The sequence below is a fragment of the Anomaloglossus baeobatrachus genome, chromosome 9 (assembly GCF_048569485.1).
Source record: "Anomaloglossus baeobatrachus isolate aAnoBae1 chromosome 9, aAnoBae1.hap1, whole genome shotgun sequence".
Classification (NCBI taxonomy): Eukaryota; Metazoa; Chordata; class Amphibia; order Anura; family Aromobatidae; genus Anomaloglossus; species Anomaloglossus baeobatrachus.
In genome coordinates, this window is record NC_134361.1 from 216,603,141 (window position 1) to 216,675,229 (window position 72,089).

Here is a 72,089-nt window from a genome sequence, read left to right on the forward strand (position 1 = left end):
CCTGGTCAGGCACCACTGAGTACTGCACCCATGCTGGGGACAGTACAACACAGGTAATCCAGAAGGCTGACCGGGGTGTGGTACACAGGCGCATAGTAATCAGGTCTCACACATGTACCCATGAGAGGACCCCTGGGGATCCCAGGAGGGGGAAAAGCCTTCACCTTCACTGGAATAGTGGAGGGGGCCAAAAGCCTCCATCTCCTCTCAAGGGGTGTGGTAAGAGAGTCTGGTTGCTAGGTGGCGTAGGCAGGCACAAAGGGAAAAGAGAAGGAGGAGTAGACAGTCAGGAGTCTGAAGCAGAGTGTGGAGGAGTGAGGAGCAGGAAAGTGAAGCTCAGACAGGAGCAGCAGTGAAGGTCCCAGATGTGAGCCGGTTCAGAGCAGAGTCCAGGGAGCTCCGAGGAGAGCTGACCCCTTCCCCTGGGCTGCTGTAGTCTGACAGCGTCCGCGCAGTGGCTACCGACGGGGGAGAACGGTCAACTAGGAGTGCTACCCGAAACCCATCTCAGCTAGAGAGAGAGCACGGAGTGGGAAGTAAGGAGACTGCTAGGGAGAACCAGGCCCAAACGGGCGGCAGATCCCGAAGCGGAGATAGATCCAGCTTTCTTTTGCTAAACCTGCCGGTGTGGGGCTCTCAAAGCCCACGCCACAACACCACAAAAGCCGCAGCCACGTAGCCACAGTTAGGGCCCATAGGTCACAGGAGGCAAGCAGCTGGAGTGGCCTGGCCCAGGCGACAAGCAAACGGCAAACGAAGGGGAGAGAGGCTGCAGCATCTTCCCTGGGTGACCCCCATAGGGACTCAAAGTCGGGGTTACCCCAAACCACCAAGGGCTAAGGAAGGCGAGTTAGTAGTCACCCTCACAAGTCAGCCTGAAGGACACCTGGTTCTCACTTGGTTCATCCCAGCTACGCCCGGGTCACTCACCCTGCCATCAACTGTGAGTAAAAACCCTGAAAGACATTCTGCCTGTATTGAGTCATTCTGCGCCTTGTGGTACTACGCACCTACACAGGGCCCTGGGGCTTGCCTCACTCTCAGGAGGCTATTCCAACTAACTGCACACACCATCAGCCCCAGGCGACCCTCAACCTGCAGTGGCGGTCCCTACTGGCCGCAATACTGAGAGTGGCGTCACGACAAGAAGAAGATCTCCTACCTGTGACCAGATCCAGCTGAGTGGAGTCCCTGAAGGTAATGCACCGACACAACACCTGCGGGGCTTAACATCTGGCGTCACGAACAGGATAAGGACTAGACCTGTTCAGACAGGTGACCATGTGCCTGGGCGGTCCGCTTGAAAAGTTGGAAGCGCCGCCATATTGCCACCATGAAAAGCGCGCCGAAAAACAACAGCAGCCCGCGCTGGGAGAAGTTACCGCCCACGAAGAGGTGTGGCTACCCAGAGATCCCCTGCAGAGTTCGGACCTCGCTTGTGAAGAGAGCGGAAGCGTTCAGAGACGTCGGGACAGAAAGGGAGCCAGAAGCCTGCTGCTGGGAGAGGAGCTGCTGAAAGAGGCAGAGCGGAAACTGAACAGCTTGCTACTAGAGGCAACGACGAGTCCACTGCTGGGAAATCGTGCAGAAGAGGGCGCAGAAGAAATGGCGTCTGACCGCAGAAACCCAGAACCGGGCTCCGCTGCCTGGTGGTATCGGGAGCTGGCCCAGTTCTGCGACCGACTGGAGACTCGGGTCGTGGAGCAGATCAGAGAAGAACGCATGGAACTTCTGGAGATGGCTGCAGCGGTTCAGGCCTATGAAGGGGGAACCGCACGACGAGTACCAGACCGAGTGGCGACGACTCAGACCCCGATGCTGCCACCGATGGGTGAGTCCAGTATTACCCCTGCCGGCCCGGATGCCCCGACCCCTGCTGCCACGCCCGCGGTCCCTGAAGAGGCGCCCGGCGCGGCGACGCTGAGCCAGGCCGCAGCCACGCCAGGTGCGGCCCGCCAAGCCCCGGCCGCCGCAGCGATGCCCTGCTCGGCCCGCCAAGCCCCGGCGGCCGCAGCGATGCCCTGCTCGGCCCACCAAGACCCGGTCCCTGCAGCGACGCCCAGCCCAGCCTGCACAGATCCCATCGCAGCTGCGACGCCGATCCAGGCCGCCGCCATACAGGGCGCGGCCCGCCAAGACCAGGCCGCCGCCATACAGGGCGCGGCCCGCCAAGACCAGGCCGCCGCCATGCCGGGCGCGGCCCGCCAAGACCAGGCCGTCGCCATACAGGGCGCGGCCCGCCAAGAGATTGCATCACCATTTACCCCGGCCTGCAAGGCCAGAGCAGACACCGCTCCCCAGTCCAAAGAGGTCCCTGCTGGAAAGCCCACGCTGGGGGAGGACCCCGCATACTGGCAGCTGAAGGCTGACATGGAGGCCAAGTTTCCACAATGGTTGGTGGACCAGTACATGCTCCCTCCGCATACCCCCAAGAGGATTCCAGCAACCCCTGCAGCAACCACGCCAAAGAGTCCCCCGCCTGGGCCTGTTGAAGGAAGTTCATCCCCAGCACCGCCACCAAAGGAGTGCCAAGAAGAACTAAGGGGGAGAGGAGGCCAGGAAGCTGAGGAGCTGACTCAGGAGCCACCAGTAGTGGATCCATGCCCAGAGCCGGAGATGTTGCCCTATTCCCGCTGGGATGAAGAAGATCTGACACCTTCTGCTGAGGAAGATCTGCCCCAAAGCCTCACCTGGGAGCTTGTAAGCTGCACATCGCAGAATCCAGCCCGCAAGACACGGCGCCGCAGCAGAACCCAGTTTTCCCCTGCACCGCCATCCCCAGAGCAGAGAGAAGTCACGGCCAGAGACCTACAAGAAAAACGGTTCCTGAGAAGGTCCAAAGCCCAGGTCAGAGGACCCCTTTGTAGAGGAGTAGTGGAGGACTTCAGCCTAAAGTCAGGATACGGGTTCATTGTTGCACCTGGTATAAAGGAAGGTATCTTCGTCAATAGAAGAGATGTGAGAGCTCATCTGCCCAGAGGACACCCTGGCAGAAACTTAAAAATGGGAGACTCCGTACAGTTTACCATGCATCAAGGCGAAAGAGGCTGGTACGCGCTAGATGTAGTACCATGTCCCAAAGAAGAAAGGAAAGACAGTAATAAAGAAAGAAAAGACCAAAGACCTAATGATGAGACCACTACAGATGAAGAGAAAGGTCAAGAAACCAACAGGTGCCGCAGCCCTACAGGCCCAAGCCCTGGTGAAGAGGAGTCTGCATAAGTTCAAGTAAAGTACAGCAAGTTTTGACCAGTTGGAAAGTTTGTTTGCAACGTTCTCAAGTTCAAGTAATGTGCCCACATAAACTATTGTGAGAAATAAACCTTAAGGCTATGAACTGGCTATAGCCACAAACTCTCGCAGTGTAAATAGTTACACCAGAGGGCACCACCACCACCAGAGTCAGCCTGTTTAGGGGCTTGGCTCGTCTGCAACCAGGAGGAGCCCGTCCGTATATAGGGCCTTGGCTCACCTGCGACCAGAGAGCATGCCTGTTTATGGGGCCTGGCTCTCCACCACAAAGAGGGTACCTGGTCAGCACCAACTGTGGAGGCCGCCTCTACATCCTGCCAGAAGAGGCTGAAGGCGCGGATCCACCAGGCCAGGTATACCCTGAAACCACCAGCCCATGAAAGCCGCCTCTACATCCTGCCAGAAGTGGCTGAAGTCGCGGCCAACGTGAAAGGGTTTTGGGTGGGTTAACGGACTTGTGGGTGGAGGGTGGTGATGTATGGTACCTGGTGCTTTTAAATGTTTTAACATGTTTTAATGTTTTATGCATTTTAAAATGTTGTCTTGCAGCCCGAGGACGTGCTGGTGATAACTAAGGGGGAATGTGGCGCCCCTGACCTGGTCAGGCACCACTGAGTACTGCACCCATGCTGGGGACAGTACAACACAGGTAATCCAGAAGGCTGACCGGGGTGTGGTACACAGGCGCATAGTAATCAGGTCTCACACATGTACCCATGAGAGGACCCCTGGGGATCCCAGGAGGGGGAAAAGCCTTCACCTTCACTGGAATAGTGGAGGGGGCCAAAAGCCTCCATCTCCTCTCAAGGGGTGTGGTAAGAGAGTCTGGTTGCTAGGTGGCGTAGGCAGGCACAAAGGGAAAAGAGAAGGAGGAGTAGACAGTCAGGAGTCTGAAGCAGAGTGTGGAGGAGTGAGGAGCAGGAAAGTGAAGCTCAGACAGGAGCAGCAGTGAAGGTCCCAGATGTGAGCCGGTTCAGAGCAGAGTCCAGGGAGCTCCGAGGAGAGCTGACCCCTTCCCCTGGGCTGCTGTAGTCTGACAGCGTCCGCGCAGTGGCTACCGACGGGGGAGAACGGTCAACTAGGAGTGCTACCCGAAACCCATCTCAGCTAGAGAGAGAGCACGGAGTGGGAAGTAAGGAGACTGCTAGGGAGAACCAGGCCCAAACGGGCGGCAGATCCCGAAGCGGAGATAGATCCAGCTTTCTTTTGCTAAACCTGCCGGTGTGGGGCTCTCAAAGCCCACGCCACAACACCACAAAAGCCGCAGCCACGTAGCCACAGTTAGGGCCCATAGGTCACAGGAGGCAAGCAGCTGGAGTGGCCTGGCCCAGGCGACAAGCAAACGGCAAACGAAGGGGAGAGAGGCTGCAGCATCTTCCCTGGGTGACCCCCCATAGGGACTCAAAGTCGGGGTTACCCCAAACCACCAAGGGCTAAGGAAGGCGAGTTAGTAGTCACCCTCACAAGTCAGCCTGAAGGACACCTGGTTCTCACTTGGTTCATCCCAGCTACGCCCGGGTCACTCACCCTGCCATCAACTGTGAGTAAAAACCCTGAAAGACATTCTGCCTGTATTGAGTCATTCTGCGCCTTGTGGTACTACGCACCTACACAGGGCCCTGGGGCTTGCCTCACTCTCAGGAGGCTATTCCAACTAACTGCACACACCATCAGCCCCAGGCGACCCTCAACCTGCAGTGGCGGTCCCTACTGGCCGCAATACTGAGAGTGGCGTCACGACAAGAAGAAGATCTCCTACCTGTGACCAGATCCAGCTACGTGGAGTCCCTGAAGGTAATGCACCGACACAACACCTGCGGGGCTTCACATTAACAGCTCTCCTATACACAGTATATTGGACTCACAGCTCCCTATACATATTATGATGGATCCACAGCTCCTCTATACACAGTATGATGGACCCACAGCTCCCCTATACACTTTATCGTGGGCCCACGGCTCCACTATACACAGTATGATGGACCCACAGCTCCTCTATACACAGTATGATGGACCCACAGCTCCCCTATACACAGTATGGTGGGCCCACAGCTCCCCTATACATATTATAATGGATCCACAGCTGCTCCCCTATACACAGTATGATGGACCCACAGCTCCTCTATACACAGTATGATGGGTCCACAGCTCCTCTATACACAGTATGATGGACCCACAGCTCCTCTATACACAGTATGATGGACCTACGGCTCCACTATACACAGTATGATGGACCCACGGCTCCACTATACACAGTATGATGGACCCACGGCTCCACTATACACAGTATGATGGACCCACAGCTCCCCTATACACAGTATAATGGGCCCACAGCTGCTCCCCTATACACAGTATGATGGGCCCACAGCTCCTCTATACACAGTATAATGGGCCCACAGCTCCCCTATACACAATATGATGGGCCAGAGCTCACCCAAAACACAGCCTAATGGTGCATACATTGATATATTGTACAATGGCCTCCACACTTTTAAATAGTCCCCACACTAGCCCCCAAAATTTTACAATGACCCTTAAAATAGCCCCCACTTTATGACTGCCCCTATCGTAGTCCCTAAACTGTATTTTGGCCCTCACAATAGCCCTCAAATGGTATAATGGCCCCCATATCCTATGATATTGTCCCTGCATTAGCTTCCACTCTGTATAATGGCCGCCTCATACACTCCCACACTGTATAAGCCTCCCCCGCACAATATATAAGGTCCCCCACAGTACTCCCTGCAATGTATTATGGTCCCTCACAATGTATAAGGTCCCCCCATAGTACTACCTACAATGTAAAAGCCCACCATACAATGTATAAGGTCCCCCTATAGTACTACCTACAATGTATAAGGTCCCCTTATAGTACTACTTACAATGTATAAAGGCAATTTACAATGTACAAGGGTCCCCAAAGTATTCCCTGCAATGTATGAGGGTCCCCTATATTTTATAATGTCCAGCATCCTGATTGGCCGATCTTCACGCTGTCATCGCACCCAGAGTAGCTCCGGATGGGGCCCTCTGAGTGTGGGGCCCGGGGCCACTGCCCCTTCTGCCACCCAACAGCTCCACTACTGACTCTACAGTTATAACCAGATTGTCATATATCCAAAACATGGATAGCCGATACATACTGCAGTAAGGAATCTAAACTGGGGTACAGATTAGGGTGGGGTGGGGATTCGGCCCTGAAACATTGCAGGTAGATTGCTATACTCCTATGTGGCCACTAGAGGACACTGCAGACCAGTTTTCAGCGCTGTAATATCTGGACTCTATAGACAGTATTACCTGATATACACTGGTAGTTATATTCCCCCGCTGTTAGCAGGATACAGGAGCTATTCAATGACGATTATCGCATCCTTAATGTAAAGTGACTCTGAAGCTTTACTTAGCAGGTTATACTGTGATGCTTTTATATTTTTATCTTCGTTTTGTCTTGATAAAAACTTTCCAAATTCCCTGTAAGGAAATGAGAAAATGTTCATTACCTGCCGTCACCACTAGATGGAGCTCAGGAGCTTCCTGCATACTGATGCCCCAAATGTATGAACTGTATGCAGCACGCTCCCCCTAGTGGTGGCTACAGGTGTCACACTCTCTTATACTGTACAGATCGCAGCCTGGACACCGGCCAATGAGTCACTAATCACTAATCATTTGGGATTTTGAACATTCACAGTAGAAGGGAACAAAGTTTAAAGATAAAGCAAATAATAAGATGATTCATTACGAGAAAATCTGCAATGATTTACAGTAGAACTTTCCGTTAAGGGCCAGATTTAGGGAGTAATCGTACAAATGTGATGGGGATCAGGCATAAAGGGCCAGCTCAGGTGTGGACTGTCCCCTATTTCCTGACTGCGGAGGTTGGCACCCTATGTATAACGCAATGGCGCCCCCGCTCAACGAGAGCTGGCCCTTCTGACCCTATGTTGATATCTATAGGTGCTGCTAATCTACATGAGGGCCTTACAAAATTAAAATTGACAACACCACATCCATCCAGACAAGTTGCTATCTCCCATCAGGAATTTCTTATGTCATATCCAAAGGAGAATGTAGTTATTTTCAAGATAGTTTTTTGTAGACCATACTCATATCCAGGAATAACGGATCTAGAATATAGATCGTTGCGATTCAATAGTCGCTTAATAGGGTCAGAACAGCACAGCAATCCTCCTTATATGCATGCAAAAATATTAATATTCATCACAATCGATGATAAAAGAAAGGCTAAATGGCAAGTACTTAGCCACACTCAGCAGCTCATTGCCCGACGCGTTTCCCCCCAACAAAGGAATCGATTGGAGGTTCATCAGGGGCTGTCCATAATAAGACCACATCAATTTGACAAAATTCTAGTAATGTCATCTGTGGAGACACGGGAGTCAGTGGGTGCTCTCGTCCGCTGGCCCGGCCACCTTCAGAAAGACAGCATGGCCCAGGGCTTATCCCAACTCAACGCCGACCTCCTGAACCGTGGGCAGAACACACGGTATGATGATATGATATAATCCTGGCAGCCGGAGTCGAAATCCCTAGACTGTGGTATGGTCTCCAATCGGAATCGGAGTCCCTAGATTGAAGCCATGTAGCCAAGTGATCCTCTAGTCGGAGCCAAAGTCCCTAGACCGAGTCCACAAGGCATCCTGGTTCTGATCCCCTAGCCAGCTCCTAAGAGCTTAGACTGGATCATGCAACATCCATCAACTCTGGTGACTCCAAGAAGTCCCCTTTTATAGCCATGGCCTTCCCTTAGGTTATACTGTGCCCTTATCGGATTGGTTGTACAAGGTTGCTTCTCTAATTGGATGAATTTCAAGCTATACTGAAATATCCGGAGACAAGGGTGAGACAGGTAAGTTACATCACATCTAGCAATTCACTTAGTAATACAATGGGAAGTTCGCATAATTGAGTTATCTGGGTGTCTGGCCTTCAGTGGCCAAAACAACTACATGAGTCAACAAAAACTTCAATACTAAACTCCCAAGAGTCTTGTAGAACAATGAGGGCTTATCCCCCATCTATAAACAAACTGTCTTCATGTCTGGCTGAATGTTAAGAAAGTTAACCCATGTTAGGCACTCAGAGTCCATGTTGTCACATCATCCACAAGAATCGGTCCTTCAATTAGGTAATTTTACTGGTCAGGGACCATGCTGTTCCATAGTGATAAGGACTCACGCCGACAACATATGTAACGTCCTGGTGGTGGATTCACTGGGCCGTGCACCGGACTCCTCCAGTGGAGCAACCTGGAGCTAACCCCTATACAGGGACTGTCCGGTCACCCCGCCAGAGGGCCTTGATGCACGGTAGCTAAAACACTGGGCGTATGAGTCCTTCAGGGGTCTGCAGGGAATGTCTCTGAGTCCAAAGGCACCGTAGGCGGGACGGATGACTGGGACCGTGTTCAGGTACCGGGTAGGAACAGCAGACGGTGTCCGGGTGCAGCGAGACAAGCAGGCGGACGTACCAGGTAGAGTCGGGGATCGGTGATGGGTATAGGCTGACGGAAGATGGCAGGATCCTCAACAGACAGTCACCAGGACACTTCCTGGAGAACCAATAGTCAGGACCAGCGGACGGACTCTGCGGATGAGACAGTGTTAATGGAGAGACGAAGCACAAGGGGACCTGAGCACCTAGCTATGGGAACACGTTGAACAGGCACCACCCACCAGAAAAGGGAAGTCTTATATACCCTGTACCTGTATCTTGTCATATCCTGTTCCCGGGACGCTGGCCCTTTAAGACAAGGTGAGTGAGCGCGCGCCCTAATGCGCATGCGCGAGGCCCGGGTTCCGGAGGCCAGTACAGGACGCAGTGAAGGAGATGCAGGGGAGCCAGACATGGTGTCCTGGATCACAGGGAGACCTAGGGGCCGGCGGACGGGAGGCACGGAGGACGCAGAGGAGGGGGAGTGAGAGAAGCAATCGCGGGCAGGAGGACCGGGGACCGGAGCGGTGAGTGGCTGGCGGCGCCGGGGACCGGGGAGCGTGACAATATAATGGCTGATGACTCCTAGCTCCGATACCGGAAGTAACATTGAACGCTATCTAATGGTGCATGATTTGGGGTCATATGGGGCAGGCCGGACGGTGTGTCGCTGGCCGCTATGAGTACGAGGTTTGGAAAAACCTTAACACTCCGGAAGAGGTCGGTATAAGCTGATCTCCAATACCGGAAGTGAGGTAGGATTTAAACCATGTGATGGTGACCGGATAGGCGTCATCAGCCATTATATTGTCGGCGTGCGTCCTTGTCACTATGGAACAGCATGGTCCCTTACCGGTAAAATTACCTCATGGGAGGACCGATTCTTGTGGATGACATTACTAGAATTCGGGCAACTTGATGCAGTGTTATTATGGACAGCCCCTGATGAACCTCTAATCGATTCCTTTTTTTGGGGGAGAAACACGTCGGGCAATGAGCTGCTGAGTGTGGCTAAGTACTTGCCATTTAGCCTTTCTTTTATCATCGATTGTGATGAATATTGATATTTTCACATGCATATAAGGAGGATTGCTGTGCTGTTCTGACCCTATTAAGCGACTATTGAATCGCAACCATCTATATTCTACATCCGTTATTCCTGGATATGAGTATGGTCTACAAAATGGGGAAGGGGTTAACAAGTACACTGCAGTTTGCCCTCACCATTCACTTTTTGTATACCTCTGTTAACAGGTGAAGACCCCCTGGGGGGGACATATCCCCCCATGATGATAGAAGGGGTTCTTAATTGCAATGTAGCACGCACCTGGTGGGTCTCTGTCTTCTGAAATGAGTAGAAATAGCTCATAGGAATATTCAAAGCAGCACAGAGTATTTCAGCACAGCAGTTTACTTTATTTGTGGGCGATAGCGACCAGTCCACTGAAGTTGTGATGTGCAGAGGACACAACTGATTCATGATGTGAATGAATATGATGAGTAGTGTGTTCCTGCAGCACAGAGGATTTCAGCTGAGGAACGTATTCTCAGTAGTAACTCCGTCTCCATTAATCCATAAAAGACCGATAATGAAATGCAGCTTTATGAGACAAAGTCCACACATCCGACTCAATGTAATCCATAGTCTAAATCTCTGGTATGATATCAAGCCGGCAAATACTGCGACATATCTACCCTGCGACATACTAGTATGTATGAAAGCAGCTCAAGAGCTGACATCAGTGTTCTGCCCCAAACCGTATCTTATCCCGCAGCCCAGGACATTCATCAGAACACTATCTCTATAATACCTCACTAACAAAGATAAACTATCACCAGGGGTTATATATAAGTAATGTAATGTATAGTGACTGCACCAGCAGAATAGTGAGTGCAGCTCTGTAGATAATGCAGGAGGTAACTCAGGATCACTCCAGGATCATTAATGTAATGTATGTACACAGTGACTGCACCAGCAGAATAGTGAGTGCAGCTCTGGAGATAATGCAGGAGGTATCTCGGGATCAGTAATGTATGTACACAGTGACTGCACCAGTAGAATAGTGAGTGCAGCTCTGGAGTATAATACAGGAGGTAACTCAGGATCAGTAATGTAATGTATATACACAGTGACTGCACCAGTAGAATAGTGAGTGCAGCTCTGGAGTATAATACAGGAGGTAACTCAGGATCATTAATGTAATGTATGTAAACAGTGACTGCACCAGTAGAATAGTGAGTGCAGCTCTGGAGTATAATACAGGAGTTAAGTCAGGATCATTAATGTAATGTATGTACACAGTGACTGCACCAGCAGAATAGTGAGTGCAGCTCTGGAGTATAATACAGGAGGTAACTCAGGATCATTAATGTAATGTATGTAAACAGTGACTGCACCAGCAGAATAGTGATGTAATGTATGTACACAGTGACTGCACCAGTAGAATAGTGAGTGCAGCTCTGGGGTATAATACAGGATGTAACTCAGGATCAGTAATGTATGTGCACAGTGACTGCACCAGCAGAATAGTGAGTGCAGCTCTGGAGTATAATACAGGAGGTAACTCAGGATCAGTAATGTAATGTATGTACACAGTGACTCCACCAGCAGAATAGTGAGTGCAGCTCTGGAGTATAATACAGGAGGTAACTCAGGATCAGTAATGTAATGTATGTATACAGTGACTGCACCAGCAGTATAGTGAGTGCAGCTCTGGAGTATATTACAGGATGTAGCTAAGCCTCAGCCATAATCACACTATTCCCTCTGTTAGGTTTTGGTACTTTCCGCCATGATGCAGTATATGATGCCCATACAGATCATCCGGTTCACTTGTAATCAGTGCCCCTGATTTGCCCACACTTGGATTTCCTTTGTTGCATTAATGTCCTTGGAGAATAATTGGTCACAGATAACGCGGTTCCTTATTGGCATCCCATAAACATCCAATAATCAAGATTGGCAACTAGTGGCGTGAATACTTTTGCAGTTATTCAGCAGAATTAATGGCGGATATGATTATCTAATACCTTGTGATCATCAGCTTATTACAAAACCTGCCGGCGCCTTTCCAGCAGCAGATTGGCATCACCAACGCCAGGATCTGAGTAATATCATCACAAGCTTTATCTGCGGGGCATAGATATGGTTGGGTCACACGCTACTTCGCTACCAGTTCAGTAGCTCCAGGTGTCGGGCACAGTGGCGTGGCGTGGCGCGCAGGCGGGCCGGGGTGAGGCGCGTATAATGGTACCTAACCCAATAATAATGCCGCCATATGGCAAATCGTTACCAAATTGGAAAGAGTTAATGGCCCGCCACGTCTAAGTGCTGTGATTGGCGCCAGCAGCTTAACCCCTAGATGCCGCAGTTATTTATGATTGTGGCATTTTAGGGGGTGGAAATGGCATTGTCATGGCAATATTAAAGGGAAAATATGGTATTTTTGGTATCACCAAAAAATATGATAATATCCATGTGACGACATGGACTCTGTCAGTGCCTAGCAGGGGTTAAATTTCTTAAAATTCAGCCAGACATGAAGATAGTTTGTTTATAGACAGGGGATAAGTCCTTCATTGTTTTTACAAGACTCTTGTTGACTCATGTAATTGCCTTGGCTAATGAAGGCCAGACACCCAGATAAATCAATTATGTGAACCTCCCATTGTATTACTAAGTGAATTGCTAGTAAGGGAACCGTCTCACTAAACGACATACCAGCGATTCCGACCACGATATGACCTGGTCAGGATCGCTGGTGCGTCGCTACATGGTCGCTGGTGAGCTGTCAATCAGGCAGATCTCACCAGCGACCAGTGACCAGCCACCAGCCAGCAGCGACTCGTGGAAATGATGCTGCACTTGGTAAGCAAGGTAAATATCAGGTAACTAAGCAAAATGCTTTGCTTGATTACCTGATATTTACACTGGTTACGCACACTGCTTAGCGCTGGCTCCCTGCACTCCTAGCCAGAGTACACATCGGGTTACTAGGCAAAGCGCTTCGCTTAGTTACCCGATGTGTTGGCTACGTGTGCAGGAAGCAGGCAGCCGGCTTCTAGCACCTGCGTACGCTGGTAACCAAGGTAAATATTGGGTAACCAAGTAAAGCCTTTGCTTGGTTACCCGATGTGTACCTTGGTTACCAGCGTACGCAGAAGCCGGCTCCCTGCACATTCAGATCGTTGCTCTCTCGCTGTCAAACACAGCGATGTGTGCTTATCAGCGGGAGAGCAATGAGGAAAAAATCAACCAGAGCAGTGTGTAACGATCAGCGATCTCACAGCAGGGGCTCAGTGTCACACACAGCGAGATCGCTAATGAGGTCACTGGTGCGTCACAAAACCTGTGACTCAGCAGCGATCTCGCTAGCGATCTCGCTATGTGAGAAGTACCCCTTACCTGTCTATCCTGCCTCTGGATATTTGAATATGGCTTGAAATCTAGCCAATAAGAGCCCAGTCTTATCCATCAATCGGGAAGACCCCAATGGTCTGAATGGAGAGCTCAGGGGGTATAATAAGGAGGACTGTCCATTGCCCGGGTAGACTCTTGCTACATGCTACCAATCTAGGATCTGCGGATCCGACTGGCAAGCCTGGATTATATCACTATATGGACTTCAGCATCGAATGCAAGGATTCGGTTTTGATATCAAGGACTACCTAAGGAAGGAATCCAACTTGGGACAATTCAGTCACCTGGTACAGACTTTGCAGACCTCAGACAGCTTCCTAAATCTGGCGTTATTCCATTCTTGGTGGGTGCCCGCCGAAAAGCGGGGTGCTGCTGGATTGGAGTAAGTAGCCCTGGAAGCTCTGAGGCACGGACATTCTAATCCCTGGTGAGCAGCGGAAGGGGGAGACTCTGTTGCCGGTTACATTCTGTGGTTTTGCTGGTTATGTGTTATGTGCCGTTAATTGTTTGGGGATCCAATAAAGTCTTAATATTGTGATTCCCTCACCCTGTGTTGTCTGAGTAGTGTTCCGCCCACGGTTACGGAGGTCGGGCGTTCGGTTGGGATGAGCCCTGAGCCACGCTGTCTTTCTAAAGGCGGACGGTTCAGCGGACGAGACCACCCACTGACCCCCGTGTCTCCACAGGAGAGCACCCACTGACCCCCGTGTATCCACAGTAGAGCACCCACTGACCCCCGTGTCTCCACAGGAGAGCGCCCACTGACCCCCGTGTCTCCACAGGAGAGCACCCACTGACCCCCGTGTCTCCACAGGAAAGCGCCCACTGACCCCCGTGTCTCCACAGGAAAGCGCCCACTGACCCCCGTGTCTCCACAGGAGAGCGCCCACTGACCCCCGTGTCTCCACAGGAGAGCGCCCACTGACCCCCGTGTCTCCACAGTAGAGCACCCACTGACCCCCGTGTCTCCACAGGAGAGCGCCCACTGACTCTCGTGTCTCCACAGGAGAGCGCCCACTGACTCTCGTGTCTCCACAGGAGAGTGCCCACTGACCCCCGTGTCTCCACAGGAGAGCGCCCACTGACCCCCGTGTCTCCACAGGAGAGCGCCCACTGACCCCCGTGTCTCCACAGGAGAGCGCCCACTGACCCCCGTGTCTCCACAGGAGAGCACCCACTGACCCCCGTGTCTCCACAGGAAAGCACCCACTGACCCCCGTGTCTCCACAGGAGAGCGCCCACTGACCCCCGTGTCTCCACAGGAGAGCGCCCACTGACCCCCGTGTCTCCACAGGAGAGCACCCACTGACCCCCATGTCTCCACAGGAGAGCGCCCACTGACCCCCGTGTCTCCACAGGAGAGCGCCCACTGACCCCCGTGTCTCCACAGGAGAGCACCCACTGACCCCCGTGTCTCCACAGGAAAACGCCCACTGACCCCCGTGTCTCCACAGGAAAGCACCCACTGACCCCCGTGTCTCCACAGGAGAGCGCCCACTGACCCCCGTGTCTCCACAGGAGAGCGCCCACTGACCCACGTGTCTCCACAGGAGAGCACCCACTGACCCCCATGTCTCCACAGGAGAGCGCCCACTGACCCCCGTGTCTCCACAGGAGAGCGCCCACTGACCCCCGTGTCTCCACAGGAGAGCACCCACTGACCCCCGTGTCTCCACAGGAAAACGCCCACTGACCCCCGTGTCTCCACAGGAAAGCGCCCACTGACCCCCGTGTCTCCACAGGAGAGCGCCCACTGACCCCCGTGTTTCCACAGGAGAGCGCCCACTGACCCCCGTGTCTCCACAGGAGAGCACCCACTGACACCCGTGTTTCCACAGGAGAGCGCCCACTGACCCCCTTGTCTCCACAGGAGAGCGCCCACTGACCCCCGTGTCTCCACAGGAGAGCACCCACTGCCCCCGTGTCTCGACAGGAGAGCGCCCACTGACCCCCGTGTCTCCACAGGAGAGCGCCCACTGACCCCCGTGTCTCCACAGGAGAGCACCCACTGACCCCCGTGTCTCCACAGTAGAGCACCCACTGACCCCTGTGTCTCCACAGGAGAGCGCCCACTGACCCCTGTGTCTCTACAGGAGAGCGCCCACTGACCCCCGTGTCTCCACAGGAGAGCACCCACTGACCCCCGTGTCTCGACAGGAGAGCGCCCACTGACCCCCTTGTCTCCACAGGAGAGCGCCCACTGACCCCGTGTCTCCACAGGAGAGCACCCACTGACCCCCTTGTCTCCACAGGAGAGCGCCCACTGACCCCGTGTCTCCACAGGAGAGCACCCACTGACCCCCGTGTCTCCACAGGAGAGCGCCCACTGACCCCCGTGTCTCCACAGGAGAGCGCCCACTGACCCCCGTGTCTCCACAGGAGAGCACCCACTGACCCCCGTGTCTCCACAGTAGAGCACCCACTGACCCCTGTGTCTCCACAGGAGAGCACCCACTGACCCCCGTGTCTTCACAGGAGAGCGCCCACTGACCCCTGTGTCTCTACAGGAGAGCGCCCACTGACCCCCGTGTCTCCACAGGAGAGCACCCACTGACCCCCGTGTCTCGACAGGAGAGCGCCCACTGACCCCCGTGTCTCCACAGGAGAGCACCCACTGACACCCGTGTTTCCACAGGAGAGCACCCACTGACCCCCTTGTCTCCACAGGAGAGCGCCCACTGACCCCCGTGTCTCCACAGGAGAGCACCCACTGACCCCCGTGTCTCGACAGGAGAGCGCCCACTGACCCCCGTGTCTCCACAGGAGAGCGCCCACTGACCCCCGTGTCTCCACAGGAGAGCACCCACTGACACCCGTGTTTCCACAGGAGAGCACCCACTGACCCCCGTGTCTCCACAGGAGAGCACCCACTGACCCCGTGTTTCCACAGGAGAGCACCCACTGACACCCGTGTTTCCACAGGAGAGCACCCACTGACCCCCGTGTCTCCACAATCCATTCAGTAAAGTGGACTCTGACACAAAAAAAGAGAAAGGTAAATGGCGGAATTATTATTTTTAGTTATTTAGCCTTCCTAAAACATAGAATAAAAAGGGTTCTGAAAGTCCTAATGAGCCCAAAATGGTACCGATAAAAACTACAGCTCGTGCTGCAAATAATGAGACCAGGCTCAGCTCTCTCAATCAAAAAATAACGAAGTTATGGCCATTGGGAAGGCGAGGTGGAAAAATCAAAACAGAAGAAAGCCAACATGGAGGACTGTTTAGTAAGCCATAGCAACCAATCAAAGCACAGCTTTCATCTCAAAAGGGCACTCTAGGAAATGAAAGCTGTGCTGTGATTGGTTGCTCTGGACAACAAGAAGGACATAGGTTTAGACAGCAATGGCCGCCATGTTTTCTTACAGTGTGACAGTGTGACCCAGTCGCGGATTCTTGTCTGCGTGGGCAGCTTAATTGTAAATGGACTTTTGCCCGTTGTGCGGCGCAGCTGGGAAAAGTCTAACGAATGACTGCGTGAACCCGGTTACATCTTGCTTGTGCCAGATAAAGGGACGGTTCCCAACGCCGCAGACCTCCCGATGGAATCCGCCCATAAATCTGTCTCAAAGGTCGACGAAAATGACAGAAATACGCTGGAAAAATCGTACAAAGTCTGAAAGTTTATTTTCTGCCTCAATGTAATAAACAGTTATCTACACACATGTGAGGGGCAGACGACAGGAGAGATGGGCGGCCATATTGTCACGGCGACCATATTGTCACGGCGGCCATATTGTCCCAGCGGCCATATAGTCCCGGCGGCCATATTGTCACGGCAGCCATATTGTCACGGCAGCCATATTGTCCCAGCGGCCATATTGTCACGGCAGCCATATTGTCACGGCAGCCATATTGTCCCAGTGGCCATATAGTCCCGGCGGCCATATTGTCACGGCAGCCATATTGTCACGGCAGCCATATTGTCCCAGCGGCCATATTGTCACGGCAGCCATATTGGTCTTTGTTTGTGGCTATCTTTGTCCCAGTATTAGAATACTAAGTGCATGTATGATTTTCTACTACAGGGGATGTGTCAATTTATGCAACGGTCAGAAAAATCTGTAATCTCGGCACTGCATTGCCCCTTAAAGGTTGAATCCAGACGATGTCACCTACTGGGTTTCATATATTGGTGGATGGGGCCTGTAACAGGTTCTACCAGCGGCCATGTTTCCTGTAGATGTAGCCAGAACCTGCCTTTGGGTCGTGCGACCACTGGGGACTTGTTAGAGAGGGATAGTCTGGCACCAAAACATCATTTTTGTAATTACTGTATGGCATTTTTAATAGACCACTGTATGACGGTTTATGTAAGACACTGTATGACAGTATTATATGAGCAATGTATGGTGGTATGTGATCAATGTATGACAGCATAACGTGAGCATTTTATGAAGGTGTTATCTGAGTATTGTATGACAGTATTATGTGAGCATTGTATAGAGGTACTCTTTGAGCATTGTATGGCAGTATTATGTGAGCATTGTATGACAATATTCTGTGATCATTGTATGGTGGTATTTTGCACTCATTGTTTGGCTGTACTATGTAAGCATTTTATGGCGGTACTATGTGAAAACTATATGGCTGTATTAAGTGAGTATTGTACAATGGTATTATATGGGCATTTTACAATGTTCTTATATGAGCAATGTATATATAACAGTTTTATGTGAACATTGTATGGCAAAATTATGTGAACATTGTATGGTGGAATTGTGTAAGTATTGGACAATGGCATTATGTGAGCATTTTATGGTGATATTATCTAACCATTGATTGGAGGTATTCTGTGAGCATTGTATGACGGCATTATGTGAGCTTTTTATGAAGGAATTATGTCAGTATTGTATGACAGTATTATGTAAACATTGTATAGCGGTACTGTTTCACCATTTTATATCAGTATAATGTGAGCATTTTATGGCGGTATTATTTTAGCATTGTATGACGGCATTATGTGAGCTTTTTATGAAGGTGTTATGTCAGTATTGTATGACAGTATTATGCAAACATTGTATAGCGGTACTGTTTCACCATTTTATATCAGTATAATGTGAGCATTTTATGGCGGTAATATTTGAGCATTGTATGGTGGTATTCTGCGCTCATTGTTTGGCCATATTATGATATTATGTAAGCATATTATGATTGTACTATGTGAGAACTGTATGACGGTATTAAAGTGAGCATTGTAAAATGGTATTATATGGGCATTTTACAATGACATTACGTGAGCATTTTATGGTGGTATTATGTAACCATTGTTTGGTGTATTATTTGAGCATTGTATGACGGTATTATGTGAGCATTTTATGAAGGTGTTATGTGAGTATTGTACAATAGTATTATGTGAGCATTGTATAGCGGTACTATTTGAGCATTTTATAACAGTATTATGTGGGCATTGTATGGCAGTATTATGTGAGCATTGCATGAGAAGGTTATAGGAGAATTGTATTGTACTATTATTGGAGCATTGTATGTCAGTATTATTGTGTGGCAGCATTATTTAGGAAACTGGATAAAGGTGTTTTTGGGAGAACATAGTGCATATTGTTTATTACTATGCAGTGTTTGTCTTGGGTACTTATATACTGTTCATCTACGCATCATATGGAGGGGGAAGTGCAGCAACAAAAGGTACATAGGGCACCATACACATAGGATTGCAGTGAGAGGATATTTTCTGCTTGGCAGTGCTCGCCCTTCACGGTTAAAGGGGAGATATTCTGAGCACTCGATGTGGCATTATGGTTACTTAGAAAAACATTCCCTCGTTACACACAAAATGTCTAGGTTAATAAACCTGGAATGAGTCAGCCATTAAACACATAGACCCATTATATCGCCAGACCGTACTGTATGTCCGAAGATCAGAGCGAAAAACCGACTGCTGAAGTAACATTGTGCTGCTATTCTATTCTTCAATGACCAAACAAACTGTAGAGCCCAAATACTGCGAATCATAGGGCAGCAATGACTATACCTCCTGAATCAGCATATAACAGTTATTTTCTTGTACATGGGGGCAGTATTATAGTAGTTATATTTTTGTACATAGGGGCAGTATTATAGTAGTTATATTCTTGTACATAGGGGCAGTATTATAGTAGTTATATTCTGGTACATAGGGGCAGTATTATAGCAGTTATATTCTTGTATATAGGGCGCAGTATTATAGTAGTTATATTCTTGTACATAGGGGCAGTATTATAGTAGTTATATTCTTGTACATAGGGGCAGTATTATAGTAGTTATATTCTTGTACATAGGGGGCAGTATTATAGTAGTTATATTCTTGTACATAGGGGCAGTATTATAGTAGTTATATTCTGGTACATAGGGGCAGTATTATAGTAGTTATATTCTTGTATATAGGGCGCAGTATTATAGTAGTTATATTCTTGTACATAGGGGCAGTATTATAGTAGTTATATTCTGGTACATAGGGGCAGTATTATAGTAGTTATATTCTTGTATATAGGGCGCAGTATTATAGTAGTTATATTCTTGTACATAGGGGGCAGTATTATAGTAGTTATATTCTTGTACATAGGAGGCAGTATTATAGTAGTTATATTCTTGTATATAGGGCGCAGTATTATAGTAGTTATATTCTTGTACATAGGGGGCAGTAATATAGTAGTTATATTCTTGTATATAGGAGGCAGTATTATAGTAGTTATATTCTTGTACATAGGGGGCAGTATTATAGTAGTTATATTCTTGTATACAGGAGGCAGTATTATAGCAGTTATATTCTTGTACATAGGGAGCAGTATTATAGTAGTTATATTCTTGTATATAGGAGGCAGTATTATAGTAGTTATATTCTTGTACATAGGGACAGTATTATAGTAGTTATATTCTTGTACATAGGAGCAGTATTATAGTAGTTATATTCTTGTACATAGGGGCAGTATTATAGCAGTTATATTCTTGTACATAGGGGGCAGTATTATAGTAGTTATATTCTTGTACATAGGGACAGTATTATAGTAGTTATATTCTTGTACATAGGGGGCAGTATTATAGCAGTTATATTCTTGTACATAGGGGGCAGTATTATAGTAGTTATATTCTTGTATATAGGAGGCAGTATTATAGCAGTTATATTCTTGTACATAGGGAGCAGTATTATAGTAGTTATATTCTTGTATATAGGAGGCAGTATTATAGCAGTTATATTCTTGTACATAGGGAGCAGTATTATAGTAGTTATATTCTTGTATATAGGAGGCAGTATTATAGTAGTTATATTCTTGTACACAGAAGCAGTACTATAGTAGTTATATTCTTGTACATAGGGGCAGTATTATAGCAGTTATATTCTTGTACATAGGGGGCAGTATTATAGTAGTTATATTCTTGTTCATAAGGGTAGTATTATAGTAGTTATATTCTTGTACATAGGGGCCAGTATTATAGTAGTTATATTCTTGTACATAGGTGTAGTATTATAGTAGTTATATTCTTGTATATAGGGGCAGTATTATAGTAGTTATATTCTTGTATATAGGAGCAGTATTATAGCGGTTATATTCTTGTACATAGGGGCAGTATTATAGTAGTTATATTTTTGTACATAGGGGCAGTATTATAGTAGTTATAGTCTTGTATATAGGGGCAGTTTTATAGTAGTTATATTCTTGTACATAGGAGCAGTATTATAGTAGTTATATTCTTGTACATAGGAGCAGTATTATAGTAGTTATATTCTTGTACATAGGAGCAGTATTATAGTAGTTATATTCTTGTACATAGGGGGCAGTATTATAGTAGTTATATTCTGGTATATAGGAGCAGTATTATAGTAGTTATATTTTTGTACATAGGAGCAGTATTATAGTAGATACAGTCATGGCTGAAAGTGTTGGCACCCTTGAAATTGTTCCATAAAGTGAAGTGTTTCCCCCAGAAATCACTATAATGATACATGCTTTGTTATACACATGTTTATTTCCATTCTGTGTATTGAAACAACACAAAAAAAACTGATGAAAAAAGGGTAAATTGCACACAATTTCACACAAAAACCCCAAAAGTGGACCATACAAAAATGTTGGCAACTTTCCAAATTGTGGGTAAACAACTTTGTTTCCTGCATGTGATGCTCGTTCAGACTCACCTGTGGCAGGTAACAGGTGTGGGCAATATGAAAATCACACCTGAAGCCAGATAAAAAGGGGAGAAGTTGACTATCTTTGCATTGTGTGCCACACTAAGCATGGAGAACAGAAACTAGGAGAAGAGAGGACTGGGGAACCAAAATTGTCGAAAAATATCAACAACTTCAAGGTAAGAAATCCATCTCCAGTGAACTTGATTTTTCTTTGTCCACGGTATACAACCAATGGACTGTATCTAATCTCCCTGGATGTGGCCGGCAGAGAAAAATTGATGAAAGATTGCAACACAGGACAGTCTAGATGGTGGATAAGCCTCAATCATGTAATTCAAGCTGTTCTGCAGGGTCAGGGGGAAGAGTGTCAGCGCAAACAATCCATCCACATCTGAATGAAATGAAACGCTATGGAGGAGACCCAGGAGGACCCCACTGCTGACACTGAGACAGAAAAAGCTAAAAGTATATGAGTAAAATCCTTCTGGCAAAGCGTCTTGTGCACAGTTGAGACCAAGATGGGGCATTATGGTAAAGCAAATCAATCCACAGTTTACCGAAAATGGAATGTGGCCTACAAAGTAAAGAACACAGCACCTACAGGCACATACGGGGAGGTCAGAGATGTTTGGGGTTCTTTTGCTCTCTCTGGAGCTAGCAGTCTTGATTGAATGTGTCTTTGGCACCCCTGAGTACATCAGGGTGCCACAGGGTACTGCATCCTTACCCAGGGTGCAGGGCCTACCCCCCCCACCCCCATGGTTCCAGGTTCCTAAGAAACCGGTGTCACTACCAACAGCACCACAAATCTCAATCAACACCTCACATCATGACCTGTCAGACATACCAGTGGGTTGGTCTAGCTGGAATAGGACCACCCACCTAGGGGTCAGGCAGACTGGTGGGAGGGAAGTGAGTCAGTTGACAGTAGAGTACAGAGAGGAGAGTAGAGAGAGCCCTCGAGGAGAGAGGAGCTGGGGAGAGTGAGCTCCCGGGGAGCTGGACCATGGTTTGGTCGCAGACGGTGGTCCGGGACCAGAGGAGTCGGGGACCAGTGGCAGTGACATTGGAAAGGGTGCGACGGACATAGTCTAGGTGGATAGTCTGCACCAGCAAGTCCAAAAGAAACTGACCGGTACCGAGCACGACGGGGTACAGGACCCTAGGTCAGGAGCCGATTCAACGTCCTGGCAATTAACCTGCAGAGAAAGGGGACCTTCAGGGACCTTTCCACAGAGCTCAGAGATTGGGGGCATCAGCACAATGCGGGGGACAGGGTTTTCCAGCCAAAAGCAGCCAACTGAAGTCACAAGTGCCAGCTCCCAAGAGCACAAGGGTAGCGGGGCCCTAACATCTTCAAGCCAAGGGGCCACAGACAGACAACTAAATTGTGCACGGAGGTGGGCTCCGGACTATCAAGGGACACCGGTGGGAGCGGACACCTGGAGGGGCTCCCCGTAGTGACTGTGGCACACAGAGGACTTGGTTTACTTGCAGCGCGTGTGTCTACTTTATAATCCTCATCCTGCACCACGATTACCCACAGTGAGTCCCCTGACTCCCTGCACCCTGTGCTCCCGAATAAACTCCAACACCCCTGAGCCCGGGGCCATCCCCACCTGTGGAGGGACTGACACCAAGCTGCTTCACTCCATCTGCCCCGGTACTCCTTACAGCAGCGGCGGTACTCCCATTACCGCAACCCACAGGTGGCGTCACAAACGTATCCCCTGTAAATACCCCCTTTCACGCATCCAAGTGTCCGCCAACCCGGGTCCGGGCCCCCCTCGAGCCACCACGATCCCGGATCCGAGCAGCCCGCCCAACACCAGGGCGGTACATGTGCAAGACATCATGAAATCTAAAAATTACCAAGGTATTCTGGGTGGCACTGTAGAGTAAAGTGTCAGAAAGCTGGGGGTGCGTCCTAGGTCAGGGGTCTTCCAGCAGGACAATGACCCCAAACACATCAAGAAGCCCCCAGAAATGGATGAGAACAAAGCACTGGAGAGTTCTGGCAGCAATGAGTCCGGATCTAAACCCCATTGACACCTAAGGAGGGATCTGAAAATTGCTGTTGGGCGAAGAGAAGGGAAGTCGCCTTCAGATATGAGAGACCTGGAGCAGTTTATAAAAAAGAGTCCGAGATTCCAGGTGAGAGGAGTAAGAAGCCTGTGGATACATAGGGGCAGTATTATAGTAGCTATACTTGAAACCCTTAGTTTCCCTCCGCTCTCTATAAAGACACATCTGCAGGTTTTTCCCTCCACTCTCTATACAGACACATCTGCAGGTTTTTCCCTCCACTCTCTATACAGATACATCTGCAGGTTTTTCCCTCCACTCTCTATACAGACACATCTGCAGGTTTTTCCCTCCACTCTCTATACAGACACATCTGCACGTTTTTCCCTCCGCTCTCTATACGGACACATCTGCAGGTTTTTCCCTCCGCTCACTATACAGACACATCTGCAGGTTTTTCCCTCCGCTCTCTATACAGACACATCTGCACGTTTTCCCCTCCGCTCTATACAGACACATCTGCACGTTTTCCCCTCCGCTCTCTATACAGACACATCTGCACGTTTTCCCCTCCTCTCTCTATATGGACACATCTGCAGGTTTTTCCCTCTGCTCTCTATACAGACACATCTGCAGGTTTTTCTCTCCGCTCTCTATACAGACACATCTGCAGGTTTTTCCCTCCTCTCTCTATACAGACACATCTGCAGATTTTTCTCTCCGCTCTCTATACAGACACATCTGCACGTTTTTCCCTCCTCTCTATACGGACACATATGCAGGTTTTTCCCTCCGCTCTCTATACAAACACATCTGCAGGTTCTTCCCTCCGCTCTCTATAAGGACACATCTGCAGGTTTTTCCCTCCGCTCTCTATACAAACACATCTGCAGGTTCTTCCCTCCGCTCTCTATAAGGAGACACATCTGCAGGTTTTTCCCTCCGCTCTCTATATAGACACATCTGCAGGTTTTTCTCACTATCTGACATGAAATCAGAATAACCTTTGCTGTTTTTTGCCAATTAGGAGCCAAAATTATTTCTATTTGCCAAATGCCAGAATAATGAGAGAGAGAGAAGGTTTTCAGGCATTTTTCTTCCTTTCTGCACAGTGACGTTTCCTCCATGTCATTAGTATTTGGTGGCATTGCCCTTACACTGTGTGACTTCGGCGAAACGTTTTGGATCCTTTCACAAGCTTCTCACAATAGTTGGTGGCAAAATGAGTCCATTCCTCCTGACAGATCTGGTGGAGCTGTGCCATGTTTATAGGTCACTGCTCGCCCTGGACTTTTTATCTTTGCCCATACATTTTGAGATCAGGGCTTTGTGATGGCCACTCCAAAACTTTGTTATCCTTAAGCCACTTTGTAACCAGTTTGGCAGTAGCTTCAGGTCATTGTCCATTTGGAAGATGTCTGATTTGTCTGATGTCTTGAGATGTTCTTCAGTATTGCCACATAATCATCTTACCTCATGATGCCATCTATTTTGTGAAGTCACCAGTCCCTCCTGCAGCAAAACAACCCCCCAACATGATGCTACCGCCCTCGTGTGTAACAGTTGGGATGGTGTTCTTAGGCTTCAAAGCTTCTCCCTTTTTCCTCCAAACGTAGCGATGGTCATTATGGCCAAACAGTTCAATTTTAGTGTCGTCAGACCACAGGACACATCTCCAGAAATTAAGGTCTTTGTTCCTGTGTGCATTGACAAACATTAATCTGGCTTTTTCTGTTTCTTTTGGAGTAATGGCTTCTTCCTGGCAGAGAGGTTTTTCACCCCATGTTGATACAGGACTTGTTTCGCTGTGGATAATGACACAATCTTACCAGCTTCCGCCAGCATCTTCACAAGGTCTTCTGCTTTTGTTCTTGGCTTGATCTGCACATCTCTGACCAAAGCACGTTGCTCTCTGGCACACAGAACCCAGCTCCTTCCTCAGCGGTGTGATGGCCGGACATTCCCATCTTGTTTGTATTTGCATGTTTGTTTGTTCAGGTATCTGGAAACTGCACCCAAGGATGAACCAGACTTGTACAAGGCCACAATTCCCTTCCTGAGATCTTGGCTGATTTCGTTTTACTTTCCCATGAAGCTACACAAAGAAGCCGTGTGTTTCAGGTGAGCATTACAATACATGCACAGGTGTGTCTCTAATTAACTCAGATGTTGCCAAGATACCAATCAGAAGATTTCAAAGACCTGACATCATCATGTGGGCGGTCCCATTATGTTTAAAGCCACAGTACTCTTAGTGTATGGAAACTTTTGACTTTGCAGAAAGTAATAAAAAATGCCTGAAAACATTCTCTCTCTCATTATTCTGGCATTTGCCAAATAGAAATCATTTTGGTTCCTTATTGACCTAAAATGGGAAAAGTTTATTCTGATTTCATGTCAGATAGTGAGAAAAACCTGCAGATGTGTCTTTATAGAGAGCAGAGGAAAACTTCTGGTTTCAACTATACATTCTTGTACTGTACATGGGGTGGTATTATAGTAATTTTATTCTTGTACATAGGGGGCAGTATTATAGTAGTTACATTCTTGTACATAGGAGCAGTATTATAGTAGTTATATTCTTGTACATAGGGGGCAGTATTATAGTAGTTATATTCTTGTATATAGGGGGCAGTATTATAGTAGTTATATTCTTGTACATAGGGGGCAGTATTATAGTAGTTATATTCTTGTACATAGGGGGCAATATTATAGTAGTTAAATTCTTGTACATAGGGGCAGTATTATAGTAGTTATATTCTTGTACATAGGGCCAGTATTATAATACTTATATTCTTGTACATAGGGGGCAGTATTATAGTAGTTATATTCTTGTACATAGGGGCAGTATTATAGTAGTTATATTCTTGTACATAGGGCCAGTATTATAATACTTATATTCTGGTACATAGGGAGCAGTATTATAGTAGTTATATTCTTGTACATAGGGGGCAGTATTATAGTAGTTATATTCCTGTATATAGGGGGCAGTATTATAGTAGTTATATTCTTGTACATAGAGGCAGTATTATAGTAGTTATATTCTTGTACATAGAAGCAGTATTATAGTAGTTATATTCCTGTATATAGGGGGCAGTATTATAGTAGTTATATTCTTGTACATAGGGGCAGTATTATAGTAGTTATATTCTCGTACATAGGGGCAGTATTATAGTAGTTATATTCTTTTACATATGAGCAGTATTATAGTAGTTATACTCTTGTACATAGGGAGCAGTATTATAGTAGTTATATTCTTGTACATAGGGGCAGTATTATAGTAGTTATATTCTTGTACATAGGGGCAGTATTATAGTAGTTATACTCTTGTACATATGAGTCAGTATTATAGTAGTTATATTCTTGTACATAGGGGGCAGTATTATAGTAGTTGTATTCTTGTACATAGGGGGCAGTATTATAGCAGTTATATTCTTGTACATAGGGGGCAGTATTATAGTAGTTATATTCTTGTACATAGGGGGCAGTATTATAGTAGTTATATTCTTGTACATAGGGGGCAGTATTACAGTAGTTATATTCTTGTACATAGGGGGCAGTATTATAGTAGTTATATTCTTGTACATAGGGGGCAGTATTACAGTAGTTATATTCTTGTAAATGGGGGCAATATTATAGTAGTTACATTCTTGTACATAGGGGCAGTATTATAGTAGTTATATTCTTGTACATAAGGGCAGTATTATAGTAGTTATATTCTTGTACATAGGAGCAGTATTATAGTAGTTATATTCTTGTACATAGGGGGCATTATTATAGTAGTTATATTCTTGTACATAGGGCGCAGTATTATAGTAGTTATATTCTTGTACATAGGGGCAGTATTATAGTAGTTATATTCTTGTACATAGGGCCAGTATTATAATACTTATATTCTTGTACATAGGGGCAGTATTATAGTAGTTATATTCTTGTACATAGGGGCAGTATTATAGTAGTTATTTTCTTGTACATAGGGGCAGTATTATAGTAGTTATATTCTTGTACATAGGGGCAGTATTATAGTAGTTATATTCTTGTACTTAGGGGCAGTATTATAGTAGTTATATTCCTGTACATAGGGGGCAATATTATAGTAGTTACATTCTTGTACATAGGGGCAGTATTATAGTAGTTATAGTCTTGTATATAGGGGGCAGTATTATAGTAGTTATATTCGTGTACATAGAAGCGGTATTATAGTAGTTATATTCTTGTACAAAGGGAGCAGTATTATAGTAGTTATATTCTTGTACATAGGGGGCAGTATTATAGTAGTTATATTCTTGTACATAGGGGGCAGTATTATAGTAGTTATATTCTTGTACATAGGGGGCAGTATTATAGTAGTTATATTCTTGTACATAGGGGCAATATTATAGTACTTATATTCTTGTACATAGGGGCAGTATTATAGTAGTTATATTCTTGTACATAGGGGCAGTATTATAATAGTTGTATTCTTGTACATAGGGGGCAGTATTATAGTAGTTGTATTCTTGTATATAGGGGCAGTATTATAATAGTTATATTCTTGTACTTAGGGGGCAGTATTATAGTAGTTGTATTCTTGTATATAGGGGCAGTATTATAGTAGTTATATTCTTGTACATAGGGAGCAGTATTATAATAGTTATATTCTTGTACATAGGAGCAGTATTATAGTAGTTGTATTCTTGTACATAGGGGCAGTATTATAGTAGTTATATTCTTGTACTTAGGGGGCAGTATTATAGTAGTTGTATTCTTGTACATAGGGGCAGTTTTATAGTAGTTATATTCTTGTACTTAGGGGGCAGTATTATAGTAGTCATATTCTTGTACATAGGGGCAGTATTATAGTAGGTATATTCTTGTACATAGGGGCAGTATTATAGTAGTTATATTCTTGTACATAGGGGCAGTATTATAGTAGTTATATTCTTGTACATAGGGGCAGTATTATAGTAGTTATATTCTTGTACATAGGGGCAGTATTATAGTAGTTATATTCTTGTACATAGGAGCAGTATTATAGTAGTTGTATTCTTGTACATAGGGGGCAGTATTATAGTAGTTTTATTCTTGTACATAGAGGCAGTATTATAGTAGTTATATTCTTGTACATAGGGGGCAGTATTATAGTAGTTATATTCTTGTACATAGGGGGCAGTATTATAGTAGTTGTATTCTTGTACATAGGGGGCAGTATTATAGTAGTTGTATTCTTGTACATAGGGGGCAGTATTATAGTAGTTATATTCTTGTACATAGGGGGCAGTATTATAGTAGCTATATTCTTGTACATAGGGGGCAGTATTATAGTAGCTATATTCTTGTACATAGGGGGCAGTATTATAGTAGTTATATTCTTGTACATAGGGGGCAGTATTATAGTAGTTGTATTCTTGTACATAGGGGCAGTATTATAGTAGTTATATTCTTGTACATAGGGGCAGTACTATAGTAGTTATATTCTTGTACATAGGAGCAGTATTATAGTTGAGATAAAATGTCACAGAAGAGAACAATGAGATTTTCTTTTTCACGTTTTTGTTTATTTTTTTATTCTATCGAGGGCACAAAAAAGTAGTAAAGAAACCTCCAATTTGCTGTTTTTTAAGTTTTTTATTTTTCATACATGGAAGGTTAAACACGTTCCTCTGCCACATCAGCGGGGTATTGCAGAATATGATCCTCCTGTAGACATTAGGCATAGACATTACCGGCGCTGAGATCTACCGTATGTTGGTAGCCCTTATAGACGGCAATCACAGCCTATGTTTGTGCATTATACCGTTATATTGCTGTTACCGTCTTTCCTTCTATATTATTGAGAATTCCGATCTTCCTAGTCCATCAATAGAATACCAGATCTGCAGTGAATACTGACACCATTGGCTGTGCCATTTGTTTATATTGCTATCCACATGCATTTGGGCTTCGTACCATTAGTTGGGGATTACAGATGGATAAATAAACCTTATTTTTTTAATTCTACGGTGAATGAGCCCTCATTATTGCATGTTAGGACCCAGGCCTGGTCAACTTCACGTGATCTGGTTGATAACATGGACCCTCCACTTGGTCCTCCGGAGCAGCGCTCATTGCTATGTACAAAAAAACCCATGAATTTTAATACAATACAAAAAAAATGTTTTTGGTTGATATAAATAATTTGGGAGAGTCTTAGTGAGAAAGGGAGTCCAGAGAGGTTCTGGTTAGTCCGTTTGAGGGGGGGAGAGGGTGGTCTTGGCTTGGACCACCCTCATAGATCTTGCGATTGAGCAAAGTCCGGATTGTCGTAGCAATGCGTCTCGAGGGATGGGATGTCCACAGGCAACAGATCTTTCGACTTTTCTTCTTCGTCGTGGGAGCATTTTTTACAACAGCAGCCGCACATCTTGTAGAGAAGCTTATCCCAGGGACGCAAGGAGTGTAACCAGATCGGAAGGAAGTCCCAGTTCCTCAAGAAAGAAGGAAGACATTTGGGGAACCTCTTCTGAAGGACGTTGATGATGATGACGGCAATGAACATAATGAGGAGGGGACCACCCACGGCGGCCAAGACGATCCATCCAGCAATGGAGAGGCCAAATATCGCCAAGGGCAGGATAAGGAAGCTGACGAGCAGGTACAAGACGGCAAACCAACGGTACTTGGCAGTGATGTCTCCAAACTTTTTGGCCACGTGGATTGGAATACGTAGATAAGGAATAACGTACCAGAGCATAATACCAGTGAGGTTGAAGAACAAGTGGATGAATGCCACCTGGAAAGAAGAAGAAGACAATTAGACATGTTTTCATCCAACTCTAGAGCTTCTTCTACTGTGAGCAGCTCCTTACGTCATCCAGGAACATCTTGGCAGCTGCCCCAAAATTTAGTACCTTGTCGTGAAGGGTCATTCGGGGACATGTAAAGTATTACTGTATCTACGTCCTTACTTGGTTCTAAAGTCCCCCTGAAATCTACGGGGCTAGGAGTTCTCGTGTCAGACTTTGGACTCCTAGAATAGTAAAATGGGCCAAAAGCAAAAAAAGTTAACCAATGACTATGAGTATTCTAGAAATTCATGGGAAGACTGTAAACTGGGGGATGGTGAAGACCAAAATGAGCTCCAATTGTGGTACCAGAATCTCCACCCAAAACAGAAGGATAGTAACGAGATTAGTCAAATGGATCAACAAAACAAAAATATTCTTAAAAGTCACTGGCGTCCTATGAAGGAGGTTAATATGAAGATGGTGAAGACCAAAATAAGCTCCAATTCTGGTGCTAGGATCTCCTCCCAAGACAGAACGATGGTAAGAATAGTCAAAGTGGTCAAAAATATCCTTAAAAGTCACCCTAGTAATGAACTACATGGGTATCCTATGAAGGAGTTTAACATGGGTGCCAAAAGCGAAAAAAAGTCACCCAACAACTTAAGGCGGTGTTACACGCTACGATTTATCTGACGATATGTTGGCGGGGTCACGGTTTCCGTGACGCACATCCGGCATCGTTAGCGACGTCGTTGCGTGTGACACCTACGTGCAACTCCGAACGATCACAAATAGGTTGAAAATCGTTGACACGTCGTTCATTTTCAAAATATTGTTCGGCGTTTATATCGCAGCAGACATATTGGTACGTTTGACACCCTGCAAACGACGAACAACATCCACACGACCGCCTTGGTCAAACAATATATCGCTGAATGGTTTTGCGTCGCTTTGTGAGATCTTTACGTGTGACCGCTTATAAACGACTTATGAGCGATCTCGCCAAATCGTAACTATGATCTGGGCACGTCACATCGCTACTGAGATCGTCAGATAAATCGTAGCATGTAACGCCGCCTTTAGAGTATTCTAGAGATTCATGGAAAGGCCATAAAGTGGGGAATGGTGAAGACCAAAATGAGCTCCAGTTATGGTGCCGTGATCTCCACCCAAGACAGAAGGATGGTAACGAGAATGGTCAAATGAATAAAAATTATTCTAACGTCACCCTAGTAACTAACTATATGGGTATCCTATTAAGGAGGCTTACGTCAGGATGGTGAAGAACAAAATGAAATCCAGTTATGGTGCCAGGATCTCCACCCTAGATAGAAGGATGGTAACGAGAATAGTCAAATGGGTCAAAGACCAAAAATATCCATACAATTCCCTCTAGTAATTAACTACACGGGTATCCTATGAAGGAGATTAACGTGAGGATGGTGAAGACCAAAATGAGCTCCAATTATGGTGCCAGGATCTCCACCTTAGACAGAAGAAAGGTAATTAGAACAGTCAAATGGGTCAAAAGTATCCTTAAGGTACCCTTGTAACTTACTACACAGGTATCCTATGAAAGAGGTTATCATGAGAATTGTGAAGACCAAAATGAGCTCCAGTTATGGTGCCAGGATCTCCACCCAAGACACAAGGATGATAACGAGAATAGTAAAATGGGTCAAAGACCAAAAATATCCATAACATTCACTCTAGTAATTAACTACACGGGTATCCTATGAAGGAGATTAACGTGAGGATGGTGAAGACCAAAATGAGCTCCAGTTATGGTGCCAGGATCTCCACCCAAGACAAAAGGATGGTAATGAGAACAGTCAAATGGGTCAAATATATCCTTAAAAGTCATCCTAGTAACTAAGTATATGGGTATCCTATAAAGGAGGTTAACGTGAGGATGGTGAAGACCAAACAGGTCAAAAATATCCTTAAGTCACCCTCGTAACTATCTACATTGGTATCCTATCAAGGTTAACGTGAGGATGGTGAAGACCAAACAGGTAAAAATATCCTTAAGTCACCCTCGTAACTAAGTACATTGGTATCCTATCAAGGAGGTTAACGTGAGGATGGTGAAGAGCAAAATGAGCTCCAATTATGGTGCCAGGATCTCCACCAAAGAAAGAAGGATGGTAACAAGAATAGTCAAATGGGTAAAAAATATCCTTAAACGTCACCCTAGTAATGAACTACACGGGTATCCTATGAAGGGGGTTAACGTCAGGATGATGAAGAACAAAATGAGGTCCAATTATGGTGCCAGGATCTCCACCCAAGACAGAAGGATGGTAACAAGAATAGTCAAATGGGTAAACTATATCCTTAAATTCACCCTAATAACTAACTATACGAGAATCCTATGAAGGAGGTAAATATGAGGATGGTGAAGACCAAAATGGGTTCCACTGGTGAAGACCAAAATGAGGTCCAATTATGATGCCAGGATCTCCACCCAAGAAAGAAGGATGGTAACGAGAATAGCCAAATGGGTCAAAAATATCCTTTAGTAACTAACTATACGGGTATTGTATGAAGGAGGTGAAGACCAAAATGGGTTTGTATCACAGTCCTGGTTCTTCAGACGGGTCTGGTGGTTTTGTTGACCCCTTGGGTCACTTTATTATCTTTAGTAATCAGGGTTTATCACCAATGGGCACAATTAAAAGTAATTGTGTCAAAAGAACAGACCCTGACCCTGCTTGGACCCCTGGTAGAACGAGTTTGTATGGCTTGAGTATTTCCTCTCGAAATGTCTATGTTTAATACCCTGGAGATGGTTGTCACATTCGTAGTATACTTTAGTGTCTTGCGCCCCCCACACCTTCAGGACATTCAGGGTACAACAAGTATTTCCGAGTCATTATACCTGAACTGATTCACTCAGGGACTCTGCCGGACTGGCCAATGCCGCTAACACCGCTGTGGTGGTGGTTCCGATATTAGATCCGAGAAATAAGGGGTACGCTCTTTTCATACTAATGACGCCCACACCTGGAAAAAAAAAACACAATTACTGTGCAGCTGTCATAATGGGAGTACTAAAAAGCATTGATTGAGATTAGCAACAAGGATTTGAGGTTTTTTTCTGCAAATAGCGCCCCTCTTGTACATAGGTTGTGCCCGGTACTGCAGCTCAGACTCATTAAAGAAAATGAGGCTGAGTTGCAATTCCAAGCACAACCTGTGGACGAAGAATGGCGCTGTGTCCGGAAAATACTAGACAATCCCAATATACATGGGCTAAAATATAGTGTCTGTTATATGTATTTATATTTATGTTCTATGTCACTTACCCATTAATGGCACAATGGCCGCGGTAAAGACCGAGCTGCTCTGGACCACAAATGTCATCACTGCCCCAACAATAATCGCCAAATATCCGGTGAGCCAACTGAACGGGAAGGGGAAGTCTGGAGGAAAAGGGAGAAAAATATTAATTAAAAAATATATATATATATCTACAGCTGGTATAACCCGGGCATCTCCTGTATATAATTATATATGTACAGCTGGTATAACCTGGGCATCTCCTGTATATAATTATATATGTACAGCCGGTATAACCGGGCATCTCCTGTATATAATTATATATGTACAGCCGGTATAACCTGGGCATCTCCTGTATATAATTATATATGTACAGCCGGTATAACCTGTGCATCTCCTGTATATAATTATATATGTACAGCTGGTATAACCTGGGCATCTCCTGTATATAATTATATATGTACAGCTGGTATAACCCGGGCATCTCCTGTATATAATTATATATGTACAGCCAGTATAACCCCGGCATCTCCTGTATATAATTATATATGTACAGCCGGTATAACCTGGGCATCTCCTGTATATAATTATATATGTACAGCCGGTATAACCCGGGCATCTCCTGTATATAATTATATATGTACAGCTGGTATAACCCGGGCATCTCCTGTATATAATTATATATGTACAGCCGGTATAACCCGGGCATCTCCTGTATATAATTATATATGTACAGCCGGTATAACCTGGGCATCTCCTGTATATAATTATATATGTACAGCCGGTATAACCTGGGCATCTCCTGTATATAATTATATATGTACAGCCGGTATAACCCGGGCATCTCCTGTATATAATTATATATGTACAGCCGGTATAACCCGGGCATCTCCTGTATATAATTATATATGTACAGCCGGTATAACCCGGGCATCTCCTGTATATAATTATATATGTACAGCCGGTATAACCCGGGCATCTCCTGTATATAATTATATATGTACAGCCGGTATAACCCGGGCATCTCCTGTATATAATTATATATGTACAGCCGGTATAACTTGGGCATCTCCTGTATATAATTATATATGTACAGCCGGTATAACCCGGGCATCTCCTGTATATAATTATATATGTACAGCCGGTATAACCCGGGCATCTCCTGTATATAATTATATATGTACAGCCGGTATAACCCGGGCATCTCCTGTATATAATAATATATGTACAGCCGGTATAACCTGGGCATCTCCTGTATATAATTATATATGTACAGCCGGTATAACCCGGGCATCTCCTGTATATAATTATATATGTACAGCCGGTATAACCCGGGCATCTCCTGTATATAATTATATATGTACAGCCGGTATAACCCGGGCATCTCCTGTATATAATTATATATGTACAGCCGGTATAACCCGGGCATCTCCTGTATATAATTATATATGTACAGCCGGTATAACCCGGGCATCTCCTGTATATAATTATATATGTACAGCCGGTATAACCCGGGCATCTCCTGTATATAATTATATATGTACAGCCGGTATAACCTGGGCATCTCCTGTATATAATTATATATGTACAGCCGGTATAACCCGGGCATCTCCTGTATATAATTATATATGTACAGCCGGTATAACCTGGGCATGTCCTGTATATAATTATATATGTACAGCTGGTATAACCTGGGCATCTCCTGTATATAATTATATATGTACAGCCGGTATAACCTGGGCATGTCCTGTATATAATTATATATGTACAGCTGGTATAACCTGGGCATCTCCTGTATATAATTATATATGTACAGCTGGTATAACCTGGGCATCTCCTGTATATAATTATATATGTACAGCTGGTATAACCTGGGCATCTCCTGTATATAATTATATATGTACAGCCGGTATAACCTGGGCATCTCCTGTATATAATTATATATGTACAGCCGGTATAACCTGGGCATTTTCTGTATATAATTATATATGTACAGCCGGTATAACATGGGCATCTCCTGTATATAGTTATATATGTACAGCCGGTATAACCTGGGCATCTCCTGTATATAATTATATATGTACAGCCGGTATAACCTGGGCATTTTCTGTATATAATTATATATGTACAGCCGGTATAACCCGGGCATCTCCTGTATATAATTATATATGTACAGCTGGTATAACCTGGGCATCTCCTGTATATAATTATATATGTACAGCCGGTATAACCCGGGCATCTCCTGTATATAATTATATATGTACAGCCGGTATAACCTGGGCATCTCCTGTATATAATTATATATGTACAGCCGGTATAACCTGGGCATCTCCTGTATATAATTATATATGTACAGCCGGTATAACCCGGGCATCTCCTGTATATAATTATATATGTACAGCCGGTATAACCTGGGCATGTCCTGTATATAATTATATATGTACAGCTGGTATAACCTGGGCATCTCCTGTATATAATTATATATGTACAGCCGGTATAACCTGGGCATCTCCTGTATATAATTATATATGTACAGCTGGTATAACCTGGGCATCTCCTGTATATAATTATATATGTACAGCCGGTATAACCTGGGCATCTCCTGTATATAATTATATATGTACAGCCGGTATAACCTGGATATTTCCTGTATATAATTATATATGTACAGCTGGTATAACCTGGATATCTCCTGTATATAATTATATATGTACAGCTGGTATAACCCGGGCATCTCATGTATATAATTATATATGTACAACCGGTATAACCTGGGTATCTCCTGTATATAATTATATATGTACAGCTGGTATAACCCGGGCATCTCCTGTATATAATTATATATGTACAGCCGGTATAACTCGGGCCTCTCCTGTATATAATTATATATGTGTACAGCCGGTATAACCTGGATATCTACTGTATATAATTATATATGTACAGCTGGTATAACCTGGGCATCTCCTGTATATAATTATATATGTACAGCCGGTATAACATGGGCATCTCCTGTATATAGTTATATATGTACAGCCGGTATAACCTGGGCATCTCCTGTATATAATTATATATGTACAGCCGGTATAACCTGGGCATTTTCTGTATATAATTATATATGTACAGCCGGTATAACCCGGGCATCTCCTGTATATAATTATATATGTACAGCTGGTATAACCTGGGCATCTCCTGTATATAATTATATATGTACAGCCGGTATAACCCGGGCATCTCCTGTATATAATTATATATGTACAGCCGGTATAACCTGGGCATCTCCTGTATATAATTATATATGTACAGCCGGTATAACCTGGGCATCTCCTGTATATAATTATATATGTACAGCCGGTATAACCCGGGCATCTCCTGTATATAATTATATATGTACAGCCGGTATAACCTGGGCATGTCCTGTATATAATTATATATGTACAGCTGGTATAACCTGGGCATCTCCTGTATATAATTATATATGTACAGCCGGTATAACCTGGGCATCTCCTGTATATAATTATATATGTACAGCTGGTATAACCTGGGCATCTCCTGTATATAATTATATATGTACAGCCGGTATAACCTGGGCATCTCCTGTATATAATTATATATGTACAGCCGGTATAACCTGGATATTTCCTGTATATAATTATATATGTACAGCTGGTATAACCTGGATATCTCCTGTATATAATTATATATGTACAGCTGGTATAACCCGGGCATCTCATGTATATAATTATATATGTACAACCGGTATAACCTGGGTATCTCCTGTATATAATTATATATGTACAGCTGGTATAACCCGGGCATCTCCTGTATATAATTATATATGTACAGCCGGTATAACTCGGGCCTCTCCTGTATATAATTATATATGTGTACAGCCGGTATAACCTGGATATCTACTGTATATAATTATATATGTACAGCTGGTATAACCTGGGCATCTCCTGTATATAATTATATATGTACAGCCGGTATAACCCGGGCATCTCCTGTATATAATTATATATGTACAGCCGGTATAACCCGGGCATCTCCTGTATATAATTATATATGTACAGCCGGTATAACCTGGGCATCCCCTGTATATAATTATATATGTACAGCCGGTATAACCTGGGCATCCCCTGTATATAATTATATATGTACAGCCGGTATAACCTGGGCATCTCCTGTATATAATTATATATGTACAGCTGGTATAACCTGGGCATCTCCTGTATATAATTATATATGTACAGCCGGTATAACCTGGGCATCTCCTGTATATAATTATATATGTTCAGCTGGTATAACCTGGACATCTCCTGTATATAATTATATATGTACAGCCGGTATAACCTGGGGATCTCCTGTATATAATTATATATGTACAGCCGGTATAACCTGGGCATCTCCTGTATATAATTATATATGTACAGCTGGTATAACCTGGGCATCTCCTGTATATAATTATATATGTACAGCCGGTATAACCTGGGCATCTCCTGTATATAATTATATATGTACAGCTGGTATAACCCAGGCATCTCCTGTATATAATTATATATGTACAGCCGGTATAACCCAGGCATCCCCTGTATATAATTATATATGTACAGCCGGTATAACCTGGGCATCTCCTGTATATAATTCTATATGTACAGCCGGTATAACCCAGGCATCCCCTGTATATAATTATATATGTACAGCCGGTATAACCCAGGCATCCCCTGTATATAATTATATATGTACAGCCGGTATAACCCAGGCATCCCCTGTATATAATTCTATATGTACAGCCGGTATAACCCGGGCATCTCCTGTATATAATTATATATGTACAGCCGGTATAACCCGGGCATCTCCTGTATATAATTATATATGTACAGCCGGTATAACCCGGGCATCTCCTGTATATAATTATATATGTACAGCCGGTATAACCTGGGCATCCCCTGTATATAATTATATATGTACAGCCGGTATAACCTGGGCATCCCCTGTATATAATTATATATGTACAGCCGGTATAACCTGGGCATCTCCTGTATATAATTATATATGTACAGCTGGTATAACCCAGGCATCTCCTGTATATAATTATATATGTACAGCCGGTATAACCCAGGCATCTCCTGTATATAATTATATATGTACAGCCGGTATAACCCGGGCATCTCCTGTATATAATTATATATGTACAGCCGGTATAACCCAGGCATCCCCTGTATATAATTATATATGTACAGCCGGTATAACCTGGGCATCTCCTGTATATAATTATATATGTACAGCCGGTATAACCCAGGCATCCCCTGTATATAATTATATATGTACAGCCGGTATAAATGATATATTCTCTATTCACTTATTTATACTATGTAATTCTCACTTTCTACCAGCAGATGGCACTGTTTGCACGCACATATATTTATGGTGGTTTTTGGCATCTTGGTAAAGAAAGAATATTGTGACTTTCTGGGAATTTTAGGTGGACGATGCTGAAGTTTTTGATGGAATCGGTGGAATTTAGTAGATAGGAGCCTATATCTTTTAAGCCTAAAGACACGATGCTTTTTGGTTCTGTGGTCCCCCTTGGGACTTACCAGCATTGATGATCTTCTTGATGACATGAGCGATCTGACCCTTCAGGACGGAGTTGAGAAGTTTGACAATGAGAATGAGACATGTGCAGAGGACCAGCAGAGAGGCGGTCAGGAGGATGAAGCCCACCGCTATGTCCGAGAGGTTGGCGTAGGCAAAAATATGGTAACCTAATAAAGAAGAGCATATAATCATTATTTCTATTCACTGACAGCAAGCAGAGACCTTGAAAATGTCGCTCAACTCAAAAGTTGCAGAACTTATCGTTATGAAATGATTGGAGCTTCATTGACATAAAAATGGACGACCCCTTTAATTCTTTCCATAAGAATTCCTTACTTACATCGCTCCACATTCTCCTTAATGGTGACGTTATTTTGTATGAATGTTCCATTAGGATTGGTAATACAGGTGACAGCGCTGCAATTAGTCAGATTGGTAATTGGGATGTATTCTGTGAACTGCAAAAAAAAAATCAATACTATAATAATGTTTACAAATAATGTCTATTTCTAAGAGTTGAGACTAATGCTCCCTTTAAATTTCCCAAAAAGTTACATTTTTAGGACTTGCAATATCACTTTTCACCACATATTTTCCATAGACACTAATGAAACAGCGCCTCCTCTATTATAATGTTATGACTTGTAGTACCACTTTTGACCACATATGTCCCATAGAGATTAATGAAACAGCGCCCCCTTATTATAATGTTATGACTTGTAGTACCACTTTTCACCACATATGTCCCATAAAGACTAATGAAACAGCGCCTCCCCTGTTATAATGTTATGACTTGTAGTACCACTTTTCACCACATATGTCCCTTCAACACTGATGGAACAGCGCCCCCTAGTATAATATTGACATGTAGTACCACGTTTCACCACATATGTCCCATAAAGACTAATGAAACAGCGCCTCCCCTGTTATAATGTTATGACTTGTAGTACCACTTTTCACCACATATGTCCCATAAAGACTAATGAAACAGCGCCTCCCCTGTTATAATGTTATGACTTGTAGTACCACTTTTCACCACATATGTCCCTTCAACACTGATGGAACAGCGCCCCCTATTATAATATTGACATGTAGTACCACGTTTCACCACATATGTCCCATAAAGACTAATGAAACAGCGCCTCCCCTGTTATAATGTTATGACTTGTAGTACCACTTTTCACCACATATGTCCCATAAAGACTAATGAAACAGCGCCTCCCCTGTTATAATGTTATGACTTGTAGTACCACTTTTCACCACATATGTCCCTTCAACACTGATGGAACAGCGCCCCCTATTATAATATTGACATGTAGTACCACGTTTCACCACATATGTCCCATAAAGACTAATGGAACAGTGCCTCCCCTATTATAATGTTATGACTTGTAGTACCACTTTTCACCACATATTTCCCATAGAAACTAATGGAACAGCGCCTCCCCTTTTATAATGTTATGACTTGTAGTACCACTTTTCACCACATATGTCCCTTTTAAAACTGGTGGAACAGCGCCCCCTATTATAATGTTGACATGTAGTACCACTTTTCACCACATATGTCCCATAGAGACTAATGAAACAGCGCCTCCCCATTATAGTGTTATGACTTGTAGTACCACTTTTCACCACATATTTCCTCTAGACGATAATAAAACAGCGCCCCCCTATTATAATATGATTTGTAGTACCACTTTTCACCACATATGTCCCGTAAACACTGATGGAACAGCACCTCCAGTCATAATGTGTGACTTGCAGTACCACATAGACACCAATGGAAGAGCGCCTCCAATTATTTCACATTTTACTATTGTTTCGGCAGTGGGTGGCTGCCTATTTAACCATCACGATGCCCACACTTACAGTTGTCTCGTTGGTGACACACCACCTCTTGATCAGGCTCATGTTTGCATAGTCTGGGTTGCCAACAGCGTTTCCGGCAATAACTTCGCTGTCCAACTGGAAGACATGAATGAGAACTAAAAAGGCTGAAAAACATGGAGTCTAAAGCATGAGCAGCTCCATGGGGTTGTTGGTGTCCCGTAAAGCCAATCGTCCAAGGGTCTTACCTTGATGATGAGATCAGTAAACGGCCGGGTGATGACTTTAAGAATATCGGGTGCGTTTCCTCCCGCATGGATGTTAAAACTCTTGATAATGGCATCGGAGACATAGTAGAGGTATCCCGTTCCCAGCTCGATCGGTAAAAGAACGATGACCGTCAACCAGTTGAACATACCGTGCACGGCAGAACCTCCAAACGCCCTAGAATCCAATTATATCCATTATATTGAAGATCTGGGCAGTCGGCACAACTCTTGAGCTCCTTGGAGCTTGAAGGAACTCATATATGGTTCTAAAATAACTTCTAGATAAATCCTGTCAACAATCTTTTCGAAAGTAGACCAAGTTATAGGACTCTACCTTCTAAACTCATTGCGGTCTCCAGATTGAGCCAAAGACACCAAGGTGCTGGTCACTGATGTTCCCACGTTGACCCCCATGATGATGGGAATGGAAGCTTTGACGTTCAGAACTGAGAAAGAACAGGATAAAGTGTTCTTCACGAGCAAACCCAACTCAATCCGTCTCCGAAATGCTAGACTTACAAGGTCTTCACCATCCCGCACAACTCAACCCATCACTGTAATGCTAGACTTAGAAGGTCTTCACGGACAAACCCAACTCAACCCATCAATGAAATGCTAGACTTAGAAGCTCTTCACCATCGTGACCAACTCAACCCATCACTGAAATACTAAACTTAGAAAGTCTTCAGTATCCCACCCAACTCAATCCATCACTGTAATGCTAGACCTAGAAGGTCTTCACCATCCCACCCTCCTGATATCTCCTCATGTCCACCCAACAAGTCCTTACTTCCAGAAGAAACCATGCTGACGATGATGGAAGACGAGGTGCTTGAGCTCTGCACCAGGACCGTCACCAGAACACCAATGACCAGGCCGGCGATGGGATTGGCAAGGATATCGTTATCACTGAAGATGTCTCCGGTGAGTTTACCTAAGTAATGAAACATATTATGAGACCCCTAATACCCTCGGAGGATGAGAAAACATCTCAGTGGAGTAGATGAGTCACTTACTTCCAACAAGCTGAAAGGCCGAGCTAAGAACATCCAAGGAGCAGATGAACAAGTAGAGGAACCCAATGAGAAGACAACCCTTCACGATTCCCATCACCACACGTTTTACTCTTTGCTTGTTGTTCAACTCTAAAGAATGATCAGATGTTACCTGCGGTGCCTAGGGACAAACTAGGAAATACTTTTGAAAAGCAACCACGAAAACAACCCACCTTTCCAGGAAGGACCTGTAGATTGAAGTTCTGGTAGAGCCCAAGGATCAATTTCATCAAGTACTTCTTCACGTAACGCCAAATCCATGGAGAGCGTGTAGTTGGGGTCTATAGAACAACAGTTACAGTAAGTATTATGGACGCTGAACGTTATCTTGGCAATTGTGGTCTACGAGGGTCTTTGGCCTTGACCCTTTGGCACCAGATCTGACCCTTGTAGCAATCAGATTTTCCACTAATTTTTATCTGATTTTTTTTTGGGGGGGGAATACTACAGTCATGGTATTACGGCATTTGCTAGTGGATATCAAAGAAGTCCCCATACATAAGGGATGGTCGGCCAACATAAGAACGTTTCAACCTTCATTCTAGTGGCTTATGGTTGATGGAACCAGTGGAACCCTTCAAATCTTGGCTACGTTATCCTATATCTATATATCGAAGACCATGCCACAGCTGTGTAGTACTCTCCCTGGCATTCGAAGCATAAGTCTAGTAATGGACAGGACGATATCAGCGATTATGACTAATATGACCTAGGCCACCCATCCATATCAGGGTCCTAGGCCACCTCCATGTCCCTTTTATTCTTATGTCTTACCAATGGGAAGATCATCCAGTGGGACCTTAACGGGGGTGTCATCCATGCTTTTCTTCATGTCGGGTAGAGACACCTGTGGGTTATTGCTGGTGAATGGCATGGTGGTAGCTTTGCTCTCGGACACTTGCCAAGTCCGGTGTTACTCTGAAGATGAAGGGAAGACGTCTCGTCACAATGGAGTCCTGTCCTGGACCATGTACACTTTACGGGCTATTCATCTAAGTAGATCACACGTTGGCCATCTTGAGACACAACTCAATCTCAATAATGATGGAGCGAGCCATGATTATTTTCCACCTTAAAGGGATTAAAAAGATCTTAGAATCCCTTAGGTGACAAGATCATGGAATTCCCACTGTGCCCCATGGCTCCATATCTGCCCACTGATGCACCCCCTATCTGAAGAATGTTACTTTTAACTCTTCCTTTGAGGATTTGCACCAACCTTGGGGCCTCCGAGTCTGTCTCAGTCCATCTCTTCTGATTTAGAGCCATGATAGATTGTTGCAAAAGGACAACTGTGCAGGACCTCAATGCCGGCTAGTGTGGATAACGTAGGACGCGTCATGCACCCAAGCTTCAGAAGGAGGACAAAGATGGCCGAAAGAGGAGGCGCCAGTACCGGAGAACAGAGACACCCATCCGACCAGTCTGCACCGCACCACCCCTGAGGTGAGTATTATGAAGTGATTTTTACGTTCTACATAGCAGCCTGGGCTCTTATATACAGCATGTTAGAATGCTGTATACAAGAGCCCACTGGTGGTGGCCGCAGCTTATAGGCCCCAAATCTGGTGACAGGTTCCCTTTAATCCTTCTGCCTCCTAGAGACCTTACTGGTTATTCAATTCATTTTGGAGCTAGCCTGGAGCAGAGAGGACGTGCTGTTGCTGTCTACTGTGGTTTGTTGATTGTGGTCTGTTTTTGGTTCTACCTTGTTACCCCTACCCGTACACCTTTGGTTTCCCTTGTATAGTTTTAGGTGTGCATTAGTTTTTGTTTACCCCTGTCCGTTGTTCGTTGGTGGTAGGGTTTTTGGGATCTCCAGCCCGGTCAGTACACATGGTGGTAGGGACTTTGTCATCAGGGCCAGGTTAGGGGCCCGGACCTCCCTACCTTCTAGGGTACCTCTGGTTGTGAGGGTGAGTTTAGGGACCCTAGCATTAGGGTCTGTTTAGGTTACCCTGAGTCCCCTGAGCATCCTTCACACTCCTCCTTCACACATTTTCATAGATGGATGCTGTCAGATAGCACTTGCAATTTACAGTTTGATCAAATTTGCAGCCGTTGAAATTCTAACTTTTTTTGTTTACAGTTTGTTTCCTTGGAGACCGACCACTGATGTTGTCTAGCTTGTAACCACTGTCCGCGATAATGAGATAACCGTTTGCTACAGATCTAACAAGCTCAATAGAAAAGACGGTGTAACCACTGTGCATGTTCTGCTAACAGTGGTGGTCGGTCTCCAAGACAACGAGCTGTAAACAAACAAAAAAAGTGTTTATTTCTCAAAAACGACTGAAAATTTTAAGTAGAAGCAAATTGCAAAAGTGTTTGTATTTATCAGCTCTATCCAAAAATGGCCATTTCTAAAAATGGGAATAACCCTTTAAATTTTCTTTTTTTTGGTGGGCAGCCATGTTTCCTTAAAGGGCTTGTCCACCTAATGTATCTTCTGAGCTTGAGCCCTGGATTAAAGGGAATCCAGTATTTGGTACAAGGTCAGCCAGTTTTTCAAAAGCCAATGAGGACAAACCATTGCCTCCAGGTGGTGAGCGGAGCTCCCCTTTAATCCTGCCCGTCCTCGGAGCCGACGCACACGTGAACCTTTGTTATCTCGCAGGTTTTTACAGCAATCATAACTCCGCAAATTGTTTTCTGTCTTCTTCTAAACTGTGTACCTTTTTCGTGTACATTGTTTCTGTACATTATGGCTACCACTTGTACAAAGTGCAGGGGAAGGATATTCTTAGAAGATTGTAATTATTTATGGCCGATCCTCCTATTCTCTGTGAATATTATACTTATACATGGCAAAAGGTGTCCTCTGCTCCATGGTATAATGACCCGACGAGGAGGGGGAGGGGAGAGCACAGAAGGATTATGCTGCTGCAGCACAGAGTATTTCAGAAGAGGAGAGCGCTGATCTTATAAGAGGTCACAAAGATACATAGAGGAAAGTGCAGGTCGCAGCAGCACAGAGTATTTCGGGAGGGGAGAGCACTGATTTTAAAGGAGGTCACAGAGATACATAGAGGAAGCAGCAGGTCCCAGCAGCACAGAGTATTTCAGGAGAGGAGAGCACTGAACTTATAGGAGGTCACAAAGATACATAGAGGAAAGTGCAGGTCCCAGCAGCACAGAGTATTTCAGGAGAGGAGAGCACTGATCTCATAGGAGGTCACAGAGATACATAGAGGAAAGTGCAGGTCGCAGCAGGACAGAGTATTTCAGGAGAGGAGAGCACTGAACTTATAGGAGGTCACAAAGATACATAGAGGAAAGTGCAGGTCCCAGCAGCACAGAGTATTTCAGGAGAGGAGAGTGCTGATCTCATAGGAGGTCACAGAGATACATAGAGGAAGCAGCAGGTCCCAGCAGCACAGAGTATTTCAGGAGAGGAGAGCACTGATCTTATAAAAGGACACAGAGATACATAGAGGAAGGAGCAGGTCCCAGCAACACAGAGTATTTCAGGAGAGGAGAGCGCTGATCTTATAGGAGGACACAGAGATACATAGAGGAGGAGCAGGTTCCAGGAGCACAAAGTATTTCAGGAGAGGAGAGCACTGATCTTATAGAAGGTCACAGAGATACAGAGGAAGGAGCAGGTCCCAGCAGCACAGAGTATTTCAGGAGAGGAGAGCACTGATCTTATAGGAGGACACAGAGATACATAGAGGAAGGAGCAGGTCCCAGCAGCACAGAGTATTTCAGGAGAGGAGAGCGCTGATCTTATAGGAGGTCACAGAGATACATAGAGGAGGAGCAGGTCCCAGCAGCACAGAGTATTTCAGAAAGGGAGCGTGCTGACCTGGGTTAGCCATATTAATTATTAATATCATGGTTATAAAGCGTGTCACTTCCTAATAATATTTGCACCAAAACTCATCACCATTTCCCAGATCTCTTCTTGCTGTCAGTGAATGGAAATATGTTCATTTAAGGGCTGAAAACCCTCACCTAATTCAGTGTTACTCACACAGCTGAGGGTTTGTTACACTGTATTAGTGCAGATAATCTTCTACGAACTACTCAAAGTGAGAGTGAATGATTCTCTTTTCCTAGACTCCGGGATGATAGCGGTAAGAACATGGACTGACACATTGTAACAAGACGCAACTGTGAGAAAGTCGGACTTTACACTGTATATTGAGATTAGACTGGATAATCAGAGGACCGAGGGGTTATCTGGGTTAGTTACGTAGAGCCAATATCTAGTATGATTTATGTACTATCTCTGCTTGCTGTAGTATATCTGTGAGCTAAAACCACCACAATCCCCATCTATTGATAAGGTCCGAGCCTTGTAACCCATGGATTGTGGGCCTGAGCCCCAACTGGGGTGGATGAATTATTTCCTAAAATCATCGTTAGCACAAATGTATCCCCAGTGCTGAGAGTTTGCTACAATGTATCTGTACAGGAAAACCTCGGCTATGTGAAATATTAGGAATTTGCACCAAAAAAAAAATAAAAAAAGGATCTTTTTTATTATTTTTTTATAATATATTTTTAAAAAAATAAAAATATATTATAAAAAAATAATAATAAAAAAGATCCTAGTCACTGACAGCAAGCAGAGCTACGGAAAATGATGCTTTTTTTGAAGATACAGGGTTGTAGCTGAGGACCCCCTAATTCAAAGTAAGATGTAACTAAACATTTTTGATAGGTTAGTCTTGGGGGTCCGGGCTCATAACACCCCATAAACCAAGGGACACAGGTGCCCAGTTGTTACCCTAGTTCTCCAACCTCAGATTTCTGCCACAAAAATCGGATTTTACCTCCAGGCACGGAAGCCTGAAAATCATTTATCAATATAAAACCTTTCCATAAATCAAGATTGGATTCCCAAAGGAATCCCTGTAGCGCCATTGTTATCATTGGACTCCTAATGGAAACCATCAGCATGAAGGCTTGTTACCTCATTCTTGCCAACAATGTTTGTCTAGGCCAAAAATTGGGCCCAAATATTCTAAAATAGCTTATTTGTCCATTTTATGGAAGAGATAAGTCACCGCCAGACACCACATTTCCAGAAAACTAGGAAAATTCAACCTGCTAAGCTTTGTGGCCCATGAAGACATAAATATATATATATATATATATATATATATATATATATATATATATATATATATATATATATATCATCATGTAAAAAGTTCTAAAAACTTTTCAAACTTTTTATGAATCTTTGCAAGTTTATATACAATGTTTAAAAAGTTTCAAAAACTTTGAAACTATACTGAAAACATCATTTCAAAGTTTTGAAAACTTTCTTAACTATTTTTTAGATGTTAGAATGTTTATAAAACATGATTTAACAAACTTTTAAAAACTTTGTGAAGACAAGCAGCCGCCAGACACCTCATATATTGCAGAGAAAATACAACCTGGCAATTTAATCACATAATAAGCTGTGTGGCCCATGAAGACATAAATATAAATAAAAAAAAAAAGAATTAAATAAAAAAAAAATATATATATATAGATATAGATATATATAATATATATATTTTTTTTATTTAATTATTTTTTTTATTTATATTTATGTCTTCATGATGTAAAAAGTTCTAAAATCTTTTCAAACTTTTTATAGATCTCAGCAAGGTTATATAAAATGTTGTTCAAAAAGTTTCAAAAACTTTGCAACTATACTGAAAACATGATTTAAAAGTTTTAAAAACTTTCTTAACTTCTTTTAGATGATAGAATGTTGATAAAACCTGATTTTAAAAAGTTTAAAAAACTTTGTGAAGACAAAGCAGCCGCCAGACACCTCATATATTCCAGAGAAACCAGAGCATTAGGAAAATACAACCTGGCAATTTAATCGCATAATAAGCTGTGTGGCCCATGAAGACATAAATATAAATAAAAAAAAAAAGAATTACCGGTAAATAGAAAAAAAAGTTAAAAACAATATATATATATATATATATATATATATAAAAATATAAATATATATTTATGTGACATATATATATATATATATCATAAATATATATTTATATATATATATATATATATAAAAATATAAATACATATATATTTATATTATATATAATGCAGCTATACTGAAAACATCATTTAAAAGTTTTAAAAGCTTTCTTAAATTCTTTTAGAATATAGAATGTTTATAAAACCTGATTTAAAAAAGTTTTAAAAACTTTGTGAAGACAAGCAGCTGCCAGATACCTCATATATTCCAGAGAAACCAGAGCATTAGGACAATGCAACCTGATAATGTGGCCCATGAAGACATCATTATAGATATATATGTATATATATATATATATATATATATATATATATATATATATATATATATAACATCATGTAAAAAGTTAGATCTTAGCAAGGTTATATAAAATTTTGTTAAAAAGTTTCAAAAACTTTGCAACTATGTTGTAAACATCATTTACAAGTTTTAAAAACTTGAACTTTTTTTTAGATGTCAGACTATGTTTATAAAACACGCTTTAAAAATGTTTTCAAAACTTTCTTAACTTTTTGTAAATGTTAAAATATTTATAAAACATGACTTAAAAAAGTTTTAAAAGCTTGCTTAACTTTTTAGATGTTAGACTATGTTTATAAAACATGAGTTAAAAAGTTTTTAAAACTTTCTTAACTTTTTTTAGATGTCAGAATGTTTATAAAATACAGATTCAAAAAAGTTTTAAAAACTTTAAATTTTTTATGTTTATAAATCATGCTTTAAAAAAGTTTTTAAAACTTTCAGATCTTTTCTTAGATGTTAGACTATGTTTAGAAATCATGATTTAAAAAGTTTTTAAAACTTTTTAAAGTTTTTTTAGACGTCAGAATGTTTATAAAATCCAAATGAAAAAAAGTTTTAAAAACTTTAACTTTTTTATATGTTTATAAATCATGCTTTAAAAAAAGTTTTTAAAACTTTCAGATGTTTTCTTAGATGTTAGGCTGTGTTTCCAAAACACGATTTAAAAAAAGTTTTCAAAACTTGCTGAACTTTTTCTAGATCTTCGAGGCCCGGAGAGGCCGGCACTTACCAGTGAGAGCAGGATCTTCAGCTGGGCCAGATGCACGGAGTGAAGATTGCGGCCCATCTATATACCTGAAGGAGTGAGGTCAAAGTTTTCTGCATTATCAGCACGTTGTCGTTTTTTTTTTCTTTTTCTATCGCTCCGGTTATTATTAATGTTTACTGAGTTAATCTATTGGGACCCAGTGTTTTTGCATCTCTTGTCCTTACCTGCTGCTCAGATAACTTGTGCTGTTTACTACGCTGTGGATGTCCTACGTGGGGTCATCAATATCATTGGCGTATGATCCATATTTTATTATTATACTAGCTGTACTACCCGGCTTTGCCCGGGTTAATAACTGTTGTTAACAAAATAGAATGTATTAACATTCCCGGGATAGTAACTGTCTCTCTGTTTCTTTCCCATTCTCTGTCTGTCTCCCCCTCTGTATATATCTCTCTGTCTCTCTCTCTTTGTCTGTCTCTTTCCCTGTCTGTCTCTGTCTCTTTCTCCGTCTGTCTTAATCTCTTTCCCTGTCTGTCTATCTATCTCTTTCCCTGTCTATCTATCTCTGTCACTTTCCCTGTCTGTCTCTTTCCCTGTCTGTCTCTTTCCCTCTCTTTCCCTGTCTGTCTCTTTCCCTCTCTTTCCCTGTCTGTCTCTTTCCCTCTTTCCCTCTGTCTCTTTTCCTGTGTCTGTCTCTTTGTCTGTCTCTTTACCTGTCTTTGTCTGTCTCTTTCCCTCTCTTTCCCTCTGTCTGTTTCCCTGTGTCTGTCTATGTCTCTATGTCTGTGTCTGTGTCTTAACCTGTCTCTCTTTCCCTCGCTTTCCCTATCTGTCTCTTTCCCTGTCAGTCTGTCTCTTTGTCTGTGTCTGTCTCTTTGTGTCTGTCTCTTACCCTGTCTATGTCTGTTTCGTACCCTGTCTGTGTCTGCCTCTTTCCCTGTCTGTGTCTGCCTCTGCCTCTTTCCCTGTCTGTGTCTGTCTCTTTCCCTGGCTGCATTGTGACACGCCAACATTCCATATAAGGGCGTGGCTGCGCATTCTTCTGAAGTTCTGGCTGCACTGTGGCTCCCAGCTCCATTCGCTTTAATGGAGGCAGGTTTTTTGGCGAATAACTGTAAAGCGCGGGGTTAAAATTTCCTCTCAAAACATAGCCTATGATGCTCTCGGGGTCCAGACGTGTGAGTGTGCAAAATTTTGTGGCTGTAGCTGCGACGGTGCGGATGCCAATCCCGGACATAGACACACACACACACACACACACACACACACACACACATTCAGCTTTATATATTAGATTTTGGTATTTTGTCCCATTGTCCTCTTTTGACCCATGAATAGAATTGCAGAACTGCAGTATAGACTGACCCACAACAATGCCACGTCAATACGTGGACAGTAATGGGCATTTGTGGTATGATTCAAGGGGGCTACTAAAAGACCCCGCACATTCTAGGAGGTTTACATTGAAGGGCCGCAAGGAAATCTGAAGATCCATAAATCCCCCCTTATTAATATGCATCATTGCTTTATTATGAGACTTGCTGAGGGCAGAAGACACAGATACGGCGTGTGCGCCGCGCGGCTTTCTTAAGTACTAAGCCCATTAAGGAATATGCTCTCCCCGGGAGACGCTTATGCATTTTTTACAGAGTTAATGTTTCCTTTAAAATATTCTTAGCAGATCTGCACAGTTTTCTCGGAGGCAAAAACTAACTTTTGTCAAATGAGACTAGAAGACCAGCATGGCCGGGGCACGAGATGCCGGATTGGCGGATTTTCTGGACTATCGGATGGATATAAAACTGGTCCAGAGGGAGGAACCTACAGGAGACAAAGGGATGTCTTCAAGGGTTTTCTCTGATTTGTTACGAGTTACCAGAACAAATGGTTCTCTTCCGACTTGTGTTGGTTTTGGTCAAATAGACTGGCCCTTGTGTCCTCTGTAGATTGGGTTATTGGATTGTGAGCCCTGGTGGTCAGTGGGTTATATATTGTACCAATCCGGGTGCACCTGTTATATACAGGATTAAAGTTAAGATTGTATGCAATCTATAGCTCCTGGTGGTCAGTGGTATATACAATCTCTTAGCTCCTGGTGGTCAGTGGTATATACAATCTCTTAGCTCCTGGTGGTCAGTGGTATATACAATCTATAGCTCCTGGTGGTCAGTGGTATATACAATCTATAGCTCCTGGTGGTCAGTGGTATATACAATCTGTAGCTCCTGGTGGTCAGTGGTGTATACAATCTATAGCTCCTGGTGGCCAGTGGTATATACTATATATCTCCTGGTGGTCAGTGGTATATACAATCTATAGCTCCTGGTGGTCAGTGGTATATACAATCTATAGCTCCTGGTAACCAGTGGTATATACAATCTATAGCTCCTGGTGGTCAGTGGTATATACAATCTATAGCTCCTGGTGGTCAGTGGTATATACAATCTATAGCTCCTGGTGGTCAGTGGTATATACAATCTATGGATATATGTGAGGGAAGGCTATTAGCAGGGTAATCGTGGCCATAAGATCACCGTGGATTCCTCAGCAGATGATATCTGTGGATTGCGCTCATCAGGGCTGATAGACTTTACTCTATGGGAGAGATATGGCTCCCGCATCCACCCCCTGCGCATCTCCAGGACGGCCCACTCCACCACTGAACCTTTCTCTGCCGCGTCTCAAGTAAGCAGCGATTACCTGGTTACATATTTATGGAGATGAACGTCTGTCACGTGCAACCCTTCACACAATGAGGAGCAAAGACAGCGGCAGGCGCTATTATAGCTGTGCCATTACTAACACTGTTATGGAGGCCCTGTGGCTGCACTGTTATGGAGGCACTGTGGCTGCACTGTTATGGAGGCCCTGTGGCTGGCACTGTTATGGAGGCATTGTGGTTGGCACTGCTATGGAGGCACTGTGGCTGCACTGTTGTGGAGGCACTGTGGCTGCACTGCTATGAAGGCACTGTGGCTGGCACTGTTATGAAGGCACTGTGGCTGGCACTGTTATGGAGGCACTGTGGCTGGCACAGTTATGGAGGCACTGTGGCTGCACTGTTATGGAGGTCCTGTGGCTGGCACTGTTATGAAGACACTGTGGCTGGCACTGTTATGGAGGCCCTGTGTCTGGCACTGTTATGGAGGCCCTGTGTCTGGCACTGTTATGAAGGCCCTGTGTCTGGCACTGTTATGGAGGCCCTGTTTTTGGCACTGTTATGAAGGCCCTGTGTCTGGCACTGTTATGGAGGCCCTGTGGCTGGCACTGTTATGGAGGCCCTGTGGCTGGCACTGTTATGGAGGACTGTGGCTGGCACTGTTATGGAGGCCCTGTGGCTGGTACTGTTATGGAGGTCTGTGGCTGGCACTGTTATGGAGGCCCTGTGGCTGGCACTGTTATGGAGGCCCTGTGGCTGGCACTGTGGTGGAGCACTGTGGTGGCACTGTTATGGGGACTGTAGCTGTACATTTTGGGGTGCCATGGTTTTGCTGTTGCGGCTGTCACAGTTATGGGGTTCCGGCGTCAGGAGCTTTATCTTATCCTTTCTCTTTCCCGTCTCATCTCCACAGGGACAGAATCTGAGGATAAATGGTCGTGAGATGCTGTGATCTGTCACTTTGAGCCATCAGATGAATTCTGTGCCCCATGTGATACACCCTGTCCGCCACTAGAGGGCGCTTCCACCACATCTATTAATCACCAGAAGTGGAGGCTCCTGTATTTCCACAACACATTGGAGCAGGACTGGATACATTGTACCAAACCTCCAGCTGTGAGAAGTATCAGACATGTATGAATGGCACTGTGATATGGGGTGGGGCAGATATATGTGTAGTGTATGGTAGGTGCTATATGGCAGTGTTACAAGCGCATCTCAATAAATCAGAATATCATCAAAAAGTTGCTTTATTTCAGTAATTCAATACAAAAAGTGAAACACATATTATATAGAGTCATTACACACAGAGGAATCAATTCCTATATATTCTATAGAGTCATTACACACAGAGGGATGTATTTCTATATATTATATAGAGTCATTACACACAGAGGGATCTATTCCTATATATTATATAGAGTCATTACACACAGAGGAATCAATTCCTATATGTTATATAGAGTCATTACGCACAGAGGGATCTATTCCTATATGTTATATAGAGTCATTACACACAGAGGGATCTATTCCTATATATTATATAGAGTCATTACACACAGAGGGATGTATTTCTATATATTATATAGAGTGAATACACACAGAGGGATGTATTTTGTGAGGGCCGGGGAGGACTGGTAGGCCCAGGAGGTGGATCCACTGGACCGAGCACCCCACCTGGAGGGCAGGGTACACGGTAGCTGGAGCACTAACGTGGCAGGAACGGGTGCAGGTATCAGGAAGCAAAGACAGGACCAGGTCACTAAGGTCACAGCGTACTTTAAGGCAGTAATAGGAAACAGGAACAAAGACCTGAGCACCTCGCTCACAAGACAAGGCATAGAAACACACGCGATGATCAGGCCCCACCCACATGGAGAGGCCGGTCTTATATACTCAGCACAGCCTCAGGTCATTTCCTGTTGCAGCAGTACTGGGGCTATAAGACCAGGTGAGTGGGCGCGGCCCGGTCCTATACAGAACATTAGTCAGAATCAGACTCCTGAGACCAGGAACAGGACTCTGGGGAGCATGAGCGGGAGCGGTAGCCATGACTGGTGGACACGTGGACTGGATCAGTGGGTAAGGAGTGGTGCTGGGACACGGGGAGCGTGACAGTACCCCCCCCTTGAAGCCCCCCTCTCCTCGGCCGAGACATGAAGGCGCACCGAAGAGAGGCAGCAACGTACTTCCGGGACAACCAGGAACGGGCCTCAGGACCGCAATCCACCCAATCGAACAGGAACGACTGCTTACCCCGGACCGTTTTCATGGCCACTATGTCCCGTATCGGGGAACCCATGTCAGCGGCAAGGGAGGCAACGGAAAGAGAAGGACAGTCATAAGCAGGACTGGAATCTTGGACGACCGGATCGGGCGTCTCCTGACTGGGTATCAGACAATGTCTCATCCTGGGCAGCCGGTGGAGTCAAAGTCTCAACTCTAGAAGGCGGTGAAATCAAAGTCTCATCTCCAGAAGATGGTGGAATCAAGGTCTCAGAGACTGGGGACGATGGAACGACACTGGATAGCGTCGTCTCTTCTTCAGGGGTCGGTGGTTCCAACGGTTCAGGTGACAGGGACTGAGGAACAGGCTGTAGGCAGTGGTCATGACACAAGGGTCCCCAGCGGGAAATAGCGCCAGAGCGCCAACTAGTGGCAGGGTCATGGATTTGAAGCCAGGGCAGACCCAGCAGGAGCCCAGGAGCCATCCTCGGGATGACATAGAAGGCGATGGTCTCTGTATGCGAAGTGCCAACCTGGAGGTTCACGGGCTCGGTGGTATACCGGACAGGTTCGTAGAGTGGTTTGCCGTCTACAGAGGCGAACCAGAGAGGCTTCTTCAGCGGAGTGACAGGGACCTGGTATTTGTCTTCCGTGGCCTGGTGGATAAAGTTGCCTGCTGCCCCAGAATCGATGTGGGCCTCAGCTGAAAACCGGGTCCCCTCTGTCGTCACCCGGACAGTCTTTAACTGGGACTGAAGGGATTCCGGTGGCAAGGGTGGCAGTCCCCACCATCCCTTGGACCTGGGGTCTACTTGGTCTCTCAGGGCAAGTTCATATCATATGAGAACTGTCTCCGCAATAGAAGCACAGGCCCGGGCGAGCCGTTCTGCACGGCGTTGCTTGGCTTGGACGGTCTACTTGCATGGGTTCTGGCGATAAGTCACGTAAAGGCAGGGACAAGGGTGCGGTAGGTCTCTGTGGAGGCAAGGCGTGGCGAGGTGGTCGCTTCTCCCGGACTATCTCTTTGGTACGCTCCTGAAAACGGAGGTCAATCCGGGTGGCCAGGGAAATCAAAGCGTCCAAGGTGCGGGGAACGTCCCGGCCGGCGAGTTCGTCTTTGATGCGTCCAGAGAGACCCTCCCAAAAGGCCGCCGTTAAGGCCTCATTGTTCCAGCCCAGCTCTGAAGCGAGCGTGCGGAACTGTATGGCGTATTGGCCGACTGTTTGGGTCCCTTGGCGTAGCCGGAGGAGCGTAGAGGTCACTGCGGTAGTTCGTCCGGGTTCGTCGAAGGTGCCCCTGAAGGCTTGCAGGAACTCCTGGATGTCGGTGATCATCGGGTCCTCGTTCTCCCACAGGGGGTTAATCCAGGCCAGGGCTTCACCTTCCAGGTGTGACATAAGGAACGCCACTTTAGACTGGTCTGAGGTGAACAAGTGCGGGAGCAACTGGAAGTGCAGGGAGCACTGGTTCAGGAAGCCTCGGCAGGACTTGGGATCCCCTGCGTAGCGAGGCGGAGCAGCAAGGCGAAGTTGCGAGGCTGTAGAGGAACCTGGTTCAGACCTGGAGACTGGTTGCTGCGTGGACTCAGACGAGGCGGCGGTCTGCAGCGTATACAACTGGTGGTCCACGGATGCCAGGAATTTCAGCATCCGGTTCAGGGTTTCACGCTGTTGTGCCAGCTCCTGGCGCAGCTCAGCCAGCTCTGAATTCTGTGTCTCAGCGGGATCCATGGCTTGTGCTCCAGCGGGATCCATGGCCTGATCATACTGTGAGGGCCGGGGAGGACTGGTAGGCCCAGGAGGTGGATCCACTGGACCGAGCACCCCACCTGGAGGGCAGGGTACACGGTAGCTGGAGCACTAACGTGGCAGGAACGGGTGCAGGTATCAGGAAGCAAAGACAGGACCAGGTCACTAAGGTCACAGCGGACTTTAAGGCAGTAATAGGAAACAGGAACAAAGACCTGAGCACTTAGCTCACAAGACAAGGCATAGAAACACACGCGATGATCAGGCCCTGCCCACATGGAAAGGCCAGTCCTATATACTCAGCACAGCCTCAGGTCATTTCCTGTTGCAGCAGTGCTGGGGCTATAAGACCAGGTGAGTGGGCGCGGCCCGGTCCTATACAGAACATTAGTCAGAATCAGACTCCTGAGACCAGGAACAGGACTCTGGGGAGCATGAGCGGGAGCGGCAGCCATGACTGGTGGACACGTGGACTGGATCAGTGGGTAAGGAGTGGTGCTGGGACACGGGGAGCGTGACATATTTCTATAAATTATATAGTCATTATACACAGAGGGATCTATTCCTATATATTATATAGAGTCATTACACACAGAGGGTTCTATTCCTATATATTATATAGAGTCATTACACACAGAGGGTTCTATTCCTATATATTATGTAAAGTCATTACACACAGAGGGATCTATTCCTATATATTATATAGAGTCATTACACACAGAAGGATCTATTCCTATATATTATATAGAGTCATTACACACAGAAGGATCTATTCCTATATATTATATAGAGTCATTACACACAGAGGGATCTATTCCTATATATTATATAGAGTCATTACACACAGAAGGATCTATTCCTATATATTATATAGAGTCATTACACACAGAAGGATCTATTCCTATATATTATATAGAGTCATTACACACAGAGGGTTCTATTCCTATATATTATATAGAGTCATTACACACAGAAGGATCTATTCCTATATATTATATAGAGTCATTACACACAGAGGGATCTATTCCTGTATATTATGTAAAGTCATTACACACAGAGGGATCTATTCCTATATATTATATAGAGTCATTACACACAGTGGGATCCATTCCTATATATTATATAGAGTCATTACACACAGAGGGATCTATTCCTATATATTATATAGAATCATTACACACAGAGGGTTCTATTCCTATATATTATGTAAAGTCATTACACACAGAGGGATCTATTCCTATATATTATATAGAGTCATTACACACAGAAGGATCTATTCCTATATATTATATAGAGTCATTACACACAGAAGGATCTATTCCTATATATTATATAGAGTCATTACACACAGAGGGATCTATTCCTATATATTATGTAAAGTCATTACACACAGAGGGTTCTATTCCTATATATTATATAGAGTCATTACACACAGTGGGATCCATTCCTATATATTATATAGAGTCATTACACACAGAGGGATCTATTCCTATATATTATATAGAATCATTACACACAGAGGGTTCTATTCCTATATATTATGTAAAGTCATTACACACAGAGGGATCTATTCCTATATATTATATAGAGTCATTACACACAGAAGGATCTATTCCTATATATTATATAGAGTCATTACACACAGAAGGATCTATTCCTATATATTATATAGAGTCATTACACACAGAGGGATCTATTCCTATATATTATATAGAGTCATTACACACAGAGGGATCTATTCCTATATATTATGTAAAGTCATTACACACAGAGGGTTCTATTCCTATATATTATGTAAAGTCATTACACACAGAGGGTTCTATTCCTATATATTATATAGAGTCATTACACACAGTGGGATCCATTCCTATATATTATATAGAGTCATTACACACAGAGGGATCTATTCCTATATATTATATAGAATCATTACACACAGAGGGTTCTATTCCTATATATTATGTAAAGTCATTACACACAGAGGGATCTATTCCTATATATTATATAGAGTCATTACACACAGAAGGATCTATTCCTATATATTATATAGAGTCATTACACACAGAAGGATCTATTCCTATATATTATATAGAGTCATTACACACAGAGGGATCTATTCCTATATATTATATAGAGTCATTACACACAGAAGGATCTATTCCTATATATTATATAGAGTCATTACACACAGAAGGATCTATTCCTATATATTATATAGAGTCATTACACACAGAGGGTTCTATTCCTATATATTATATAGAGTCATTACACACAGAAGGATCTATTCCTATATATTATATAGAGTCATTACACACAGAGGGATCTATTCCTGTATATTATGTAAAGTCATTACACACAGAAGGATCTATTCCTATATATTATATAGAGTCATTACACACAGAAGGATCTATTCCTATATGTTATATAGAGTCATTACACACAGAGGGATCTATTCCTATATATTATATAGAGTTATTACACACAGAGGGGTCTATTTCAGGTGTTTATTTCTGTTAGTGTTGATGATTATGGCTTACAGCCAATAAAAACCCAAAAGTCATTATCTCGGAAAATTAGAGTAATTACCACAAAACACCTGCAAAGGCTTCCTAGGCGTTTACAATGGTCCCTTAGTCTGGTTCAGTAGGCTACATAATCATGGGGCAGACTGCTGACTTGACAGATGTCCAGAAGGCAATCATTGACACACTCCACAAGGAGGGTAAGCCACAAAAGGTCATTGCTAAAGAAGCTGGTGTGTGTTTTATTCCCTGGTGTCCTTTTTGAGTTGTAGTCCCTGGTGTCCTTTTTGAGTTGTAGTACCTGGTGTCCTGTTGGACATCATTCCATTACTATGTAGTGAAATGCTATAATGAGTTGGATGACCAGACAAGTCCTGAATTCTGCCCGCATCTTCTTATAGACTGAGGGGGCTCGGGATGGTGATCTGCAGGACGACGGGGGAAGTTGTCCGTACCCCAATGTATTGGGGCTCAGATGCACCTGCGGCCCCCTCTCGCTATATCAACTGAACACAAGACAATCCATGTAATTTAAGGCCCAATTCACACACGAGACTCTTCCGTGTGGCCCCGACCTGCAGGGAAATATTATGATTTCACATAAATGGAAAATTCCTACGGCCAAGAATGAATTGTGATTATATAATTGTGGTGGTCTCGCCGCCCCCCATTCATCCAGCGAGCAGGACCCCGCAATAAAATATAATTTCCCTATAACGATGATGATGTGGCCGTACGAGGTATGCAGCTCTCCCGCTGCCGTCCGCACCAGATTTAAAAGCTTTTCCTTTTACAATATAAACGTTCCATGCACGGATCATGATGGAGCCGGGACTTATCCTTTACGGGGGACATGAAGAGTGAGGATTCTATGCGGAACGGGGTTAGAATACGGGGTATGACCGAGGCCATATTCTATATCACAAATATTGTATATCCCCCATATTGTATATCTCAAATATTGTATATCCCCCATATTGTATATCTTCAATATTGTATATCCCCCATATTGTATATGCCCCATATTGTTTATTCCCCATATTGTATATCCCCAATAATCTGTATCCCCCATATTGTGTATCCCCCATATTGTGTATCCCCCATATTGTGTATTCCCATATTGTATATCCCCCATATTGTGTATCCCCCATATTGTGTATCCCCCATATTGTATACCCCCCATATTGTATATCCCCCATATTGTATATCTCCCATACTGTGTATCCCCCATATTGTGTATCCCCCATATTGTATATCCCCCATATTGTATATCCCCCATATTGTGTATCCCCATATTGTATATCCCCCATATTGTGTATCCCCCATATTGTGTATCCCCCATATTGTGTATCCCCATATTGTGTATCCCCCATATTGTGTATCCCCCATATTGTGTATCCCCATATTGGAAATCCCCCATATTGTGTATCCCCATATTGTATATCCCCCATATTATGTATCCCCCATATTGTATATCCCCCATATTGTGTATCCCCCATATTGTATATCCCCCATATTGTGTATCCCCCATATTGTGTATCCCCCATATTGTGTATCCCCCATATTGTGTATCCCCATATTGTATATCCCCCATATTGTATATCCCCCATATTGTGTATCCCCCATATTGTATATCCCCCATATTGTGTATCCCCCATATTGTGTATCCCCCATATTGTATATCCCCCATATTGTGTATCCCCCATATTGTGTGTCCCCCATATTGTATATCCCCCATATTGTGTATCCCCCATATTGTGTATCCCCATATTGTATATCCTCCATATTGTGTATCCCCCATATTGTATATCCCCCATATTGTGTATCCCCCATATTGTATATCCCCCATATTGTGTATCCCCCATATTGTATATCCCCCATATTGTGTATCCCCCATATTGTGTATCCCCCATATTGTATATCCCCCATATTGTGTATCCCCCATATTGTATATCCCCCATATTGTATATCCCCCATATTGTGTATCCCCCATATTGTGTATCCCCCATATTGTATATCCCCCATATTGTATATCCCCCATATTGTGTATCCCCCATATTGTATATCCCCCATATTGTGTATCCCCCATATTGTATATCCCCATATTGTGTATCCTCCATATTGTATATCCCCCATATTGTATATCCCCCATATTGTATATCCCCCATAGTGGTGTCTTCACCTCTCCCTATAAAACTGCGCTGCCAAATATTTCCTTATAAAAAGATCATTCTTATCGTCATCCGGCGCCATTTATTAGGATCCTGAGACTCGGATCACGTGAGAATTAACGGAAACCGACGTGCAGGAGCGTGAACCATTATCTACAAGAGAGACAGTAATTCAGGAGATAACGAGATCCCACAATCAGCACCACTTTCATTACAGACCAGTGTGAAAGTTTAATTTATACTTGGAAAGCAAAGACGTAAAGTAATCACCAAGGACTGTAACCAGAGAGCCCAAGGCTGAGGATCCAACAACAAGGATCCGAGAGCAATAAGGAAGAGTGAGAAATACCACTGCTATAACACTGCCTAAAATGTACAGGAATATAACTACTATAATACTGCCTAATATGTACAGGAATATAACTACTATAATACTGCTCCTATGTACAAGAATATAACTACTATAATACTGCCCCCTATGTACAAGAATATAACTACTATAATACTGCCCCCTATGTACAAGAATATAACTACTATAATACTGCTCCTATGTACAAGAATATAACTGCTATAATACTGCCCCTATATACAAGAATATAACTACTATAATACTGCCCCCTATGTACAAGAATATAACTACTATAATACTGCCCCCTATGTACAAGAATATAACTACTATAATACTGCCCCCTATGTACAAGAATATAACTGCTATAATACTGCCCCTATGTACAAGAATATAACTACTATAGTACTGCCCCTATGTACAAGAATATAACTACTATAATACTGCCCCTATGTACAAGAATATAACTACTATAATACTGCCCCCTATGTACAAGAATATAACTACTATAATACTGCCCCCTATGTACAAGAATATAACTACTATAATACTGCCCCTATGTACAAGAATATAACTACTATAATACTGCCCCTATGTACAAGAATATAACTATTATAATACTGCCCCTATGTACAAGAATATACCTACTATAATACTGCTCCTATGTACAAGAATATAACTACTATAGTACTGCCCCTATGTACAAGAAAATAACTACTATAATACTGCCCCCTATGTACAAGAATATAACTACTATAATACCGCCCTTATGTACAAGAATATAACTACTATAATACTGCTCCTATGTACAAGAATACAACTACTATAATACTGCCCCTATGTACAAGAATATAACTACTATAATACTGCCCCTATGTACAAGAATATAACTACTATAATACTGCTCCTATGTACAAGAATATAACTACTATAATACTGCCCCCTATGTACAAGAATATAACTACTATAATACTGCCCCCTATGTACAAGAATATAACTACTATAATACTGCTCCTATGTACAAGAATACAACTACTATAATACTGCCCCTATGTGCAAGAATATAACTACTATAATACTGCTCCTATGCACAAGAATATAACTACTATAATACTGCCCCCTATGTACAAGAATATAACTACTATAATACTGCTCCTATGTACAAGAATATAACTACTATAATACTGCCCCCTATGTACAAGAATATAACTACTATAATACTGCTCCTATGTACAAGAATATAACTACTATAATACTGCCCCCTATGTACAAGAATATAACTACTATAATACTGCCCCCTATGTACAAGAATATAACTACTATAATACTGCTCCTATGTACAAGAATATAACTACTATAATACTGCCCCCTATGTACAAGAATATAACTACTATAATACTGCTCCTATGTACAAGAATATAACTACTATAATACTGCCCCCTATGTACAAGAATATAACTACTATAATACTGCCCCCTATGTACAAGAATATAACTACTATAATACTGCCCCCTATGTACAAGAATATAACTACTATAATACTGCCCCCTATGTACAAGAATATAACTACTATAATACTGCCCCCTATGTACAAGAATATAACTACTATAATACTGCTCCTATGTACAAGAATATAACTACTATAATACTGCCCCTATATACAAGAATATAACTACTATAATACTGCCCCCTATGTACAAGAATATAACTACTATAATACTGCCCCTATGTACAAGAATATAACTACTATAATACTGCCCCCTATGTACAAGAATATAACTACTATAATACTGCTCCTATGTACAAGAATACAACTACTATAATACTGCCCCTATGTACAAGAATATACCTACTATAATACTGCTCCTATGTACAAGAATATAACTACTATAGTACTGCCCCTATGTACAAGAATATAACTACTATAATACTGCTCCTATGTACAAGAATATAACTACTATAATACTGCCCCCTATGTACAAGAATATAACTACTATAATACTGCCCCCTATGTACAAGAATATAACTACTATAATACTGCTCCTATGTACAAGAATATAACTACTATAATACTGCCCCCTATGTACAAGAATATAACTACTATAATACTGCCCCCTATGTACAAGAATATAACTACTATAATACTGCTCCTATGTACAAGAATATAACTACTATAATACTGCCCCTATATACAAGAATATAACTACTATAATACTGCCCCCTATGTACAAGAATATAACTACTATAATACTGCCCCTATGTACAAGAATATAACTACTATAATACTGCCCCTATGTACAAGAATATAACTACTATAATACTGCCCCTATGTACAAGAATATAACTACTATAATACTGCCCCTATGTACAAGAATATAACTACTATAATACTGCCCCTATGTACAAGAATATAACTACTATAATACTGCTCCTATGTACAAGAATATAACTACTATAATACTGCTCCTATGTACAAGAATATAACTACTATAATACTGCCCCTATATACAAGAATATAACTACTATAATACTGCCCCCTATGTACAAGAATATAACTACTATAATACTGCCCCTATGTACAAGAATATAACTACTATAATACTGCCCCCTATGTACAAGAATATAACTACTATAATACTGCTCCTATGTACAAGAATACAACTACTATAATACTGCCCCTATATACAAGAATATAACTACTATAATACTGCCCCTATATACAAGAATATAACTACTATAATACTGCCCCCTATGTACAAGAATATAACTACTATAATACTGCCCCTATGTACAAGAATATAACTACTATAATACTGCCCCCTATGTACAAGAATATAACTACTATAATACTGCCCCCTATGTACAAGAATATAACTACTATAATACTGCCCCCTATGTACAAGAATATAACTACTATAATACTGCTCCTATGTACAAGAATATAACTACTATAATACTGCCCCTATATACAAGAATATAACTACTATAATACTGCCCCCTATGTACAAGAATATAACCACTATAATACTGCCCCTATGTACAAGAATATAACTACTATAATACTGCCCCCTATGTACAAGAATATAACTACTATAATACTGCTCCTATGTACAAGAATACAACTACTATAATACTGCCCCTATGTACAAGAATATACCTACTATAATACTGCTCCTATGTACAAGAATATAACTACTATAGTACTGCCCCTATGTACAAGAATATAACTACTATAATACTGCCCCTATGTACAAGAATATAACTACTATAATACTGCTCCTATGTACAAGAATACAACTACTATAATACTGCTCCTATGTACAAGAATATAACTACTATAATACTGCCCCTATATACAAGAATATAACTACTATAATACTGCCCCCTATGTACAAGAATATAACTACTATAATACTGCCCCTATGTACAAGAATATAACTACTATAATACTGCCCCCTATGTACAAGAATATAACTACTATAATACTGCTCCTATGTACAAGAATACAACTACTATAATACTGCCCCTATATACAAGAATATAACTACTATAATACTGCCCCTATATACAAGAATATAACTACTATAATACTGCCCCCTATGTACAAGAATATAACTACTATAATACTGCCCCTATGTACAAGAATATAACTACTATAATACTGCCCCCTATGTACAAGAATATAACTACTATAATACTGCTCCTATGTACAAGAATACAACTACTATAATACTGCCCCTATGTACAAGAATATACCTACTATAATACTGCTCCTATGTACAAGAATATAACTACTATAGTACTGCCCCTATGTACAAGAATATAACTACTATAATACTGCCCCTATGTACAAGAATATAACTACTATAATACTGCCCCCTATGTACAAGAATACAACTACTATAATACTGCCCCTATGTACAAGAATATAACTACTATAATACTGCTCCTATGGACGTTCCATGTTGGGGGCTGTATACCTCTTTGGGGCTGTATACTCTTCCTGGATACATTATGGTCTGTGTTCGGTTTTACACATTGAAATCCTCAAACCTTAGAATAGTGCTCTGCGGTGACAGTGAGGGGTGTTGGAGGAGTGGGTGGGTTTGGAGGACACATGTGGGGGTCTGCTCGTGGCCGCGGTGCACAGAACAGTGCGGCATTGTGCGGCTGTATACATTAGGATCAGGTTGTTTCGCGGCTGCGGACATCTGGCAGCGGCTTCTTATAAACACGGTTTCTTCCTCGCGGGATAATTATATATTTGACAATTTCGGTGAATAATGAATTTTCCAGGAAATGAAGTTTCTTCTGTTGTCGTCTGTGAAGTGAGAAATGAGGAATTCGAGAAATAGATCACAGGCCCGAGCTCCCGGGGGGCAGCGCAGGGGTCCCGGCACCCGGACATTAACCCATGTGTTTCATGCCAAAAACAAGCATGGGATCCAGCAGGAGAAGGGTAAAAATAATGTCCCTAATGAGAGGATTTCTAATTTGCGGCTGTGATGTAGATAAGACGCTTAAACTATGTCTAAAGTGGGCACCATGCCTATTAATGGGCACTGTGCTAGTGTCATGGTACTATGGTTCTTATATGTTATGGTGCTTGTTATGTGGCACTGTGCTAGTGTCATGGTACTATGGTTCTTATATGTTATGGTGCTTGTTATGTGGCACTGTGCTAGTGTCATGGTACTATTGTTCTTATATGTTATGGTGCTTGTTATGTGGCACTGTACTAGTGTCATGGTACTATGGTTCTTATATGTTATGGTGCTTGTTATGTGGCACTGTACTAGTGACATGGTACTATGGTTCTTATATGTTATGGTGCTTGTTATGTGGCACTGTACTAGTGACATGGTACTATGGTTCTTATATGTTATGGTGCTTGTTATGTGGCACTGTACTAGTGACATGGTACTATGGTTCTTATATGTTATGGTGCTTGTTATGTGGCACTGTACTAGTGACATGGTACTATGGTTCTTATATGTTATGGTGCTTGTTATGTGGCACTGTACTAGTGACATGGTACTATTGTTCTTATATGTTATGGTGCTTGTTATGTGGCACTGTACTAGTGACATGGTACTATGGTTCTTATATGTTATGGTGCTTGTTATGTGGCACTGTACTAGTGACATGGTACTATGGTTCTTATATGTTATGGTACTTGTTATGTGGCACTGTACTAGTGTCATGATATTATGGTTCTTATATGTTATGGTGCTTGTTATATGGCACTGTACTAGTGTCATGGTACTATGGTTCTTATATGTTATGGTGCTTGTTATGTGACACTGTACTAGTGACATGGTACTATGGTTCTTATATGGCATCGTGCTTGTTATGTGGCACTGTACTAGTGACATGGTACTACGGTTCTTATATGGCATCGTGCTTGTTATATAGCATTAGAGTTGTGATTGTGGAACAGCTACTATACTGGGACACTGTGGCTGTGATCTGTGAGGGGGTTCCCTGTGGGTGAAATGGTGTCACTATGGTTATGATGGGCACTATGTCCAGAGGGCACTATGGTTATGATGAGGCACTGTTTTAGGAAGGCACTATGGTTATGATGGGGCACTGTGTCAGGAGGGGAGTATGGTTATGATGGGTACTGTGTCAGGAGGGCACTATGGTTATGATGGGGCACTGTGTCAGGAGGGCACTATGGTTACGATGGGGCACTGTGTCAGGAGGGCACTATGGTTATGATGGGGCACTGTGTCAGGAGGACACTATGGTTATGATGGGACACTGTGTCAGGAGGGCACTATGGTTATGATGGGGCACTGTGTCAGGAGGACACTATGGTTATGATGGGGCACTGTGTCAGGAGGGCACTATGATTATGATGGGACACTGTGTCAGGATGGCACTATGGGTATGATGGGGCACTGTGTCAGGAGGGCACTATGGTTATGATGGGGCACTGTGTCAGGATGGCACTATGGGTATGATGGGGCACTGTGTCAGGATGGCACTATGGGTATGATGGGGCACTGTGTCAGGAGGGCACTATGGTTATGATGGGCACTGTGTCAGGAGGACACTATGGTTATGATGGGGCACTGTGTCAGGAGGGCACTATGGTTATGATGGGGCACTGTGTCATGAGGGCACTATGGTTATGATGGGGCACTGTGTCAGGAGGACACTATGGTTATGATGGGGCACTGTGTCATGAGGGCACTATGGTTATGATGGGGCACTGTGTCAGGAGGGCTGTATGGTTATGATGGGGCACTGTGTCAGGAGGGCACTATGGTTATGATGGGGCACTGTGTCATGAGGGCACTATGGTTATGATGGGGCACTGTGTCAGGAGGGCACTATGGTTATGATGGGGCACTGTGTCAGGAGGGCACTATGGTTATGATGGGGCACTGTGTCAGGAGGGCACTATGGTTATGATGGGGCACTGTGTCAGGAGGGCACTATGGTTATGATGGGGCACTGTGTCAGGAGGGCACTATGGTTATGATGGGGTACTGTGTCATGAGGGCACTATGGTTATGATGGGACACTGTGTCAGGAGGACACTATGGTTATGATGGGGCACTGTGTCATGAGGGCACTATGGTTATGATGGGACACTGTGTCAGGAGGGCACTATGGTTATGATGGGGCACTGTGTCATGAGGGCACTATGGTTATGATGGGGCACTGTGTCTGGAGGGCACTATGGTTATGATGGGGCACTGTGTCATGAGGGCACTATGGTTATGATGGGGCACTGTGTCAGGAGGGCACTATGGTTATGATGGGGCACTGTGTCATGAGGGCACTATGGTTATGATGGGGCACTGTGTCAGGAGGGCACTATGGTTATGATGGGGCACTGTGTCATGAGGGCACTATGGTTATGATGGGGCACTGTGTCAGGAGGGCACTATGGTTATGATGGGGCACTGTGTCATGAGGGCACTATGGTTATGATGGGGCACTGTGTCAGGAGGGCACTATGGTTATGATGGGGCACTGTGTCATGAGGGCACTATGGTTATGATGGGGCACTGTGTCATGAGGGCACTATGGTTATGATGGGACACTGTGTCAGGAGGGCACTATGGTTATGATGGGGCACTGTGTCATGAGGGCACTATGGTTATGATGGGGCACTGTGTCTGGAGGGCACTATGGTTATGATGGGGCACTGTGTCATGAGGGCACTATGGTTATGATGGGGCACTGTGTCAGGAGGGCACTATGGTTATGATGGGGCACTGTGTCATGAGGGCACTATGGTTATGATGGGGCACTGTGTCAGGAGGGCACTATGGTTATGATGGGGCACTGTGTCATGAGGGCACTATGGTTATGATGGGGCACTGTGTCAGGAGGGCACTATGGTTATGATGGGGCACTGTGTCATGAGGGCACTATGGTTATGATGGGGCACTGTGTCAGGAGGGCACTATGGTTATGATGGGGCACTGTGTCATGAGGGCACTATGGTTATGATGGGGCACTGTGTCATGAGGGCACTATGGTTATGATGTCAGTGTGTCGGCTGGGACACGTCGGGGGGATATTTCGGCGCTGTCTTGTGTCGGCTGGGGCACATCGGGGGGATATTTCGGCGCTGTCTTGTGTCGGCTGGGAGCCGTCGGGGGGATATTTTGGCGCTGTCTTGCGTCGGCTGGGACACGTCGGGGGGATATTTTGGCGCGGTGTCTTGTGTCGGCTGGGACACGTCGGGGGGATATTTCGGCGCTGTCTTGCGTCGGCTGGGACACGTCGGGGGGATATTTCGGCGCTGTCTTGCGTCGGCTGGGACACGTCGGGTGGATATTTTGGCGCGGTCTTGTCGGCTGGGACACGTCGGGGGGATATTTCGGCGGTGTCTTGTGACGGCTGGGACACGTCGGGGGGATATTTTGGCGCTGTCTTGTGTCGGCTGGGACACGTCGGGGGGATATTTCGGCGGTGTCTTGTGTCGGCTGGGACACGTCGGGGGGATATTTCGGCGCTGTCTTGTGTCGGCTGGGACACGTCGGGGGGATATTTCGGCGCTGTCTTGTGTCGGCTGGGACACGTCGGGGGGATATTTCGGCGCTGTCTTGTGTCGGCTGGGACATGTCGGGGGGATATTTCGGCGCTGTCTTGCGTCGGCTGGGACACGTCCGGGGGATATTTCGGCGCTGTCTTGTGTCGGCTGGGACACGTCGGGGGGATATTTCGGCGCTGTCTTGCGTCGGCTAGGACACATCGGGGGGATATTTCGGTGCTGTCTTGTGTCGGCTGGGATACGTCGGGGGGATATTTCGGCGCTGTCTTATGTCGGCTGGGACACGTCAGGGGGATATTTCGGCGCTGTCTTGTGTCGGCTGGGACACGTCGGGGGGATATTTCGGTGCTGTCTTGTGTCGGCTGGGACACGTCGGGGGGATATTTCGGCACTGTCTTGTGTCGGCTTGGACACGTCGGGGGGATATTTCGGCGCTCTCTTGCGTCGGCTGGGACACGTCGGGGGGATATTTCGGCGCTGTCTTGCGTCGGCTGGGACACGTCGGGGGGATATTTCGGCGCTGTTTGCGTCGGCTGGGACACGTCGGGTGGATATTTTGGCGCGGTCTTGTCGGCTGGGACACGTCGGGGGGATATTTCGGCGGTGTCTTGTGACGGCTGGGACACGTCGGGGGGATATTTTGGCGCTGTCTTGTGTCGGCTGGGACACGTCGGGGGGATATTTCGGCGGTGTCTTGTGTCGGCTGGGACACGTCGGGGGGATATTTCGGCGCTGTCTTGTGTCGGCTGGGACACGTCGGGGGGATATTTCGGCGCTGTCTTGTGTCGGCTGGGACATGTCGGGGGGATATTTCGGCGCTGTCTTGCGTCGGCTGGGACACGTCCGGGGGATATTTCGGCGCTGTCTTGTGTCGGCTGGGACACGTCGGGGGGATATTTCGGCGCTGTCTTGCGTCGGCTAGGACACATCGGGGGGATATTTCGGTGCTGTCTTGTGTCGGCTGGGATACGTCGGGGGGATATTTCGGCGCTGTCTTATGTTGGCTGGGACACGTCAGGGGGATATTTCGGCGCTGTCTTGTGTCGGCTGGGACACGTCGGGGGGATATTTCGGCGCTGTCTTGTGTCGGCTGGGACACGTCGGGGGGATATTTCGGTGCTGTCTTGTGTCGGCTGGGACACGTCGGGGGGATATTTCGGCGCTGTCTTGTGTCGGCTTGGACACGTCGGGGGGATATTTCGGCGCTGTCTTGTGTCGGCTGGGACACGTCGGGGGGATATTTCGGCGCAGTCTTGTGTCGGCTGGGACACGTCGGGGGGATAATTCGGCGCTGTCTTGTGTCGGCTGGGACACGTCGGGGGGATATTTCGGCGCTGTCTTGCGTCGGCTGGGACACGTCGGGGGGATATTTCGGCGGTGTCTTGTGTCGGCTGGGACACGTCGGGGGGATATTTTGGCGCGGTCTTGTGTCGGCTGGGACACGTCGGGGGGATATTTCGGCGCTGTCTTGTGTCGGCTGGGACACGTCGGGGGGATATTTCGGTGCTCTCTTGCGTCGGCTGGGACAAGTCGGGGGGATATTTTGGCGCTCTCTTGCGTCGGCTGGGACACGTCGGGGGGATATTTTGGCGCGGTCTTGTGTCGGCTGGGACACGTCGGGGGGATATTTCGGCGCTGTCTTGCGTCGGCTGGGACACGTCGGGGGGATATTTCGGCGCTGTCTTGCATCGGCTGGGACACGTCGGGGGGATATTTCGGCGCGGTCTTGCGTCGGCTGGGACACGTCGGGGGATATTTCGGCGCTGTCTTGTGTCGGCTGGGACATGTCGGGGGGATATTTCGGCGCTGTCTTGCGTCGGCTGGGACCCGTCGGGGGGATATTTCGGCGCTGTTTTGTGTCGGCTGGGACACGTCGGGGGATATTTCGGTGTTGTCTTGTGTCGGCTGGGACACGTCGGGGGGATATTTCGGCGCTGTCTTGTGTCGGCTGGGACACGTCTGGGGGAAATTTTGGCGCTGTCTTGTGTCGGCTGGGACACATCGGGGGGATATTTCGGCGCTGTCTTGTGTCGGCTAGGACACGTCGGGGGGATATTTCGGCGCTGTCTTGTGTCGGCTGGGACACGTCGGGGGGATATTTCGGCGGTGTCTTGCGTCGGCTGGGACACGTCGGGGGGATATTTCGGCGCTGTCTTGTGTCGGCTTGGACACGTCGGGGGGATATTTTGGCGCTGTCTTGCGTCGGCTGGGACACGTCGGGGGGATATTTCGGCGCTGTCTTGCGTCGGCTGGGACACGTCGGGGGGATATTTCGGCGCTGTCTTGTGTCGGCTGGGGCACATCGGGGGGATATTTCGGCGCTGTCTTGTGTCGGCTGGGAGCCGTCGGGGGGATATTTTGGCGCGGTGTCTTGTGTCGGCTGGGACACGTCGGGGGGATATTTCGGCGCTGTCTTGCGTCGGCTGGGACACGTCGGGGGGATATTTCGGCGCTGTCTTGTGTCGGCTGGGACACGTCGGGGGGATATTTCGGTGCTGTCTTGTGTCGGCTGGGACACGTCGGGGGGATATTTCGGCGCTGTCTTGCGTCGGCTGGGACACGTCGGGGGGATATTTCGGCGGTGTCTTGTGTCGGCTGGGACACGTCGGGGGGATATTTCGGCGGTGTCTTGCGTCGGCTGGGACACGTCGGGGGGATATTTCGGCGGTGTCTTGTGTCGGCTGGGACACGTCGGGGGGATATTTCGGCGGTGTCTTGTGTCGGCTGGGACACATCGGGGGGATATTTCGGCGCTGTCTTGTGTCGGCTGGGACACGTCGGGGGGATATTTCGGCACTGTCTTGTGTCGGCTGGGACACGTCGGGGGGATATTTCGGCGCTGTCTTGTGTCGGCTGGGACACGTCGGGGGGATATTTCGGCGCTGTCTTGTGTCGGCTGGGACATGTCGGGGGGATATTTCGGTGTTGTCTTGTGTCGGCTGGGATACGTCGGGGGGATATTTCGGCGCTGTCTTGTGTCAGCTGGGACACGTCAGGGGGATATTTCAGCGCTGTCTTGTGTCGGCTGGGACACGTCGGGGGGATATTTCGGCGCTGTCTTGTGTCGGCTGGGACACGTCGGGGGGATATTTCGGTGCTGTCTTGTGTCGGCTGGGACACGTCGGGGGGATATTTTGGCGCTGTCTTGTGTCGGCTGGGACACGTCGGGGGGATATTTCGGCGCTGTCTTGTGTCGGCTGGGACACGTCGGGGGGATATTTCGGCGCTGTCTTGCGTCGGCTGGGACACGTCGGGGGGATATTTCGGCGGTGTCTTGTGTCGGCTGGGACACGTCGGGGGGATATTTCGGCGCTGTCTTGCG

General features: G+C 44.7%; 1 protein-coding gene across 2 annotated transcripts; it reads right to left on the reverse strand.

The window, feature by feature from the left end:
- Positions 1 to 28,813: 28,813 nt before the first annotated feature.
- On the reverse strand, positions 28,814 to 49,158 carry SLC34A3 (solute carrier family 34 member 3). Of its 2 annotated transcripts, XM_075324483.1 has the most exons (13): positions 49,093 to 49,158; positions 42,833 to 42,976; positions 42,232 to 42,339; positions 42,020 to 42,148; positions 41,794 to 41,937; positions 41,338 to 41,449; positions 40,983 to 41,178; positions 40,777 to 40,872; positions 39,248 to 39,365; positions 38,907 to 39,074; positions 33,336 to 33,452; positions 32,909 to 33,033; positions 28,814 to 30,032 (listed from the first exon to the last, which is right to left on the reverse strand). In XM_075324483.1, exons 2-13 carry the CDS (start codon positions 42,930 to 42,932, stop codon positions 29,529 to 29,531), a joined length of 1,917 nt encoding a protein of 638 aa, XP_075180598.1. In that variant the 5' UTR covers positions 42,933 to 42,976; positions 49,093 to 49,158; the 3' UTR covers positions 28,814 to 29,528. The 2 variants fall into 2 exon arrangements, with proteins under 2 accessions (XP_075180598.1, XP_075180599.1); XM_075324484.1 differs by lacking the exon at positions 49,093 to 49,158 and having other exon boundaries at positions 42,833 to 43,129.
- Positions 49,159 to 72,089: the final 22,931 nt, after the last annotated feature.

Bases quoted from the DNA above. Each gene is read 5' to 3' on its own strand.
- SLC34A3 (XM_075324483.1), bottom strand. From the start codon at position 42,932: ATGCCATTCACCAGCAATAACCCACAGGTGTCTCTACCCGACATGAAG. The intron at 33,453-38,906 runs GTAAGTCCCAAG...CTTTTCCTCCAG, and splicing joins CAAGAAGATCATCAATGCTG to ACTTCCCCTTCCCGTTCAGT. The intron at 30,033-32,908 runs GTATAATGACTC...TCTTCTTTCCAG, and splicing joins CCCTGAGTGAATCAGTTCAG to GTGGCATTCATCCACTTGTT.